Raw genomic sequence first — 72,089 nt, forward strand, 5'->3', positions numbered from 1 at the left:
GTCAAGTCAAGTCAAAATTCCTGGAACTTCCTTGAGCAAGGCAGGGAGCTAATCTTAACAAGCAGATAGGTATTGTGAATATCTCAGTGGGAATATTGAAAAGGGGAATATGATGGACCGGCAGAAATGGGGGAGGAGGGGAGAGGAGAAGAGGACCTTTGATCAGGCCACATGAGAATGTTCTCATTTAGAGAAAGGAGGGGCAATGGGGAGTGGGAACAGTAGTCAGCAAAATTCAGAATGTCTGCTAATTGAAAGTAAAAAGGAGCTAGAGTTACAGATTTCTAGATAGACTATGTCAAAAGCCAGACAGTAAATATAGAAAGAAAGTAGCACTTCCTAGGAGCAGCTGCTTAGACTCAAGCTGTGGTGGTAGGAAGGTTGCCACAAAGTAAATGCATTTTACAGGGGAAGACCTCACTCCTTCAAAGACCAAAAAGAGAGAAACATAATACGTTAATTCGGGGCACCGTTGTATGGACTAATCAGAAGTGTTGTTAACACCAAGGCTGGGGGCTACGGAGGAATTGGGATGGCAAACAAAATACATATTACAGCACAGAGCCTCTGGGAAAGATTATTCATTGCTTAGACCCAAGTTTAGTGAATACCAAGAACTGTACGTATGAGGCACTTCAACTGAAGAACAATAAAAATAGCTAGCATTTATACAGCATTTTAAAGTTCACAAAGCACTTTAATAATAACTAGCCTTTAAATAGTGTTTTAAAGTTTGCAAAGCACTTTACAAATATCTCACTTGATCCTCATAATAATTATGAGAGGTAGGTACTTTTATTGTTCTCACTTTACAGATTAGGAAACTGAGGCAGACAAAGACTAAGTGATTTGCCTAGGGTCCTCAGATCTTCCTGAATCCAGGTGCCGCACTTTATCCATGGTGCCATTTAGAAGCAAAGATTTTAAGTTGAACAGGACCTTAGAGGTCTAGTCAAACCCTTTCATTTTATAGATGTAGAACTTAAAACCCAAAGAGAAGAAGAAACCTGGCCAACTTCACATAGGTTATAGTTAAGGGGCAGAGCTAGTATTTCAGCCCAGATCTTCTTACATCAAATCTAGGGTACTTTCCGTTGTACCAAACTCACATTACAGGTACAGTTTAGTTGTGCTAACGAACAGTGCATGCAAATGAGGGGGGCAGGGGAACAGGGGAGACAGGATGAGAAAAGGTGTTATTATCAGACAATAGAGTGGAAGATCCCAAGTTTTGCTCTTTGGTAGGAGAAATGCTTTTTTAGTGGTAGCAATTCATTTATTGATTTATTGAATAGGCATATATTAAGCACCTACTATATGTTAGATGCTAGGGATACAAAATTGGGGGGGAAGGGGAGTTTTTGTTTAACATTTACCAGCATGGGGCAGCTAGGTGGCACAGTGAAAAGAGCACCAGCCCTGGAGTCAGGAGGACCTGAGTTCAAATCCGACCTTAGACACTTGACACATGTACTAGTTGTGTGACCTTGGGCAAGTCACTTAACCCCAATTGCCCTGCCAAAAAAAAACAAAAAAAAAAAACATTTACCAGCACCCCCTAAGAAGGAGGGAATCATTAAAACTGAGTGCAAACATTTATCCTGAGCCTTCTTTATACTCAGTAGAAAGCACAGTGATTGAACACTAGTGGCCCTAGAGGATTCCTTAAGATTTGGATAGGGGAAAATGGGAAGGCAGGCAAGGAACAGATTGGACAGGTGTAAAAAATTAATTATTTTTTGTAGCTTGCTCATCTTGCTCATACGTATGGAGATAGGGCCCTGAATCAAGTATATTTTATAGAACGCATAGGGCTTTCAGTGTCCAATCTAAAAAGTTCAGTGGAAATTATTAGCAAGAAGCCTGGAGGATGGGGTAGGGGAAGAGAAAGGACACAGTCATATCTTGATATATCACAGGGTTAGGTTGTCTTTTTTTTTTTGTTCTCCTTGATGATTTCTTCACTTTCCAGTCCTCTCCACTATCCTTTTTATCTGGGTTCTTTCAAATTCTCTTTTCCTTAATTTGGAAAGGACCTTAGAGATTATTTAGTCCATGGATTCTTAACCTCTTTGTGTCACAGACCCCCATGACAGTCTGGTGAAGCCTATGGATACCTTCCCCGAATAATGTTTTTAATTGCATAAAATAAATACATAGATCACAAACAATTTCACAATTATCTAGAAATAGTTATATTTTTTGAAAGTTCACAACTCCGGGTTAAGAGCTCTTGATCTAGTCCAACTTCCTAAATTTACAGATGAAGAAACTGAGACGCAGACAGTCGCGCGCTTTGTCCAAGGTCCGATACTAAGAAGCAGCAAAGCTGAGATCTTAACCCCAGCCCTGAGGATCCACATTCTGTGTTCTTTCCATTAAATGCATAGGATCAGAGATGTAAGCTAGCCGCAGGGTAGATGCTAGTGGCTGTCTTGCCTTATCGAATAACTTGTCCATTGAGCCTAAGTGACTGAGGAGAGATTTGAACTCAGGTTCTTGTGTCATGATGCAGCGTCGCTTCTTTTGCTTCTCTTCTTGCTTTAACATTCCTCGGCCTATTTTTTCACCCCTTGCTCTCCTTATCTCTTCGCTTGCCTCCTCCTCTCATACCAGCATCACCACTCCCTTCCTCTTCCCTCTTCTTTCTCCAACTCCTTCTTCCATCCTGGGCATGCCCCTTTCCCTTAGCCCCGCCCCTCTTTCCCCAGCCCCGCCTCTATCCTTATTCTTCGCTCTACCCTATTTCCACTTAGCCCTGCCTCCCGGTGCCCCAGGTCTTTCTCCATCCTCGATCCTCCTTCCGCCCCCTTCCTCTTTAGCCCTGCCCCTCTTGCACAGCCCTTACTCCAGTCGGGCTTCTGGTTCCGCCCCTTTCCTCTTAGCCCCGCCCCTCCTCTTCCCCAGCCTTTTCTCCTTTCTCACCCGTAGCCCCACCATCTTCCCCCCGGCCCGACCGGAATGAATGACAGGTTTGCCGCCGCGGCCGCTCCGCACTCTGATTGGTCGGGCGGGACGGTGACGCAAGCGGCACGCACGGTGGGCGGGCCCCGGGCTCTGGGGGGCCGGGCTCCAGGGCGGGGCCAGGGGCTCCGGGGGCGGGGGAGCCCGGGAGGCGGGAGGCTCTGGGCGGTTTAAGCGGCCTCCCCCAGCCGCCTCCCGGCCTGCCCGGCCCGGACCCCAGTCGCCCTCCCTCCGGCCCTGTCTGTCGAGCACCAGCCCGGCAGAGCTGTCTCCGGCGGGGACGGGGGGCGGGCGGCCGAGCGGGCGGTGTCCGGAGCAGCCTGAGCCCGAGCCCGGGAGATGAGGGCCCTGAGCCCGCGGGACCAGCCACGCTAAGAGCCGAGACGGAACCCCCGAGGCGCCCGGAGCATCCATGCGGTTCAAGAGCCGATTCCAGCGGTGAGCACCGGATCCCTCGAGGCCTTATCCCGACCCTGCCCCGCCTCTCGCATCCAGTCTGGCGAGGATTCCACCAGGCTCTCTCCTCCCGATCTCTCCCCCGGGGGCGATCCCATTCCACCTCCACTGGTGGATCTCTGAGAGTGGATCTCACCTCCAGCTCCAGGATCTCTCCCCCGGGGGCGGTCCCAATCCACCCCCTGCTGGTGGATCTCCAGGAGTGGATCTCACCTCCAGCTCTAGGATCTCTCCCCCAGGGTCGATCCCGTCTTACCCCCTGCTAGTACATCTCTAGGATTGGATCCCAGCTCTGATTCCAGGATCTCTCCCCTGGGCGATCCCCTTCCTTTCCCATCTGTTGGAATGGAACCCAGCCCCCTATCCACTATCTCTTCCCCATCTCCCGCGAGGGCTGGTCTCTAGCCCATACCCTCACCCCTCCTTCAGAGGGTCTCTCGGAGTGGATCTTATCTCTGTGTAGGATGTCCCCAGTGGAACTCTCCTTCGCAGAAGGGAATCCTTCTTCCTCCTCCTCCTCCCTCCCCCACCCCAGGAGCTGTTCACAGCGGCTCCCTTTGCTCTCCCTGGATCTCCCAGGATCTCCTCCCCCCACCCCCGCCCCAGTCCCCGCCTGATCTCCGTGCAGCCGCGCCGCGGGGCGCTAGGGAGCCCGTTCTTTGGCCCTATATGGCCTGGGAGCCCCAGGCTGCAGGGGCAGGATCTGAGCGCAGCTCTCTCTGCCTCCCTCCCAATCCTGCCTCCCCCCACCCTCTCGACCCCAGTCCCAGGTTGGCTCCTGGATCCATAACCACCGGACTCGCTGGGGGTCCAGGGCCCGGGCAGTCGTTTCCCCTGTGGCTGCAGCTCATGGAGTCGAGGTAAAAGCTTCAGAAAGGCAAAAAGCCGGGGCTGCTCAGCCTTGAGCATCTCCCAAGCTCTGTCGCATCCCCAGCTGCTTTATGGGGCGGCTTTTATAGCCTCGAGGGTTGAGGTGGGGGAGGGGGGAAACTGAGGCAGGCTGCTGCAGCGTCTGCTCCGCTTCTCCCTAGCTGCCACTGCATGCCTTGGCATAGCATCCTCGAGCTGTGCTATTCTTAGGCACTGAGAAGCCAAATGTTAATTTCAGCGTGAGGGATCTGTTCTCTGGCCCTCTCTGGTTAGGAGATGGGAAAGATGAACCCAGCCCTTCCTAGGAAAGACCAGGCTGGTCCTTCGTGGAAGACCTGGTTAGGATCCCACTGAGGCTGAGAGAGCTTGGCTTTGCCTCCAGGCTTCTTTTCTTCGGTACGCTAGAAATAGATGGGGGATTTGCGCATAGTTTCCGAAAGGAAGCTGGGGGTGCAGGGGGAAGAGATTTTCCTTTTTAGTTCAAGTGGGTGAAGGGTCACCTATCCGGTGGCTCTTGCCACGCTTCATCCATGTGCCTTTTGACTGGATCACGCAAACTTCCCCATTTTATGCACTTAGCAGGAGTGAGCAGCAAAAGGCTTTGTCCTGTGAGACTGGAGAAATATAATTTTCAGAGTGTTGCTATTTCAAGCCCTTTTAAGGATTTCACTGGAGTGAGGACCAATTTTGGTTGATGTCTTGAGTTTATACACCACTGGGCTTTATTTGCAGCAGAGAAAAGGGGGGAAATTGTAATTTATCTCTGAATAAAAGATCCTCTTTGATATTTTCTATTCTAGTTCCCCCACAAACTTCTTAAGCGTTCAGGACTTCTAGCTTCTTTCCTGACTCACAGCCTCCCACCCCAAACCCCCCACAAGCTATAAGGGCCTAAAATGAACAGGAATGAGGTTGGTCACATTTACTAGGAGAATGACAGGTTAAGACAGATTAATTTTTTTAGTGATGAGTATCCCTTCAACTGATTGCCTGAGAATTTTGCCCCTTCTGGGAACTTTCAGTACCCCAAATTAAAACCAAGCTTTCTGCTCAGTTCTAGTCATAACCGTGTGTTAGGGCTGGAGATTTGAAAAAACAAACCTGTGTAGAGACAAAAAGGAAGAAAATGAAGTGCATGATTGGGCCTGCTCTGTCTCTGTGGTTTATTCGATTTGGTTTTGCTTTTCCTTTGTATATACCTCTTTTGGGTTTTCCTGTTTGAGAAAGGAGCTGCAGTTTTACTGAAATCACTGCCTCCAGGTTTGTTGGTGGTCTTCTATTTTCTCCCAATGGCCTTTACATTCAATCTTAAATGGTAACTTCCCTTTCTTCACATCCTGTAATTCACTTTTATTCCATAGAAAATATGCTTCCATTTCTCATTGGATTTTTGTGTGTGTGTGTGTGTGTGAGAATACAATAAAACTGAAAGGTCTCATTTAACAAAAGAGAGCAGCATTCTGTCTCCCCAGTTCACATACTAACATGTCAAGGAGCCTATGCCGCATACTTTTAAAGAGGCAGTTTCGGGGAGGGGAGAAGACAAGGAAGGCATTTCTTATAGCTTTAGAAGCAGTCAGGATATTTATAAGTAAGTATGAGTCAAATATAGAGCTGCATGTAGTAAATGGGGGTATTTTCAGTGAAAACATTTGATTAGACTAGGTTTTTTTCAAAATGTGTCCCCACCACATTCCTACCAGCAGCTAGCAATGTTTAAAAAAAAAAGGTTGCTGACAAAATGAGATTTTCCTTACATGTATCACAAATACCTGGGAATTAGGGGGAGTATAGAAAGTGGACTTAATTTTCTCCTTTACTCAAAAATTACTTTATTCTACACTTCCTAAGTCAGTATTTATGAGTTCTTTCAATATATCTCAATCCCCAAAGCATTCTATAGATACATTATGTGGCTGTTTTAACAGTTTACAGACAATACATAGGAAGAAGGCTTTTTGGAGTACTCCTCAGGCACTCCACCTTCCCTATTAACTCCATTTTTTATGTTGTAGTTCCTACTAGAACCATTTGGGGAAAGGGAGCTATTAGGCCATCATCCTAATGAACAATTTATAGTATGAATCCCTGATGATGATAGAAGTTGTTCTTGAAGAAATGTTCCCTCAATTATGTCCCATAATGTAGAGGACAACTAATATGTAGAAGTAGGGAAGTATTCATGGTAGGTTGATATTCATAACATGATTGGATTGAAGACTGATTTATTATGCTCAGGGCCTTGGTCCTGGTTAAATACACTTTTTGTTGTTGTGCATCAAAAATATTTTAATTCTAAATGAGGTGGTGTGTTTCCTTTTGTTAAATTGAGATGAAGTTTGTTGAACTTAAAGAAACAAAATTGTTATGGAGTATCACTTTCCTGTTAAGATGGAGATAGTATTAATGTTACAGAAGAAAGGGCATTCTTCCTACTAATCCTCTGAGATCCTTTGTGATTTGCAATGCTGCTTTCAGAAAATACCTTACTTTAGGAAGAAGGAGCCCAAGAACCAGAACTAATCTGCTGGTCTTGAATCTTGATCATTCTCTCCTGCCAACATCCATTTTTTTAGCCCCAGTAAGGAGAGAGGCACTGAATGCTATGGATAGGATTCCTCTCTAATTTTGTGTTTATTTCAAAACATGGGATATCAGATGTCTAACTGTGGAGTAGGGGCGATATTACATCTATCTGGGCAGCTACCTATGTAATATAATTTAGAGAACAATGAGTCGGTCTCCCCTTCCCCCTTTCAACTCCCTTCCCTCAATCTGCTATAGTGCTTCTTTTCCACTATTGGAGATGTGTTCTTTGGATTCAGGCATTATAATCTTCAGTAATCCTTCGTTTAATTGTAGTTGTTGGACCTGGTAAGGCTAATAGAGGATATATCAGCTATTCATATTTCATTGTGAATCAGTTTTTTGTAGCAGCTTTCCAAAGCTAGGTGAGAGCAGAGCAGAGCAGAGGAAAAGGACACAGTGAGGTTATTTTTTTAACTTTATTTTTTTCCATAAACAAAAACTTATTTTCTCACCTCCCCATTAAAAAAAAAACAAAGCCCTTGTAACAGATACCCATAATCAAGCAAAATGAATTCCAGAGCAGGTACATTTTAATAGAGAGGAGGGATGAAGATAGAGCAGCCTGGATGGAGCAAAAGGTCTTGGGGAAGCAGCAGGCAATCTTTGGTTTGGGCATTAATGGCACCAAAGGATGAGGGAGAAGTTCTGTAAGTGTAGGAGGAGGAGGCAAGTGAAGGATTACTATTTTCCCTACTTAATCATTTTTGTCTTGGCTAAACTCTGTAAATGGCCATCATTTACCCAGGTTTGGTTTTGGTTTTCTCCTTCAGGAAGGTGATACTTTTCCTGTTGATGCTAGAATATTAGGTAACCTGTAGAGTATATCTATATCCATGTTAGAAGTGGGGTGTGTTTTTTTTACCATAACACTTGAGATCCTTTCTTGATCTTTATTTTGTGTGAGAACTGGTTTTTCTGTACTCAAATTCAATTCTATTTTTATTCTAGTTTGTCTTAGATGCAGTTTTGGGGGTTGGGTTTTTTTTTTGACTCTAGAAAAGAGTGTGTGGAGGTTTGGCTTCTGGCAGGAAATTGGGAAATTACAACACAATTGTTTTCAAAACCTTTTCTCCAGAGCATGGATGCTTAAGGTTCCATTGTACCCTCCAGAAAGTGCTTTTTGAAGGAGAGAAAAAGAAATGCTCTAGTCTAGGGATTCTTTACCATTTTTGTATCATGAACTCCTTTGGCATTCTGATGAGACCAATGGAGATGGACCATTCTCCAAATAATGTGTAGAAATGCATTAGATAAAATATGTATGGTTACAAACAAAACAATTATATTGAAATACACTTATCAGCCCCTTTAAAAAAAAGTTCAAGGACCTCAGATTAAGAACCCCTGCTCTAAAGGAGATAGCTGATAATCACGTCACATTTTTGCTGTCCATTAGATAAAGTTAAGGCATTGGGGGTGGGAGAGAACAAATGTAGTCTTTTTTTCCCTTAAACTTAATGTTATTTTGACATACAATGTTCAATGTGGGGATAAAATAACACATTCTATGTGAATCCATAATGTCTCATTGTGTTTAGAAGAATTTTAGGGCAATTTGTATCTGTTTCTACATAAGAGTCTCAATTTCCAATTGTGGGCCAACAATAATATAAACTGCTATTTTAGCATTAGTCTTGATGGTGGGTGGTTTTAACCCTGCTTACTCCACCCTAGATTGAGAGCTGCCAATTTCATTTAACCTCAACCATCCTGAAGCATTGCCATTCACCCTATAAAATTGTTCCTTGTAGGGTGTGCTACTTACAGATATGTTGCTATGTCTGAACTTAATGATGTGTTAGATCTTTGGACACTTTTAAAGCACCTTTCCCTAGAGTGTAATTATTTTCCTTTCTTCTAATAAGACCTATATGGCAACACACTGGTCCTGAAGGAAATTAGCAAAACTATTTGAGGGATTGTCAGGAGACCAGAAATGTTTCTTGAAGTCTACACAAGTACATGAAAAGACAGTTTAAAAGAATTTTGCAGCGCTTCACCATGTAATTCTTTAACAATTAGTTTCCAAACAAAGTAGTAAATGCAGTTCAACAAATATTTGTTAACTGCCTGCAAAATGACTGGCACCTCAGTCAGTCTAGGTTACAAACTATGATCATTGTACAGGTGACCAATCTATGTAGAAATTCATTACTGGAGGTCTTATTTTCATGCTCGTTCTCAAGACCAGGTCTTACTTGACTCCAAAGTGGGTGTGTTTGGTTTCATTTGTCCATAAAAATAGGTGTTATTTTTTTTAATAGCTTGGGACTCAGATGCTAGGTCTAGCTTAGGGCAGCCTGAATACGTCTGCTTAGTTTGGCCTGGTCCCGTCTGCCATGTGAGACACTAAGCTCCTTCAGATTTGCTCCAGGATTCCCATTAGATATGGAAGAGTCTTGTTCGTCCATCAAGAAAGCAACCTTCCAAAGAGAAAGGAGGTTCTATGCTGATTGTCCTAAGTCAGCTTCTCAAATTGTCAACTAAACTGTCCAGAAGAAAACTCAACTTTCTCCTGACGGAATAAAAGCAAAGTAATGAGTACTCCTGGTGAGGCTTAGAGCCTTCCTCACTTATTCATGTAGAGAGCAGGGGACAGTCTGCCTGCTTATGTTAGGCTTGAGCTAGCAGAGTATCATTTATTTACGCTGCTCGGTGTGGGAGCATGTTCTTTGTAACATAATATCGGGGAACAAGTTGGACAGCCCTGATAATCATGTGGGCTTAGGACTCTGGGACGTGGATAGTTAGTGCACAGAAAACACCTGCGGATGTTTATATGGAAGGGTATCTAACTTGAATATTCTGAGCAGTATAGTAGAAGTCATTTCAAATGCATCATCTTCCTTTGGTTTTAATGACCAGAAGAGTGCCCTATGTTTGCATTTGTATAAGTTTAGAAAAACACATTATTGGTTGAGGAGGTCTTGTTTTTTCTTTTAAATGAACCAAAGGAACAATTAGCTAAACATACAATATGCTACAGATGTTTTGCTGTGTTTAGTATATATATTTACTGTAACTTGTTTTTTTCCCCTCTAGCATTTACTAAATAAAATAGGTAACATTTATTCACTAAGGTTTGCAAAGCACTTTACACATTATCTCAATTTAATACTGACAACAACCCTGTGAGGGAAGTGCTAGTATTTTCCCCCTTTTACAGGTGAGGAAACTGAGACTGAGAGAGGGTAAGGTTACTTAGCAGTGTCAAACCACTAAATAAAGCATTTGAGGCAGGATTTGAACTCAGATCTTCCTGACTTCAAGTTCAGTACCACCTAGTTGCCCACCATAACTTCCAATATTTTGGTTTTGTAAGTAGGCGTTTCTAATCACCGCTTCCTCATCTGCCACATACAAGGCATGCCTACCTATCCTTCACCATTGCTTTCCTAACATGATGTCTGTTTGTTTTTACCAGGTTCATGAACCATCGAGCCCCAGCCAACAGCCGCTATAAACCTACTTGCTATGAACATGCAGCTAACTGTTACACACATGCAGTGAGTAGCCAGCGTCTAAATTCTTCCCAGTGATCAGTAGTGGGGTTCTTAGTATTAGCTGTAATACACAATCAATGCAATTTGCAATCTGTGAGCCGAGGAAGACTGGCAAAGTGATGCTTACTTACTACCAGGGTGTCTATGTTGAGTCACCCTGGAAACTGCAATCTTCTTTCAAATAAGTGAATTTTATCCTGGCTTTGCTCTCTCTGATGAAGTTTTTATAAAATGAATAATCATGCGTACTTGTGATAAATAAAGAGAATTATTTTAAGAAGAATGCGAACTCTAACAGATAATATTTCACCTTTTTCAAATGTTCCTTAACTCTTTTTTTTGGCCTAAAATGGCAAAAGTTATTGGGAGACTACCTTTTCCCAGGGATACCTTAAAATTTAGTGCCCACCTTCAGACTGCAGCCTAATCCAAACTTTTTAGGTCCAAGATAATTTAGTAAATAATTTTCTCTGCTGAATTGGCATGGGGGTTTATAAAAATGTTTTTGGGTGAAAATAGCATAAGTGCAACAACACAAGCAAATTCTAGGCCCTTGAGGGAAGGCAGTAGGGGCTAGTTTATAAAAGCAGTAATGTATACCCTCTTAGAGGATAGAAAAAGGTACTAAATCATTTTAGCCAGTGTAGCAGCTATTACTCTGCCATATCATTGTGCTGAGTGTATACCAAAGCACTGGGATCTTTACACAGAATGGTTTCCACATCATATAAGAAGCAACTGAAGGAACTAGGGAATGTTTAACCTGGAGAAGAGAGGATTGAATGGGGGTAGGGAAGGGTTGTCAGGTGAAGGGGAAATTAGTCTTGTTCTGTTTGGCCAGAAAGAGCAGATCCCTGGTTTAGCCATGGACTGAAGTTGCAAAGAGAGATGTTCAAAGTCAATGTTAGAAAAATCTTCTCTAAAATCAGAGTTGTCCAAAAGTGGAACTGCCCACCTTGGCCAATAATAGGTTCCTTCTCGTGGAAGGTCTTTGAGCATGAGCTGGATGCCTGTTTGTCTTGTGTGTTCTAGTTGGGATTTCTATTTGGGTATAGGTTGAGTTAAATGACTACTGAGCACCATTCCAACCACACATCCTTTGATCCTATGAAATTCACTTGAATAGTTGTATCTTCGTTCCCTTAGCCCTCATTCCTTTCCCAGTGTATAATCACCTGTCTCTTCCTCTCAGAAATCATGAAGTTGAATAATCCCTGAGCAAATCAGCTTTTATAATTGGATTACTTGATCATCAAGTATTCTTATTCACTAATGGTTTAGTTTAGTTTTTTAAGTCATTTGTCCATTGCTTAGGATAAACCAAACTTCGTAAAGCTTCTTTTCTATGTGTGTTAATACCAAGATTAAGGTATTGTAGCCTAAGAAGTCTAAAACAAGTTCTACTGGGGGTATACTTGAATGTCTTTTAGAGATGGATATAAAATATCAGTTAAATACATGTTATTATAAGGAACTGGATTTTAACACTTTGCATAATTGAATATGTAGCTCTAGATAGATCTATGTTTTCTCCCATCGAGGAGATAAAATGTTGAAATTCCAAAAGACCCCTTTACAAGATGATTCCTCCTTAAAGTTGGTCCCATAGTAGAGATTCCATGGATCATGACACTCCAGTGTACTTTGGTTTTGGACCGAGTCCCAGTTTCAGGACAGTGGTAGATGTTCAGTAATGGGAGAGGTGCTGCCCTACCTATGGTTTCAAACTTCCTTTCAAATGCCATATGGCTTAACTTGTTCCCTATTGCACTAAGGATTGTACAAGTTAGAGCCACAGAAGACTTGAGAGATCACAGTCCAACCCCTCTGTTTTATAGAGGTGCAAATTACTATTTTGTTAGGAGTGAGGAGGAGGTGTCTGGACTTAGTATTCTATCCCCAGGTCAGGAGCCTCAAGATGAGGAAAATTCTCCACTTCTGTAGATCTACAGTTTCTAGTTTTGGAAAGTTGCCTGAGGCACTGAGTGTTTAAGGGACTTGCCCAGGAACAGACAGCAAGTATGGGTCAAAAGCCAATAGGGACTCCTCGGCAGGCCCGTTAGCCACTGCGCCCTTCTTCCCCTCCCCCACAAATGTACAATGAACCTAATCATTTTGAAAATATAATTGATTCTGAGGACAGTTGTTTGCTGATAAACCATTAAGAAAGTCTAGTCTGAGGTATAATTGAGCTACCAAGAATAAAAATGAAAGCTTAGCTTATAACCTTGTTAGGAGAGGGTGTTTTTTTCTCCAGAACTCATAGATATATAGTAGCCTCTCCAGATAGAATATATTGATGAAAAAAACACACACACACACACACACACACACATACACTTACACATACTTATTTAGCTTATTTATATAGTACCAACCAATAAAAATTCGATCCTTAGATACATTTGTATATTGAAATAAGCATGATAATTGAGTTTTTAAAAGATAACGTTAATGGTACCAGTAGAATTGCCTGTACTTTAGTCTTGTACATAAAACAAGTATGTATATGCAGACCGTTAGATAATATGAATACTGCATAGGTTGTGTTTAAGATGAGGCTGAAACAATTGTTAAAAGTTTGTTTTTTGGCTCTCCATTCCTTCTTGTCTTGTTGTCACTTCTGTGAGTTTCATAAGGGAAGCAACAGACTCACGCTATATAAATAACAAAATCACCCCCACACTGAAGAGTTGAAAGGGAAGTTGGTCAATTAAACGGGAAATCCTCTAGGACACATAGGAGGGGTATGACCTCATGTTCTTTGAAGTACATCAAGTTTAGATGTTGCAATAAGGAGAGCTGTGTTAGAGAGACAGTGGAAATCTTTACAATTTATATCCAGGATTAGATTTTTCTAGTTCAGATATTAGGTTGCTTATTTCTCTTGGGGAGTGGGGACTAAAAGACCCCTATATTATAGATATTTTTAAAAATCTGTGTCAGACAGAGAGTATAGAAAATAAACCAGAAAGGAGAATTCCTTCTGCCTCTGAGATTCTGGTCTGTCTTAACAGTGATATTGTATAACTGAGTTTTAGGGGAGAGCTTTTTCGTGTTAAGAGAAGGCCTTGTAAAAAGACTTACAATTTGCAGATGTCCAAAGCTTGACAAAAAGGCTTACATAGTACTACAAAAATCCCATTTGGGATATTTTAAGCAAGAATTTTAAATTGAGTCTAGCAAGTAGGATGAAGCATTTGATTTCATAAATTGGGGTAGGTGATATGGTTGCTAGCCATTGAACATTAGTGACAATAGCCAGTCCAAGAATCTTCAACTCTATGCAGGCTTTATTATGATTACCCAAAAGCAGGAATTTTATTTTATTTTTCTGAGATGGATAAGAACACACAGGTGATATAAAGGAATAAAGTTCTAAATTCAATAAAACCTAACAATTTATCTGTGCTATTTCCATAGCTCCTCATTGTTCCTGCTATTGTGGGGAGTGCCCTCCTCCATCGACTTTCAGATGACTGTTGGGAAAAGATCACAGCATGGATTTATGGAATGGGCCTATGTGCCCTCTTCATTGTTTCCACAGTGTTTCACATTGTTTCATGGAAAAAGAGTCACTTAAGGTATGACAAACAGCCTTTTCTTTTAGTAGATGAACCCATTTGGATTGAAAATACGTGTGTGTGTGCGCGCGCGCGCGTGTGTGTGTGCGCATGCACATGTGTGTGCACACGTGTGTGTGTGTGTGTGTGTGTGTGTGTTGTGGCAAGGCAGATTATAATTTAGGCAAAAATGAAATAAGTTCCTGCTTTGCAGATTCTTATACCATTCCATTCTTCATTTCTTGATATGATTTTCTTTGGTTTAGAGTTTTTCACACTTCTCTGGCTACAGCTCACCATTCCTTGGCTTGAAATATTTTGTAAAATTCATAAACACTGGTTTTAAAGGCTACAGGATGTGATAAAGGGAGAGGGGAAGAAGATCAAATAAATTTTAGATGCTGTCAAAAAAAATTAGCACAAATATTTTTGACACATAATTTCTTGTCTCATTTCTGAGAAACAGTGTGATGTCATGGATAAAGAGCTGGCCTCAAAGCCAGAAAGACATGGCTTTAAGTCCCATCCTTGACCAGTATTGACTGAGTGGCCCTTGGCAAGTCACTCGACCTCTCAGTGCTCAGTGCCACTGGTGCTAAACTCAAATAGAAAAAGATCGATGCCGGCAATATATTGACACAGGAAACCACAAGTTAACGTTACCTATGCTGTATTGAATTTTTATTTTATTAAATATTTTCCAATTACATTTTAATCTCATTTAGGCTGTCCTTTTGCAAGTGGGCCTCAAGTCTGACACCTACTCTAGTCCAGGGCTTCTTAATCTTTTTCCACTTTTTGACCCCTTTTGGTTTTTGTTTTTGTTTTTTTTTTGGGCAGTGTTTGTTGGTGCTACATGGCCTGGGGGCTTGCACAGTGCAAAATACACATGCTTTGTGTTTAGAACCAAGGCTGCAATTTTGCTTGATGCAACATGGGCAAGCACTGCCAGAAACATCTCAGATTCATTACTCATTTGATTTTTAATTAATTTTTGGTTGTTGCACATTCAGAAATCTTTTACTGTTGCCAAATTTTCCAGAACCTGTAGTTTAAGAAGCAGCGCTCTAGGCCACTTTCTAAGAATATAAGTTATAGAGAACATACTGATCTGCATTGGCAGGGGGAGTTTCCTTACTGGGAGTTGAATACAATCATAAGATCAGTCCTTACTCATATTTTACATCCAACATTTTTGACCCACACCATTATCTTGACTTCCTTCTTGGTAATTCTGATCTCATAACTTCTCTGCTCAAAGCCTGTTGATGTTTTTCTTCGCCCACCAAGTAAATTTCAGATTATTTTGCTTGGCCTTTAAGATCTCTCCCCACCTACCATCATTATTCCTCTTCAGATTTATATCACTCCCTTTTACGTATTCTAGGCACCAGTCAAACTCTGGCTTTGCTCTCGTTGGTCCCTACACTCAAGAGCCAAAATACCTGTTGACTCCTAAAATCCGGCTCCAATACCACCTTCACCATGAAGTCTTTCTTCCTTTATGCTTCCAGTAGTTAGAAATAATTATCTTCCCAGATCTCAAACAGCCCTTTGCTTGAAGTTTTCCATATTCGTTGTGTACTCTATAGTTATTTGTACATATTTCACATGCCCCCCGACTCCCACTTTGCTATAGGCTACTTAAAGTGAGGGACAAGGTCTTCTCTATCTCACACAGCTCTTTGCTCAGTGCACACTAGATGCTTGATGTTTGTGTAACTGAATTGAAGTATGCAACACATGGGTGGGATGAATCTTATCACTCAAGTTTTCTCACAGAACCTTTAACAACGACCCAAAGAATATAGTTTGATGAACATGGCCTTAGGAAATAGCTGCCAGGAGTTGGTGCACACGGTAACCACAAGTAAAATTGTATTGACTATGCAGGACATAGTGCTAGAAATCTTAGGAACTACTTGTTTCAAGCTCATTTTCTCAATATTCTTTCAATATTTAAGGTCAGGGTGTTTACTTAAAAATTTAGCCCATCTCCAAAGATATTAAGGATTATTTGAATTTCTTGAATCTTGCTTTGAATGTAGTTGTCGTTATACAAGGCTACATTTTATACAATGTCATGGCCCTAAATCTACTGTCAAAGATGAGATCAATTTATGCCATTTTATAGGCAAGAAAGAAAATAATTATTAAATGATATCTTAGCCTGAAAGAGCCAAACCCCCATTGAAAAGGAAGTCTCCTAAGCAAGAAGCCAAGATAGGAAATCGTATGGCCTGGCAGAAAGGATGCTGGACTCATAATCAGGAAGACCTGAGTCAAATCCAGCCTTGGATACTCACCAGCTATGTGACTCCAGGCGAGTCACTTAACTTCTCTGAGCCTCATCTTCCTCATCTGTATAATGGAGAGGATAATACCCATGGTTCCTACTTTGTAGAGTTGTTGGGCTCTAATAATAAGCTAATAATCTAATCAGCTAATAAGCTAATCAATCAACAGCCATTTATTGAGCATGCTCCAGGTGCTTTGCAAATTTTCAAATGCTGTCAATAGTTATTCTTATTATTTGTTGATTTGTACAACTTGTCTGAGTAGCCCAAAACAACCAACTGTTGCAAAATGCATCAATTGAAAGCAATTTAATTGCCCCCAGGTTAGATATTTTTAGTTACAAATTCTAGCACCCATCACGAATCTACATACAAAGCTTTAAAGGAGAAAATTATGAATTTGAAATCTTCAAGGTAAGGGCCCACAACCGATGCTTGAATTGCCTTTTGGAAATGGGCTTCAAGTGTTTTAACAGTAGGCAAAGTGGGCTTGGCAATTCGTAAATTCCAAAATGAAAGGCCTTTAGTTTGTCATCTACTCATCATCTCACAGCAGACGCCACAGAGATCAGCTGGTTCATCCCCTCGTTTGAGAAAACTAAGGCCAGAGGAGGTTAAGTGACTTGCCTCTCAGTCACAAGCTACATGTGGTAAGGCCAAGATTTAAACCCCAGGCCTCAGATTCCAAGGCCAGGGCTTTCTTCATTTCCACAGTCCTGCATCCTCTTCTCAAAGATTACGCTTTCAGTAGAGCTCTTTGTGACCAGCATTCCTATCTGTCTTAGTCCACTACTTTTCCTACTGCATGGTAGAGTGCCTGGCACTTAATAAACACCTCATAAATGTTTGTTGATTGATTTATGGCATTTTTTTCCTATATTGAAACAAAGTACTCATAATAACTACAAATAAAACTCCATTGGCAAGCTGTTTCTCAGTAGATATGTGGTCAAAGGATATGAACAAAGCGTTTTCCAAGGAAGAATTGCCAACTATAAATAATTATATGAAAACATGCTCTAAATCACTAATAGGAAGAGAAACAAAAAGTAAACTACAATTGAGGTTGTACTGCACACCATGAGAATAGGCAAAAATAGCTAAAAATAGAAACAACTAATATTGGAGGGGCAGGAGGACAGGCACACTAATACATTTTAGTGGAGCCGTGAAATCGTCCAGCTGTTCTGTATATCAGCTTGGAATTATGCAAGAAAAGTTATAAAATTGTCTATACTCTTTGACACAGTAATTCTACTACTAAGTACATATCCCAAAAAGTCAAAGAGAAAAAAAGTACCCTATATACTAAAATATTCATAGCAATTTTTTCTGGAAGCAAAGAACTAGAAAAATGTCTAGAAGAATGAGATTATGACTATGAAATATCATTGTACAGCAAGAAATGACAAGTATTCGAAATTCAGAGAAACAAGGGAAGATTTATATGAACTGATGCAGAACAAAATAAGCAGAAAACCAAGGGAACAATACACACAACAGGCTACAATAACATAAATAAAAAGAGCCCTAAAAGAAAATGGAAGTCCCGGAGAATAAAGAGTGAAATATAGTTTACCTCCTTCTTCTCACCAGAGAGACAGGGCACTCCTGAGATAGAATATTATATACATTGTCAGGTACAGTCACTGTATTGTGTGCTTTTGCTTAATAGTTTTTGGGGGGGCAAGAGGAGAGGTTGTTAGAAACAGAACTAGGGAGACATTGAGATGACTAAGGTAGAAAGACAAAAACCATCAACAAGATGTAAAGAAAAAAAAACTCCCTTGGCTTTTTGGGTCATACTGCTCCAAAGCCCTAGAGGCTAGTCAACGAGCATAATAATTTATTATCTTGGCACAAGCAAATGCTTGTGGTTACTTCAACAGGCTTACTTTGACATTCTGATTTCTGAATCAATAAAGATTTATAGATGCTTGCTTCACAACATTCAGAGCCACTTTGCCATGAGCTAGAGAAATGGCAAGAATGCAAAGTAAAGGGCACCATAAGCCATGTAATAAAATGCCTGAATTTTGCTGTTTCCTGAAAGTTTATTCAAATACCAATATACAGCCTCTTGTCACAGAGGTTATACTTGTCACAGGAAACCTTGACTGTAAAGTATCCTGTACAGTACAGCTACTGGGTAGTATATCTCAGCAAGGAAGGGTGAAGAGAGGAGGGGACAGGTTGGGAAAGGATCATCTAATGAAGCTTATAAAGTTTGTTTTACAGTGGGGTACAGGCAATGGACTAGGAGAGAGATCCTGGTAGAGAATTAAAAATTGTTGGGTGTTACACATCCATCCTTTCCTTAAATTCCTTCTGTGAGCTCAAAGGTTGCAAGATGAATAGATTCATTGCTCTTAGTGGTCCTTTCTAGCTCTAGATGTACGACCCTCCCCCTCCCCCACTGAGTTGTTTTGATGAATAGAGCATAGTACAGTAGAAGGGCAAGACCAAATGCCAGTTTGCCACAAACCCTTAACTGTTCCAAATTCTCTCCCCTCTTCCCTCCCTACCCACCCTCCCTAAGAAGGCAAGCAATTCAACATAGGCCACATGCGTGTCATTATGTAAAACCCTTCCACAATACTCATGTTGTGAAAGACTAACTATATTTTGCTCCTTCCCAACCTATCCCCCTTTATTGAATTTTCTCCCTTGACCCTGTCCCTTTTCGAAACTGTTTGTTTTTGATTACGTCCTCCTCCTATCTGCCCTCCCTTCTATCATCCCTGCTTTTTTATCTTCTTCCTCATTCTTTCCTGTGGGGTAAGATACCCAATTGAGTGTGTATGGTATTCCCTCCTCAGGTCCAATCCAATGAGAGCAAGATTCATTCATTCCCCCTCACCTGCCCCCTCTTCCCTTCCTACAGAACTGCTTTTTCTTGCCACTTTTATGCGAGATAATTTACCCTATTCTATCTCTCCCTTTCTCCCTCTCTCAATATATTCTTCTCTCATCCCTTAATTTGATTTTATTTTTTTAGATAGCATCCCTTCATATTCAACTCACCCTGTGCCCTCTGTCCATATATATATAGATATAGATACACATACATACACACACACACACACACACATATATATGCATATTCCCTTCAGCTACCCTAATACTGTGGTCTCATGAATCATACACATCATCTTTCCATGTAGGAATGTAAACAAAACAGTTCAACTTTAGCAAGTCCCTTGTGATTCCTTTTTTCTTGTTTACCTTTTCATGCTTCTCTAGATTCCTGTGTTTGAAAGTCAAATTTTCTATTCAGCTCTGGTCTTTTCACTGAGAAAGCTTGAAAGTCCTCTATTTTATTGAAAATCCATATTCTGCCTTGGAGCATGCTACTCAGTTTTGCTGGCTAGGTGATTCTTGGTTTTAATCCTAGCTCCATTGACCTCCGGAATATCATATTCCAAGCCCTTCGATCCCTTAATGTAGAAGCTGCTAGATCTTGTGTTATCCTGATTGTGTTTCCACAATATTCAAATTGTTTCCTTCTGGCTGCTTGCAAGCTACAATATTCCTAGGAGTTTTCTTTTTGGGATCTTTTTCAAGAGGTGATTGGTGGATTCTTTCAATTTCTATTTTACCCTCTGGTTCTAGAATATCAGGGAAGTTTTCCTTGATAATTTCTTGAAAGATGATGTCTAGGCTCTTTTTTTGATCATGACTTTAAGGCAGTCCAATAATTTTTAAATTATTTTCTTGGATCTGTTCTCCAGGTCAGTGGTTTTTCCAATGAGATATTTCATATTGTCTTCCATTTTTTCATTCTTTTGGTTCTGTTTTATAATTTCTTGATTTTTCATAAAGTCACTAGCTTCCACTTGCTCAAATCTAATTTTTAAGGTGGTATTTTCTTCACTGGTCTTTTGGAGCTCCTTTTCCATTTGGCTAATTCTGCCTTTTAAGCCATTCTTCTCCTCATTGGCTTTTTGGAGCTCTTTTGCCATTTGGGTTAAGTCTATTTCTTAAGGTTTATTTTCTTCAGTATTTTTGGGTCTCCTTTAGCAACTTGTTTTTCGTGGCTTTCTTGCATCAATCTCATTTCTCTTCCCAATTTTGCCTCTACTTCTGTTACCTGCTTTTCCAAATCCTTTTTGGGCTCTTCCATGGCCTGTGACCAATTCATATTTTTCTTGGAGCCTTTTGATGTAGGCTCTTTGACTTTGTTGACTTCTTCTGCCTGTATGTTTTGATCTTTTTTGTCTCCAAAAAAAGATTCTGTAGTCTGAGTCTGAGTCCATTTTCGCTGCCTGGTCATGTTCCCAGCCAACTACTTGACCCGTGAGCTTTTTGTCAGGGTATGACTGCTTGTAGAGTAGAGAGTACTTTGTCCCAAGCTTTGGGGGCCTTGCACTGCTGTTTTCAGAGCTACTTCTAAACAGCAAGCTCTGCCACACCAGTACTCCTCCTCCCCCAAGAACTGCCAACCAGGACCACAACCCAGATCCAAGCAGGGCAAAGCAAGAGAACTCTGCCTCTGCCTCAGCAAAGCAATCCCTGCACTCCCTCACTGTTCTGCCGCTTGATTCCTCCCACCGAGTGGGCCTGGGGCCAGAAGAAGCCACCTCTGGAGCTCTGGAAGCACCTGCAGGAGCTTCCTGCTGTTGCCATCTCTGCTGCCCCCAGGGCTGGGGCCAGACCGCGTACTTCTTACCCAGATCCAGCAGTTTTCCCACTAATGTGCTCCGTTGTCTTTGGCATTTGTGGGTTGAGAAGTCTGGTAACTTCCACAGCTCAGTGATTTATGGCCCTGACACCTCCTCCGCCCAACTGGTGTGTCCTGGCCAGGCCCACGCTGGACTGCACTCCACTCCCAGCACAGTGTGATAGACCCTTCCCAGCGACCATCCAGGCTGTCTTGGGCTAGGGACCTGTTTCCCTCTGTTATTTCATGGGTTCTGTAGCTCTAGAATTTGTTCAGAGCCATTTTTTACAGGTGTTTGGAGGGATTTGGGGCAGAGCTTAAGCGAGTCCCTGTTTTCCAGCTGCCATCTTGGCTCCACCCTCTGAAGAATGTTTTTGTAGTACATACAGAGAAATTTATACGTCAAAGAGATTTTGAATAAAATGGGTTCTAGAAATTAAACAAGTATCTCATGAACATATTGTTGTTTAGACACTGAGGGCGATATATTTCTGCTTCCAGAGTAAGCTGTTTTTAATTAGAGGAAATAAAATGGGTTTTGAAAAAATAGCCCTTCAGAAGGGGTGCAGTTCATTTTGCTAGATAATTGGATGAGGGATGAGAGGAGGTGCTCAGATACTTTTTCATTTGCCCATCTCATTGAGAGTGTCTAATTGCCTTTTCTGTTTTTAAGAACAAAATATTCATAAGAGAAGTTCGATTTGCATTGTCTATTATTTTGTTTTTAAAGACTTGGGACTACCATGAGAAAATAGTACAAAAATGTTGTGGAAATTGCAGCATGATAGGAGTAGTCTTTACTGTGCACCATTTCTAGGAAAAAAAGATATACCTCAATATTTTTATCTTATCTGCTAGGACAATGGAGCATTGTTTTCATATGTGCGATAGAATGGTGATCTATTTCTTCATTGCAGCCTCCTATGCACCATGGTAAGAAACTTTCTATTTTTAAGATAGTACTTTCTGGTTTCTTCTTGTATCTATTTTTTGGCTGGGTTTTGTTGTTCTTGCCAGGGTGTTTATTATAGCTTTAGTAAATGCTGCTTTTTGTTTAAAAAAAATAGTTCTTATATGTACCTTTGCCACTTAGAGTACACTTACTTAAATATACTCAAATGAGCATACTCATTTGCCATTGTCTATTAAGAATAGAGGCTTTTTTTTTGGTTCTTACTTCCATCTTCCTCACTTGCCAAGTTAATCCTGTGCAACTATGATATTCCAAATACTTTTTCCCTATACTAAATATCTTTAAAAATTGTATTCTACTTATTTGATCCTCATATCCTTTTTTGTTCAGATCTAATAATGCCTTTGTTGCTCTGAAAAAAAAGCCTTTCCAGATTAAAAAAAAAAAGTTCTTACCACAAAGGAAGTTTTTAATCTCTTTCAAAAATCTCACTATGCCAGCAACTGCTATAGATCGCTAGAAGTAGTTGGCCTCTGGGTCTGGCTATAGCAACACACTTGGTTCTTAGAGGCCTACTAACATGGTGCTATAAAAACAAACCCTGCTGATTTCATAACATGATCCAAAATTGTGTGGGCCCAAAAGCCAGAGGCTTAGAGAATCAGCCTGAGTTCAGCACTCTTTTAACGAAGACTCATTGAAAAAACTCTATCGAATGGCTTGTCCGAGCAGTCCCTCTCATTATAGCATATGAGACAATTGATACTTGTACTGAAAAAAATAGCAGTTATATCTCTGTGATCTACATGCAGGCTTTTATCAAAGGCTCTCTGAGTTTCAAATGCAATATGCTCATCTGCTCACAGTTAGAACTGACAAGAAACAGAAGCCGTAGCAGCATCCCACTTATGTAGAACTGAAGAGACGTACCTACAAATGGCTATCTTCAGTTTAGCCCAATTTTAATCCATTTTTAGGATCAGAGAAACCCCAAATCACCTATTCATGTTGAATGCATTGTTTTCATTCAAGTTTTTTTCTTCTCCAGTTACATCTTCTAGAGTTAATTTTCTGTTCTCGTGGTTAGGGGGAGGAAAACACACTAATCCCATTCATTTATCACTTCTGCTCTTGTTGTCATTTCTACATTTTTAGGTTAAATCTCCGTGAACTTGGACCCCTGGCATCTCATATGCGTTGGTTTATCTGGCTCATGGCAGCTGGAGGAACCATTTATGTATTTCTCTACCATGAAAAGTAAGAAATTGATTGTTTGCGTTTAACTTTACGATTCAACTTTGATTCCTTAAGTACACAACTTTGCTATTCCTATTTTACAACTTCAAAATAGTAGAAATACATAAATAGGATACAAACTTTTTTTCAATGAATGCTTAGATCCATTTGGTGTAAAAGTTTTATAGAAAAATTATTGTCTCAAGAACAGTAGGTGTGTGGAGCTGTGATACATATACAAATAAATTAAGATACATGATGCCCTGGGATGGAAATATTTGTTTGTATACAAAGTAGAATATATCAGTATATTGAATTTATGAAGAAATGGAAGAAAATATAACTGAAAGTTAGGTGCTTAGAACTTGAAAGGGCCTTAGAAATTTTGAACACACTGTCAGACATGGTTGCATGTCAGTTATAACTATTTTTCTTTGTTATAAGGGAGGGAGGGCTTAGTGGAGGAAGTAGAGGATATCAAGAAATGACTTCTACAAAAACAAGGCAACAATAAAAACTGTCTTTAAAAAAGGATTACTTATTAAACAAAGAATGACAATGGATGGCATAGAGAAGGAAGAACATTTCAGAAAGGAAAACAGCATAGCCACGTATGAACATGGTAATAGGGAATGGGCAGGGGGAGCTGGTACAGTAAAGAGATGAGCCTGACTGGAGTGAAGGTTATCTCGTGCTAGGGAGAGAGAAGGTTGATTTGTAAGACAGGACTTTGACTATGACACATGAATCTACAGGACATGATAAAGATTTTGAGGGTGTTCGTCTTCTAATGAAACTTAAATTGCTCCACAAGCAAAAAAAAAAACAAACCACCCCCCCCCCCAAAAAAAACGCTTAGAGACTATCTAGTCCAACCTGATTGTTTTACATCTACTGACAAACAGCCTCCCAAAGTTCAAAAGACTTAATCTATGGTCATGTAATATGGATGGTCTGAGACTCTGGTCTTCTACTCTGCTGCCTCTTCTGTTAAACCATATTGCCTCCACCATAATTTGAAATATTATTAGCATACTTAGGAACTTCCTCATTAGTTAGAATCTATTAAAATACTACCTTTGTTAGAGTTACTGTTGTATCTCTCAGAACCAAACATAATTCACATTTATCACTGAGCATATTTCCCTTTTCAAAAGTTGAAATGAAAGTTGTCATTTCTGACATCAGAAATTTTAACATTAATTTCCATTTACATACTCCTCCTTGTCAAAGTATATAACCCTGGGGTTATTAATCTTTTGTTTGTTATGAACCCCCATTGGAAGTCTGAAGAAGCCTTCTCAGAACACATATACACACATAGGCATTTATATATATATATATGTACATGTACACACACACACACACACACACACACACACACACATATATATATATATACATATATATATTTTTTAACCAAGTTCAGAGAACCTAGGTTAAGAGCCCCTACTATAATCTGGTTACTACAAGAATGATGTAACGTCATAGAATAGAAAGAATACTGTGACTGGGCAACTCTTAGCCATTCTGGCATTGGACTTGTGTAACAGGCCCAAATTTGAGTCCTAGCTCCACCGATTACTGTCTTTGTGATTCTGGGCAAGTCCTACTTACACATAAAAGTATAAGGAAATCTGGTAAACATAAATAGTCTTTCTTAGAGACATTAGACCTTCTGTAGCCTCATGATGAGCCTCTGTTTCATTGGAACTTTTTGCAGACTAAGGAGTTCCTGTTCCTTGCTCCCCATCTCCATAGAGCTGCTCTTATGCCTCTTGTAGCCTATAGCCTAAAACTAGAATTCCTTTCCTCAGTCCTTCCAAGCATACATCCTTTGTCCTTTAACGAAAGGCTCCATGTTGGAACAGAAAGATAAACATGAAACACAGGGTCAGGGAATAGGTTTCAGCTAACAGTAGTTGACATTTGCCAAAAGATGTTTGCCAGGTAAGGATTTGAGTGTGCCACCTTTTAAAATTCTTTGCCTTTGTTATTCAGCTGCAGTTGCTTTAGTGTGGGGTCTCATGGACTCCTTCCAGGATAATGCATTTCGTTTGAATAGCTAAAATTTTACATATCTTTTCAAAGGAGAAGAGGAAAAAAGCATGGAAGTATCTTGTTTGGTGTGATAGAAATACACATTCTTGGTATAACTCTGTTTTATTCCTCTAGGTATAAAGTGGTTGAGCTCTTTTTCTATCTGACAATGGGATTTTCTCCTGCCTTGGTAGTAACATCAATGGTAAGAAATGTAATCTTTTTTTTGGTGACCTCATGATCTTAACTTTCAAAAAAAAATCATTAGGGGATCCATATGGCCTTTTGCCGAGATCCTTATTCTGACCACAAGGTTTGATGTAAACTAGCATAGCATTTCCATTTAATTAGAAACTTTAAAGGAAAAAAAAGATACCATGACATGCTTGCAGTATACCCAGGTGCTGTCCAAAAGCATAGAGGAAAACACCGTCTCTACTGAGCAGGTGTCAAGTTGATATAACACTGATTTTCAGAACTAGTGATAAAAATTGCTTCGTAGAATGAAACAGTTTCTTTGTGGTGGTGTTCTCTGTTTACCTTCTTTTGAAGATTTTCTGGAGCCTCAAAAGTGGGTAGACTGAGTACATGTATTTAATTTTTTTAAAACATTTCAATTTATTATTTATTTTTAGTGTTCTTTTAAAATTTTTAGTTCTAAATTCTCTCCCTCCCTCCCACTTCCTCCTTACACTAAGAAGGCAAGCAGTGATATCAATTAAACATGTGAAATCTCGCAAAACGTATTGCAATAGTAGCCATATTTCCAAAAAAAGTGAGAAAAATAAAGTGAGAAAATTTACTTCGTTTGCACTCAATTCATCATTTCTCTCTCTGGAGGCAGATAGCATTTTTTCATAAAGAGTCCTTTGGACTTGTCTTGGATTATTGTATTGATCATCATTACAACATTGCTGTTATTGTGCACGATGGTCTCCTGGTCCTTCTCACTTCCATTTGCATCCGTTCATACAGTTCTTGTCATGGTTTTCTGAAACCACCTCCCTTATCATTTCTTATAGCACACTGTCACAATCACATGCCACAACTTACTCAGCCATTTCACAGTTGATGAGCATTCCCTAGATTTCCAATTCTTTGCCACCACAAAAAGATCTACTACAAATATTTTCTACATTTAGGTCCTTTTACTTTTTCTTTGATCTCTTTGCGATACAGACCTATTAGTGGTATTGCTGGGATAGTTCCAAATTGCTCTACACAGCAGTTGAACCAGTTCACTATTTCATCACAGTTCATTAGTAAACCTATTTTTCCCTTACCCCCTCCAGCATTTGTCATTTTTGATAGGTGTAGGATTGTTTTAATTTGAATTTCTCTAATGAATAGTGAATTTAAGCATTTTTATATGACAGCAGATAGCTTTAAGGTAGCTAAGTGGAGCAGTGGATAAGAGGGTCCACCCCTTTTATAAATCAGAAAAATTTATCTTCCTGAATGCAAATGTGGCCTTAGACACTAGCTATGGGCAAGTCACTTAACCTTTTCTGCCTCAATTCATCTGTAAAATGAGCTGGATAAGGAAATGGCAAACCACTCCAGTGTCTTTGCCAAGAAAACCCCAGATGGGGTCATGAAGAGTCCGATGTGACAAACGACTGAGCAAAAATGACAATGATACCTTTCATTTGTTCTTCTGAAAACTGCCTGTTTGTATCATTTTGTCCATTTATCAGTTGGGAAATGGCTCTTATTTTTAGAAATTTAACTCAGTATATATCTGAGAAATGGGCCTTTATCAGAGAAACTTGATGTAAACATTTTGATGTTACTTTATTGTCTATGGTACCTTTTAGCATAATACAGTTTCCCTGATAATCTCTTTTAATTGGGTGTATTTTTGCTTTTGCTTTGTCTGAAATCATGATTGCTACACCTGCCTTTTTTACTTCAACTGAAGTATATTAGATTCTACTCTTGCCCTTTATTTTAATTCTGTGCGTGTCTTTCTGTTTCAAGTGTGTCTCTTATAGACAACATATTGTTGGATTCTAGTTCCTACCTCACTTTGCTCTCTGCTGTCATTTTATAAGAGCTCATCCCATTCACATTCAGTTATGATTACTGTATATTTCCATCCATCTCATTTTCTTCTTTGCCCTCTTTTTTATCATTTTCCTCCCCCACCCCTCCATGCATACACCTTTTCTCTTATCTACTTTCCCTTCTATTTCCCTGTTGGGAAGTTATACTTCTATACACGACTGAGCATGTGTGTGTATGTGTGTATTATCTTTGAATGAGTTCTGATGAGTAAGTTCAAGCATTGCCCACCATCCACCCATTTCCCCCCTCACTGTAAAATAACTTCAGGAATATATTTCAAGCCCTCCACAACTTTAATGTGGAAGCCTCTAAATCTTGTGTGATCCTGACTTACCTTGACTCCACAATATTTTAATAGTTTCTTTCTGGCTGTAATATTCCTGGGAGTTTTCATTGTGGAATGGTGGTCTTTCAGGAGGTGATTGGTGGATTCCTTCAATTTCTATTTTACCCTCTGTATCTAAGATATCAGAGCAGCTTTTCTGGATAATTTCTTGAAATATAAGGTCTAGGTAGTTTGATACTTATTAAATTATCTCTCTTCATTCTATTTTCCAGGTCACTTGTTTTTCCGATAAGATATTTCATATTTTCTTCTATTTTTTCTTTCTTTTGACTTTGTTTTATCATTTCTTGATGTCTCATGGAGTCATTAGCTTCCACCTGCCCATTTGTAGTTTCTAAAGAATTATTTTCTTTAGTGAGATTTTTTACCCCTTTTCCTATTTGGCCAATTCTGCTTTTTAAAAGAGCTCTTCTCATCAGTGGAGTTTTGTGCCTCTTTTACCATTTGGCCAATTTGGTTGAAGGGGTTATTTTCATCATTCTTTTGTCTCTTTTACCAAGCTGTTAATTTCTTTTTCATTATTTTCTTTATCACTCTCACTTTTTTCCCAATTTTTCCCCAACCACTCTTTAACTCTTTCAGGAATTCTTGTTGGGTTTGGGTCCAATTAATATTTCTCTTTGAGGCTTTTTTGGATGCTGTTTTATATTAGCGACTCCTTCTGAGTTTATGTCACTATTGATTAGAAAAATGCAAATTGAAACAATTCTGAGGTACCACCTCACACCTATCAGAAATGACCAATGCTAGAGGAGATAAAGGAAAAATAGGTACACTAATGAACTCCTGGTGGAATAGTGAATTGGTTTAACTGTTCTGGAGAACAATTAGAACTCTGCCCCATGAGATATAAAACCATGCATATTCTTTGATCCAGCAATGCTACTATTAGATCTGTATCCTAAGTAGATCAAAGAAAGAGAAAAAGGACTTAAGTATACAAAAATATTTGTAGCAGCTCTTTTTGTGGTGGCAAAGAATTAGAAATCTAGGGAAGTACATCAATTGGGAAATGGCTGAACAAGTTGTGGCATATGATTGTGATGGTGTACTAATGTGCTGTAAGAAATAAGGGGGTTGGTTTCAGAAAACCATGGCAAGGACTGTATGAACTGATGCAAAGTGAAGTGAGAAGAACCAGGAGACCACTGTGAACAATAACAGCAATGTTGTAATGATGATCAACTGTGAAAGATACGTCTACTCTGATCAGTCCAATATATTAACCCTCTTGACATGCCAAGAGCTTTGGTGGCAAGAACTTTCCCTTCTGGGTCTTCAGTAGCTGTGGCTTGTAGCATCTGTAGGAAGTTACCAGGCCATATCTCCATGGGGACCAGTGCCCAGGATGATGGCCGAGGGCACTGAACTGAAAGCATTGCTATTTCCAGCTCTCATTGGTTCAGGGTCCCGAGCTATCTCCACCAGGGTCTGAGTGGTGATGGTGGTCTGACCCTCCTGGCACATGCTGCCTCTCCCTCAGGGTGTTTTGCTGAGGTGATTTTAGAAGAATGTATGGTCTGTATCTTAGAGTTTTTAAAAGATTTCCCTTTGAACTCCTGAGTTTGTATGAGCACTTAATCCATCCTAAGTTCATGTCATTTGAGGTTGAAGGTTAGAGGGGAAACAAACAAACCTGATATAAGCCTGCCTTGAAGGAGCCAGTAGGACACCTAAAGCAGCAAGCTAGGGCAAACTACATGTACAGAGGTGGCAAGATGGTAGAAAGTTTCCTTTACAATCACAATTGGTATAATCTACTGCATGTGCAGTGTATCTACAACTGTCAACCAGAAATCCCCACTGCATTTCCATGTAATAGTTGGTGTTCGTATCACCAATCCTAAGGTGTGATGCAGTTTCCTACAGTGCCTTTGGATTCGTCCAAAAAAAAAACTAATAGAAATATTTGGTATGGTTTTATTCTATAGTGTAGCTTTAAAGTTGTATTTGAATCCTTTGGGAAGTAGGGATCTATAGATGGTATATTCAGTTATGTCTCTTAAATCAAAATTAAGACTAAGTAGACCACCCTACTCCCTGATGTAATCATCATGGATTAATAGAACATGGATTGTATTAACAGAAAAAAAAAGGGGGGGAGAGGCATCCTATTGTATGCCGGTTTCGGGATTAGCCAGAAGGAGGGCTATGTGAAATCCAGTAAGCAGTATAGGCAGGATGTTTGATCAGAACAAAATCCAAGGTGTTATTTACAGGAGGTCTGTTAATGCTGCCTGCTTATAGGGCAAGGAAAGGAAGCTGTTTTTTAAGAGTGTTGGTAAACATGAAGGATGGTGCTTTATTTAAAAAGGACACCAGTGTCTGTTGAGACAAGTTTTTCCAGGTGGTATAAATTTCTCAGAAAAACAAAATACAATTCAGCAGTATCTATTAAATGTCTCCTGGGGAAAAGCACTATGTAGCATGCTAGAAAAAGACTAAGTTCAGGTAAGACACTGTCCTCTACTCTTTTTTTGCCCTTTTAAAAATATTTATTTGGTATTTTGGTTTTTCCCCAATTACATGTAGAAAATTTTTAACATTCGCTTTCTTAAAATTTTGAGTTAAAAATTCTATCCCTCCTCTGCCCCTTCATTGAGAAGGCAAGGAATTTTGATACAGGCTACACATGTGCAGCCATGCAAAACATTTCCATACCAGTCATCCTGTGATAGAAAACACAGACCGAGAGAAAGCAAGAAAAATAAAGAAAGCAAAAAAAAAAAAAAAAGCGTGCCATGATCTGCACTCAGGGTCCACCAGTCCCCCACCCTGGAGATGGATAGCATCCCTCATTGCAAGTCCCTAAGAACAGTACTGAATCACTGCACCGCTGAAGATAGTCAAGTCATTCACACTTTATCATCACACAATGCTACTGTCACCATGTACAAAATTCTCCTGATTCTGCTCACACACGCACACCCCATCAGTCCATGTCAGCCTGTTCATCATCTCCCACGGCACAACAGAATCCCATCACAATCATATACCACAACTTGTTCAGCCATTTCCCAACTATGGGCGTTGTCTCAATTTCAAATTCTTCACCACCACTAAAAGAACCGCTATAAATATTTTTGGACATACGCCCTGTGCTCTTGTTAGAACCATAGCCTCGCTGTGAGTTAAAAACAGCTGCACACTTCTTTTTGTAGGTTTTTGGAAAGGGTTTGGGATGTTGGTTTGCTTTTGTTGTTGTTTGAGAGGTACAACAAGGCGATGATCATCACCAACCAGTGGAAGAAGGAAGGTTTCCAGGAAGGGGTTGCATTTGAGCTAGACTTAAAAGGCTTGGTAGGAATTCAGTAGGTGGAGGTGGGGAAGGTATCCTGGGCAGAGCATGGGGGTATGGAAGGCATAAGGCATGTAAGAGTGAGAATAAATCCAGTTTGGCTGGAGCATGGAACATTTGAAGTGGATTGTGAGAGCACTACTTGGTAGATGCTGTACAAAAACAGAGCAGGGCTTCATCAGACTGGAACCAAGGTTACAAAGTGAAATCAGAGTAGACCTGGGTTAGTGAGTAATGAAACCAGAATTCTTAGCTCAAAGTTTTTTAATATATAGAAATTCAGTAACTTTGAAATAATTCCAGGTAGTTTCTACTATCACAGTAATTAATGTCAGAATTTTTTCTTCTTCCTCTGACAGAATAACACCGATGGGCTGCAAGAACTTGCCTGTGGAGGCTTAATTTATTGCTTGGGAGTCGTGTTCTTCAAAAGTGATGGCATCATTCCATTCGCCCATGCCATCTGGCACCTTTTTGTGGCCACAGCAGCGGCAGTACATTATTATGCCATTTGGAAATACCTTTACCGAAGTCCTACAGACTTTATCCGACACTTATGATCCAACCTGTGCTAAGTCTCCAAGCCAGTATTACTTCAGTTGTGGAATTTGGGAGTAGAAGAGAGTAGACAACTGCACAGAAAAAAACTGCACTGATTTTGCTAGATTTTTTTAAAAAAATACAATTACTGTGAACTGAAATTATGATCTGTGTTGGGTGGGTTCCTCCCCTCAGCAAATAAGATACTGTATTAACTGTCTATTCCATTCCACCCTCACGAAATACTCTGGCCGATGAATATTTACAAATGAGAATTTTGTATTTTAATCTTACCAATTTTACTGCATGGATTTTCTAAATTAGTAACTCAAAATGGAAGAAGTCAGTGCTTAAGTGCAATAACAATTTTTTTCTTTTTAAAAATAATTTCTACCACTTTATCCATTAGCTTTGTGAAGAATCATGGACAGGACTCAGACTCCCTTTTTTGCCATGTTTCATTGTGGCATAATGTGCTTATTTTTAAATGGAAACCTTAGGTTTTTGTAAATTTTTTAAAGAATTTCATTGAGAAGACATCTATGCAGTTATTCATTCATCCGGGTTGCAAATCTCCGCAACCAGCAGTCAACATTCCACATCCTGATAAACATTATACCTCTTCCAGCAGTTTTATTATGTCGAGTAATTGCCAATTTTTTAAAACCACAGATTCAAAACTTGCCTGCCAACCTATATCTATAAATTCAATGCTGCTTCAGAAACTCGATGTAATGTAGTCTACTAAGTAATGGAAAAATTCTTTTGACCTCATTAGCTTTTACGGAGACCTGACTCTCCCTCTGCCTGTGCCACCATTACTTTGGGAATCCTTTGGATGACGATGGATATGGGGATGCTTTTGTATCAAGTATTCACGGGTTGGATTAACCATTGGTTGAAAATCCTTGAAGATTATGATGAATTAAATTGAATGCTCATTGCCTATTTGGTGTCCAATGGTTAAGATGATGTCATGTAGCTTCAGTATTGACTATCTTCATAGGTGAAATTTGCTTTAAATTGTGTGATTAGATTCATTGATTCATTTATACTCCTATCTTTCAACACACTTTTCCTTTTCTTCCTATAAAAATTTTGAACATTACGGGATTGAAAATCATAAGCGTAGGATGCACAGTGTCAGTCTTGGCCCAGTGTTGTGGTGGTAGTGCGTTTAGCATGTCATTGTATCTTGTCTTAAACTTCTATCAATGTCTTATATTAAGATTGACGCTGTCACTTCATTCACTTGTTCTTTTGTGTTGATATTTTTAATAATGAAACAACCTCTTGCCTTCAGCTTTGATTCCAGGTATTGCCTGTTTTCCACTAATGGGCCTGATCAGTGAGAATTACCTAATATCGATAACCTACTTTAGACTCACTAATATGATAAATTTTAACTTTTTTCTTGGTGTGGGCTTCAAAGGGGGTAAACCTCGTTGTTGTTGTTTTAATGTTAAGAACTCTGCACGTTTGTGTAAATCATGTGGGAATGAATGAGCAGAAGACCTCTATAGTATTAAGTGGTAAATACAAAAACTTCATGTTCTAAAGCAGGCCCCAGTTACAGCAACCACAGACCACTCTTTTGTATGCATGATTCTCACACATCTGGATGCCTGATATCTTCCTGTGTACGTTTGTTTTAATATATCACTGTTTTTTGTGGGTTCCTTTACTCTGTTCAAAAGTAGCACTGTCAAAACCACTAAAACTTCTGTAAAATCCTGCTGTAGCCTTGAATAAAACTGTAATTTGGACTTATTCCATTGTTTCTAAATTAGCTCACTACCAAAACGAAGGCTTTGCCTTTTTTTTAAGTCTGAGCTCGTCCAGAATTTATAATTCGCATTCTAGCCTGTTCTGTTTCAATAGTCAGCATGGGAGGAAAAATAAACACTCTACAGTTTGGAACTTTCCAGTATCCTTTTGAATAATTGAAATGACATCTCCAAAGCATACTCACCCACAGGCATTTTCATCCTGTGACTACTTAAGGGAAATTATAATGATTGGCTGCCCCTTAGTCAAAGGAAGCTTTTCATGTAGGATATTTGATATACCAGGAGATCCATGTTCTAGTAGGCTTGCTTACTAAGCAGAGAAAGGAACTTTTTAACTGAAATGCTATCAGATGTGTATATGTTCAATGACAGCCCAGAAATTCAGGCTAACTGTCCAACTTTTATTCCATTTTTTGAAAGAAAGATTTTTTTAAAATTATCTTGGACCATAAGAATATAACACTGATGCCACTGTCTTAAGTGGGCTCTTGCTGACCTGCCAGGACCTTTATCTCTTTCTAGCTTCCATGAGATTAATGCTTTGCCTGGGTTCAGATCACCTGGGAAGTCCATAATCACACCAGGGGAAAGAGAAGTTTACTAGACCTGATTCTGCAATATAAATTTAAGTTTGTTTCATAAAATATCCTTAAAAAGAATTGCCAAAATTTATTATAAGAACCAGCTTGGCCTTCCTGACTTCTTCAGGTGTTCCTTCCTACCTGCCACAATGGCACTTAGGTTGCAGAGTGAAACATTCGCTTTTCACTTACCAAACCTTGGCCTTAGGACTGAATTCATATAGCAAAGCCTCTGACTCATTATGAAATTTTGAAATTTTTCATGTCTTATCTGCAGAGCCTCTTTGGCTCTAATAACACTTGTTATATCACTCTGCCAAGTATTCATTTGCCACTTAAATGATTCTCTTATCTACTTTCTCATAGAACAAAGAATGTTTCCAGAAAGTGTACTAGGAATTTGTGTAATTTAGCGAGATTGGAATTTCAACATAAATGGAGTTACTCTGGTATTATTGGTGTTTCTCCATTAAGGTTGTGTGGCACATTGCTTAAAGAACTGGCCTGGAAACCATGGTGCAAGAAATAATAGAAGAAAACTATCCAGAGCTTCTGAATACAGAAAAGTGCCAAACAAAAGAATACATAAATCACCTCTGTGGGAGAGGGCAGTGAGGGAGAAACCCTATGCTGCAAGCTCCAAGACACATAGTGGTTAAATTAAATAATGCCATCAACAAACTCTTCACTCAACCATGAGGAAAGACCTATAAACATAAAAGAAAGGAAATTTAAATAACAAGACTTCTGCATTCACCAGAAACCACACAAAATAATTAAATATTGTGTTCCAAAGAGCAAAGGAGCTCAAAATTCAACCCAAGGCAACATATTTTACAAACCTGAACCTAATCATCAATTTAAAAAGATGGATGTTCTAGAAAAGAGGCAGTTTCTTTCAAAAAATTCATACCCCACCATAAAAAAACAGACATGAGAGATTATTTCCTTTGCAAACATCCAGATAACAAAAGCACAAGGTAAATACTGCACAAGAAGTAAAATTACCCCCCAGAAAAAGGTGGGGGGACTAGAAAGTAAAAGCTATCTAAAGGGTCAAAAAGCAATAGCCGTAACAAAATGGAGGAACTATTTAGGACATTTCTTTCTAAAAGCACACAAGGAGAAAAAGATGAAAGCAGAACTTAAATAGAAATGATGGTGGAGGAAGTCATGAAACCTCACAATACCTACCTGGCCTATAAGTGAATTGATGTTTGTTTGGTTGGAGGTTTTTTTGGAGGGGGGAAACTAAACTGAAATATGGGAGGGTGCATAAAAGAGGAAAAAGGAAGGAGAAGATAGAGGGGAATGTATACTATACCCTAATCAAGTCAATGTTAATCAATAAATGGAAAAATAACTTTGATAGTCTCTCAGGGAAAAGAGAGACGAGGACAGTGGATGAGGTGATGAAGGGAAGAACTAGAATTGGGAGAAAAGAGGAAGAAATCTTAATTCAGAGGTGGGAAGAGGGTCCTACTAAAGGACACTCCCAAGGTGGGAGAGATATAGTCTATAACAGCAGATAGAGACCTTACAGTGGACATAGTCTTACAGGGATCTGCTTAGAGAGAACACTACCTCAGAGAGCATTGTGTCTCCATGGACAGCACCCTACCTGTAGATAAGGGGAATCAGAGCTTCTGGGGACAACCAGAAAATGAAAAGGCACAAGAAAATGGGGTGGGGGAGTAGCAAGAGAATTTTAATGACATAACTGAAGGGAAAAGAGGGGAAGAATTAGATAAATAGGTAAAAGTAAGAAAAAACAGGATGATTGAAGTACATGTAACTCCAAAACTAGAGAAAGAGGTGAACATTTGAGGGGGAGGAGAAGAGAGCCTATGGGAATAGAATTGGATTAAAGTGGATTTATCAGAGATTGGATAAGAAAACAAAACCCTACAGTATGTTGCTTATAAGAAACACCCCTAAAAAGTAAAGACATGCACAGAATAAAATGGGGGTCAATGAAGGGGGGCAAGCATCAAATATACATCAGGTAAATCCAAAAAACCTGGAGCTGCAATACATATCAGACAAAGCAAAAGCAAAAATTCACAATGTAAAAAGATAGACAAGGGAATTAAATTATGCTGAAAAGGAACCCTAGACAATAAACCTTTATCAATATTAAACTCACATTCTTTAAATGCCTTAGCAAATAAATTCATAAAGAAAAAATAGCTGAATTACAAGAATACATAGTAACACAATAATATTAGGAGATTTTAATACCCCATTCTGGTTTTGGAAAAATCTTACAGAAAGATCTGAAACAAAAACATAAAATTAACAAGTTTCTGGGGAAATTGGAGTTAAAAGACAAGTCATCTTCCAAATAGACCTGTTAAAGAATATACATACTTCTCAGGACCTCATGTAACTTTTTCAGAAATATATACACAATACGCACTTCTAGATACCAAACTATATTATAAAACAGTAGGCAACAAAACAATTTGGTATTGGTTAAAAAAAGAGGGATAAATCAATGGTCCAAAGGAGAGGAGCATAAGATAAAGGCGAATCAGAAACAACGGAACTCATTGACTCAGTGTCTGATAAACCAGAAAACATCAATTACTTAAAACTCCTTATTTGATCAAAACTGCTTGGAAAACTGAAAAGCAATCTGGCTAAAATTAGGCATAAACCAGTGTCACACAGTGAGGCAGCTAGGTGGTGCAGTGGATAAAACACAGGGCCTGGAGTCAGAAAGACCTATACTCAGATCTGGCTTCTGATACTTACTGACTGTGTGACCTTGAGCAAGTCACTTAACCCTGTTTGCCTCAGTTTCCTCATCTGTAAAATGAGCTGGAGAAGCAAATGGCAAACTGCTCCATTATCTTTGCCAAGAAAACCTCAAACGGGGTCATGAAGAGCAGGACATGAGAACTACAACAGAAACTCTCATGGCATATTTTATACAATAAATTCAAAATAGACACATGATCTTATTATTAGATATGATACCATTAAAAAATAGGAGAGGCAAATGATGATGCTATATTAATAGCAATAGTGGCAACTAGCATTACTATACCTTCGACGTGCAAAGTGATTTGTAAATATCTCATCTGATCCTCAGAACAACCCCGGGAGGTAGATACTATTATACTCCACATTTTATAGATGAGGAAACTGAGGCAAACAGGGTTAAGTGACTTGCTCAAGGTCACACAGTTAGTAAGTGTCTGAGGCCACATTTAAACTCAGGTCTTCTTGATTCCAGGCCCAGCTCTTAGCTACTGCAGAGATAGAGGCAATTACAAGACATAAGATAGATAACCGATGATGTGAAATGGAAAATCTTCTGCACTAACAAAATTAATGCACCTTGGAAAAGGGGAAGTGATGGAATAGGAAAAAATTCTTTGCATTAAATTTCTAAAATAATGTTTTGGTGTCCAATATATAGATAATAGTTACCCCACAGGGATGTGTAACTACTGCTTTATATGTACATAGATATACACAAATATATTTTCATATATACATATATGATCAAAAGCTGTTAGATAAATAGTCAGAGAGGGACCAAAAATCTCAAAAGAACTGCACACTTTAATAACTATATGAAAGAATGCACCAAATCCCTAATAAGAGAAATGGAAACCAAAATAACTCTCAGCTTTCACCTCACATCCAGCAAATTGGCAAAGAACAAAAAATGGGAATAGTCAATGTTGGAGGGGTTGCAGGAAGAAAGACATACTCACCCATTGTTGGTGGGGCTCAGAATCAGTATAACCATTTTGGAAAGCAATTTGCAACTTTACAAATAAAGTGACCAAAATGTCCATACCCTTTGATCCAGAGATTTTACTAGTAGGCAAAAAAAAGGTGACCATTGAAAAGAAATATATGCCAAAATCTTTATAATGGCACTTTTTCTAGGTAGCAAAGAACTGGAAACAAAGTAGTGGCCCACCATTTGGGGAATGGCTAAACAAATTGTGGTACATGAATGTAATGGAATAGTACTGTTCAAGAAGAAACAATGAATGCGATGAATACAGAGAAGCACGGAAAAACTTCCCCAAGAATGAAGCAGAGCCAAGAAAACAATTTACACAATGAGTACAGTAATATAAATAGAAAAAGCAACAATTACCAATGAACCGAAAGTGAACATTGCAGAATTACAAAGAACAAACAGGGCCCCAAAGAGATTGGAGGATTCACCTCCCTAATTCCTTTGCAGTGGCAAAAGTTTCATGAGTATGGAACATTACATATTTTTTGCACATTTTTGATGATGCTCAATTTTGCAAAAAAAAAAATCCTTCTTCCTCTTTTTATCCATTAAAAAGAAGAATCCACTGTTCTATGTAATGGTTCTCTTCAAATGGGTAAGGGTAGGGATATTGGGAGAAATTGAGGCAATGTAAAAACAAAAGCTGCCAAAAGAAATTTTAAAGAGATTCAGAGAGTTATCCTCACTGTCTTGTAATCCCTCATTCAGAAATTGCCACAAAGCATGTAGCTGCTCTGCCATCTGAAACAAAGCTTTGTTTCCTTGTTTTTATGGGAGGGCAAAGATGCAATCGTGGCCTTGAGTCTGTTAGTTATTTCTTTGCTTATCTTTTATTGTTGAGCAGTGTGAATTTTCCCTGGCCTGGAATATGCAATTCCCATGCTAGTAAGAAGAAAAAAAACCCACCCCCAAAATATCTAATTTCATTTGCTTTTAGATAGATGGGTCTGTTCGTACACAGCTACCTGCCTAGTCCCTGAAAAGTTGGTTCTGGATTTAACATCTGTCAACAGAACTCTATTTCGAATGCAGTAGAAGACCTCACTATTTAAAATGAACTCATGACAAGTGGTTTTGTGAGAGGAAGCCATCCGTTCGCTATGTAAATAAATAACCTACTCATTTTTTTTTAAATTTTCTTTCTGTTTTAGTGCTGGTAGAGAGAAACATTAGCTATTACTGAATATGACAGTCCTCATTTTATAGGTCAGCAAACTAATACCTAGAGAAATCGAGTGACTTGCCAAGGGTCACATCAGCAGTAAAACAGCAGAGTCGAGATCTGAATCCAGGTTCACTAACTGTAAATCTAGCGCCCTCATAAGTAAATTTATTTTCTAATGTACCAGGTCTCCCCTAAAATGGACCAGAGACCACAGAGCTGTAGCTTCAATGTATGGGGAAAATAGGACGAGAAAATATGTGTGACCAGTAGTTGGGAGGGAAGGACTTTTTGTTCTTATTCACCAAATTGTGCATAATATAAAATCAAAAGGAATTTTAGAGATCTAGTCCAAATTTCTACACAGTCCCCAATACTTTGGCCAACATGTTACAATTTTCCCATCATGTTCAACCCTGTGCCTGTCTCTCAACTGTGAACCCACAACCACCTACTGGGTTTACTCTAGAGAAAAGAAGTCCTGTGGGATACAGGATTGTTATCTTGGGGAAGGGGCAATTGTCAAGTTTTCAGAGTGAGTATTTACACCACAGAAATCCCCAAAGGTTTGGTTTGTTATGTTGTTGGTTGTCTAGTCTTAAAAAGGTGGTGGAGAAAATGTTAATAATAGCCCGGTTAAACTTCAAAGAATATCCTTTGTATATTCTCTCCTCCACCCCAAGCTGATTGTTAAACATTTACCAGCACACTCCCATCTTCAAGTATTTGAAGGCTTGGCACCTGGAAGAGGAGTTAGATTCATTTTTTTTTTCCTTTACCCTTGAGGGCACAACTTGGATCAGTTGGTTGTAGCTTCTCTCAGGGCCAGTTAAAGCCTTGATATAAAGACAAACTTCCTAATAATTAGAGCCATCTGAAAGTAGAAGGGACTACTTTGAAAGATAATGAGTTCCCCATCCCCAGAGGTATCAAGTGAAAACTGGGTCTTTGTGGGTTGTTGTAAAGATGGAGTTCTTATTCAGGGATGAGTTGGACCAGATGACCTCTGAGGTTGTTCCCATCCCTGAGATTCTATGACTTAAAACCTCAGAGATTACTTTCAGGTTTGTCTTCATGGTATCCATGTGCTAAACTGGGCTCTAGCTCAGTTCTCCCATTAATTTGCACCATGACATTATAAACAGGAATTGTTTCATGTATTGCATTTGAATGCTTACCACTTAGCACATGCCTTGTGCATTGACTAATTAACGGAAATACCTTTCTAGTTAACTCTTCAATAACCTTAAAAGGCAAAGCTACCTGGTGGGTTATCGGCATTGATTTTAATTCTAGGCTGGTGACTCCCGACCATCTAGAACGCAATGCCTTTTTCTACCACCCACCACTATCCTCTAGAAATAAAGCAGTGAACATGATATCATTAGCTTGAGCAAAACATTATGAGAAAGACAATGTGCTGATTTTTTGTCACGGAGTAGGAAAAGTCTGGGGATGATCTGCTTGTTAGGAATACCTACTTTTTACTGTGAATAATGGAGACTAGAGTATAGACAGATACATGGGTATAGAATTCTAGAATCACAGGGTTGGAAGTCTATGTGGTTCAACACATATAGTTATAGATGGCACCTGTACCTTGAGTCAGGAAGACACAAGTTTAAATTTAACCTCAGACACTGTGTGACCCTGGGCAAGTCACTTACCATCAGTCTGCCTCAGTTTCCTCATCTGTAAAACGGGAATGATAATAACACCTACAACAGTGTTGTTGGGAGATCAAATGAGAAATCTGTAAAGTGCTTTGTGAACCTTAAAGAAATATAAGCTGTTGTTATTTTTTTTTAAACTATGAAATCCCCTCTACAACATTCCTAGCATTCAATGTCCATTTGATGCTCTTCAGTGATGTAGAACATACTGCCACCAGGAGGAGCTCACACTACTTCCGAGTCCTAATTTTTAAAAGTTTAAGCCTAAATCTGCCTCTGCCAACATTCACCCATTACTCCCGAAAGCCTGGACCAAGCAGGACAAACCCAATCCATGTTTCATGAAAGGACCCTTCAAATACTTGATTACAGCTATTATATTTCCCTGATATCTCCTCCAGGCTAAACATCCCCATTACAGAGGCAGAGTGGAACAGTGGAAAGAACCTATGCACTAGAGTCAGAAGACCAGGTTTCCAATCCTGCCTCTAATGTAAATAAAGAAAAGATGCTTAACATTCCTCTGCCTCAGGTCCTTCATCTGCAAAATGAAGGGGTTGGATTCTAGGGAGCAATTTGGAACCATGCCCAAAGGTCTATAAAAACTGTGCATACCCTTTGGCCTAGCAACATCACTATTAGGTCTATATCCCCCAAAAAATCAAAGAAAGGAGGGAAAATCTTCTTTGTACAAAAATATTTATAGCACTTCTTTTTGTGGTGGCTAAGAATTGGATACTGAGGGGATGCCCATCCATTGGGCAACAGCTAAACAAATTGTGGCATATATATACATATATATATATGTATATATGATGTAATGGAATATTGTTGTGCTGTAAGAAATGACGAACACGATTGTTTCAGAAAAACCTGGAAAGACTTACATGAACTGACAGAAATTGAAATGAGCAGAACTGGAGAACACTGTACACAGTGACGACAATACTGTACAATGATCAACTGTGAATGACAACTATTCTCAAGAATACAATGATCTAAGATGATTCCAAAGAACTCATGATGAAAACCGCTATACACCTCCAAAAAACTGATGAAGTCTGAATGCAGAATGAAACATACCGTTTTTCTATTTTTTCATTTTTTGTCCATTTTCTTTCACAACATGACTAATATGGAAATATATTTTGCATGATTGTACATGTATAAGTGATATCAAATTGCTTACTGTCTTAGGGAGGGGGGGAAGGAGAGAATTTGGAACTCAAAATTTTTTTAAATGAATGGTAAAAATGTTTTTTACATGCAGTTGGGAAAAAAATAAAATATTATTTTTTTAAAAATGAAGGGGTTGGACCAAATGGTCTCTGAGGTCCCTTCCAGCTCTTGAGCTGTGATCCTATGATTTCCTTCAATTAATCCATAGTAGGAATTTTGAGAATGAGTATATTGGTGTCACTGCCAAAGGGGTAAATGCCATAAGCTCTCTTCTTAATTGCCATCTGTCTCAGGAGGCTGAAGTGGGCCAGTGCACTCTAGTGCCAACTCTGAATTTATTTCTATGTGGCATTTGTGATGGAAACATCCACTCAAAAGATAAAACAATTGGAGAGCTGAGTTCATAATTATCCATTAACTTCTCCCCTACCCCCATCCCCAGAATAGAACAACTTTCACAACTTTCAAAGATTTCCATACCATTTTTTTGTCCATTTCTTCCTTCTTACCCCCTTTCCACAATCCTTCCCACCCTACCTCTTTCTCCTTTGGGGTCATTTATTTCCTCATGTTCCTTGCTGCATGGAAGACTTATCAGCAGACTAACAATCTGTCTTCACCTTGACCACACTTTTGTTTAGCTTTCTCATTTTAGAGTTTCCAGGACATCTGGGAGATACTCAGGGAGTGCAAAGCTACTGGTTTGCCTGTTTAGGGATCGTGAACAAGATATTCTTTCTTGGCACTGGCTTAGAGGTCAAGGACTAGCAGTTCTAGTCCCAACTCCATCACTAATTTGCATATATAAATTTGGACAACTCCCTTCTCCCCTCTGGGTCTGATTTTCCTCTTCTGGAAAATGAGCAGTAGATTTAGGGCTGGAAGGGACCTGAGAGATCATTTAGTCTGGGGGTTCCTAACCGGTAGTTACAAAATAGTGATCATTTCCATCCTACCTATATCCTAAGATAATTACAAGGATCATAATTGACACAGGAAACACCAAAGCAATACGAGACTATGAAACAGCATATGAACATAAATGCATGTGCAGGAAAAGATAGCGAATAGGAGTTTTGACTTAAAAAAATGGGAGGGAGTCTTATCTGAGACAAAAATACAAGGAAATACCTATCGATTATTCCTTGGGAAATGATTCTGGCTATAAATAACCTGAATCTCTCCCCTGAGCTCCAGTCCCGCATCACTAAGTGCCTAATGGACATGTCAAACTGGATGTCTAGAAGACAGCTCAACCTTAACATGTCCAAAATAGAACTCATTATCTTTCCCCCTACAACTCTCAACCCATTTCCTTATATCCTCCCAGAACAGTAACATTCTTCCAGTCTTCCAGGTTTGTAACCTTAGCATTTTCCTCAGCGCCTCACCCCCATCTATTCAATCAGATGCCAGATCTCATTTCCACCTCCACAATACTGCTCACATCTGATCCCTTGTCTCTACTCACTCAGTCACTTGGGCCCCCCTCCTCTCCTTCCTGAACTATTTCACTAGCATCTGAATTGGCCCCCCTGGCTCAAATTCCTCCCTCTTCCACATAGCAGCCAAAATCATTTTTATGTACTGATCCAGTCATGTCACTGCTCCTCAATAAACTCTACTGGAATCCTGTTTCCTTTAGGATAAAATATAAAATCCTCTGTTTGGCTTTTAAAGTGCTTCACAATTTAGTGCCACTCCCAACCTATTTTTTTCCAGCCTCATTATACATTATTTTCCTTTCCACACTCTATAGCACAGCCAAACTAGCCTTCTTTCAGTTCTATAAACATTGCCATCCATCACCCATTTCTGTGACTTTTCACTGGTCGTCCCTGGTGCCTAGAATGTACTTCCTTCTCTTTTCTGCCTCATAGAACACCTTAACTTAGCTCAAATACCACTTTTTAGAGAATCCTTTCCTAATACTCCCTAGTCCTCTCTCCCAGCCCACATATATTTCATATTTGCTCTGTGTATACACACACACACACACACACATACACACACGCGTGCGCGCGCGCGCGCACTCCTGTTGTAAATGTAAGTTCCTTGAGAGAAAGGATTGTATCACTACTGTTTTTATATCCCCAACATCTATGCCTGGAACATAGTAAGCACTTAAATGACTATTGGTTAGCAAATTTATGAGACCATTTCTTTAATTCCAGAATATGCTTTTAAAAAAAAAGAGAGATAACCTATATCAGATGGGGAGGGAGAGAGAAAAATTGGAACTCAGAATTTTAAAAAACAGATATTGGAAATCATTTTTACATGTAATGGAGGAAAAAATGAAAAAAAATTAAGTCAGTACTCGGTTTTTCTTAATAAGGACTTATTCAGGAGTCTACGCAAATTTCAAATTTAGTGACCTAGTGACCCCTTCTGGATGTCTTGGGAAGAGTCACCATTCTGAGACAGCTGTGCTGTGATACCGGAAACATCTCGATGGATCATTGGTTCCTAGATGTAGAGCTGGTAGGGACCTTATTTTACAGAAAAGAAAACTGAGGTCTTCTAGGGACTGGTTCCAAAGGTTAGTTTGACTTGTGTCTGAACCTAAACTTTAATCCACCCCACTCATAAAAGGGAGAATCTTTTCCGTTGTCCACCAGAATAGTTAATCAATAGACATTTATTAAGTACCTACTATGTTCTAGGCCCTGTGCCAAACTTTGGGGATGAAAAGAAAGGTAAAAAGGTCTCGGCTCTCAAGGAACTCTCATCTATGGGAGAGGAAACGTGCAAACAACTCCAGCACAGCAGAGAAAATGCTCATGAGATGGAATGTCTTGTTCAAGAAACAGCTTTAGTGACACTAGATTGGAAGGTATGGGGATATCCACTCTGGATTGTCTGTAGCAAACAGTTAGTCAAGCAAGTAATATTTACTAAGTACCTACAAAGTATGTGGCACCTAGTACATGTGAGGAATCTAAAGAATTGAAGAAATGGTATACCTTCCCTCTAGGAGTTTCATTGTAATTAGGAAGACACCCATCTATCCATTCATTAAATATTTACCAAGTGCCTGCTAAGGATCAGCATGGTAGAGTAGAAAAATTAGGGACTTGGAATCAGAAAATTAGTACTAATTCTGATACTAACGATCTTTGGAAAATCTTAACCTCTCCAAAACCTCTTCTTTACTCACTAAAAAGCCTAAAACCCATCAGTGAGTTAGAAGGATGTCCACCCCAAGCACGTGAAGACTTCCCCCCTGGTGGAACGGGTGGATGCAAACAATTTGTCCCAAGAGCCATGAAAACAACTGAAACAGGTACTGTGGAGCACGTAGAGCTTAGTCAGACGGCATAGATGCCAAGGCCATCCACTGTATCCCAGGCCATCGCCAGTGGTCTTGACTTTTGTCTTGCCACTGGACTTTGAGAGTCCTGGAAGAGAGAGCAAGGCTGATGACTTTGCACAATTCTACCTCACTTAAATCGAGTTCATGAACAGGTAAAGCTATCATCCATCATGTGATGTCATTGGTTCTCTTTAAAAATGAAGGACAAACAGCAACGAAATTACAATGTGAGATATCACTCAGACATTGTAGTAGGAGCAATAGAGGATACAAAGGTGAAAACAAAACCATGATGTTTGACCTAAAGTTACCTACAGCTTAATGAGAAGGATAAGATAAGAGAAGTATACAAACAACCATAAAGCAAAATGTAAGTACTATACAAGATATAACTTAATTATACCTACAATGCATCCCTCCATTACTGGATTTACAAAGGAAATTGTGAAAACAGTAAAAGAGTGGGGTAGGGAGCAAAAATATACTTATAGAAAGCTTTGTGTGAGACCCAGTGGATCCAGATAATCTCTAGAACATTTAAGGATGAAACTGAAAGTAGGACAACAAACATATAAAAAATGAAAAGGACCTGTGAAGATTTTCTATAGCTACTTTCTACAGTGATGACCCTGATATAATGCACAAAGAAGTGAAAATCGCAATAAAGAAAGAAAGCATAAGAAAAGCAGTTAGACCAGCCCAAGACTGCATGGATGCTTGGAGAAGGATGTGCTTGAGGTGATATCATTTGAGTGGGAATTTTAGTGGAGTGGTATGAGGAAGGGCAATCTAAGTAGGCTGAGGCATGGAGGTGGCACAATGAATAGAGTGCAGGGCCTGGGGTCAGGAGGACCTGAGTTCAAATTTGGCCTTAGACACTGACTAGCTGTGTGACCCTGGACAAGTCACTTAACCCAGTTTGCCTCAGTTTCCTCATCTGTAAAATGAGCTGGAGAAAGAAATGGCAAAACCACTCCGGTATCTTTGCCAAGAAAAACCCAGATGAGTTCATGAAGAGTCGGACATGAATGAAAAATGACTGAACCCCAACAATCTAGGTAGAAGAAGTGATATAGTCAAAGATATAGAGAAGTGAGAGCATATGGCCATTTAGGGGGCATAGTTCAATTTGATTAGAGCTTGATTGGAACAGAAGATCTGCATAGGGATGGAGAATGTAGGTGTTTCACTACACTATATTTTTCCCTCTTTCTGCTTTTTTAATTTTTAATTATAGGGGATCATTCTCTGGGTAGGAGAAGGGAGAGGGATATATTTGGAAATAATAGTAATGTAAAAAACAGAAGATTACAGTAAAAATTTTAACAAAAGATAATTAGGTCCAGACTGTAGGAACTGAGGATGAGAGTTAGAGTCATCTGTATAATAAATCTTATTTACATAATGCCTTGAGGCTTACCAAGCACTTTATCTCTTTTGGTCCTCACTATGAACTTGTGAAGGGTACAGGCATTACAATCACCATCTTACAGACGAAGGCACAAAGTCATAGAGAGGAGAAGTGATTTGCCCAGAATCATATAGTAGGTGATTCAAAGCCAGGTCTTTTTTGACTCCCAATCCCTCACTCTAAAAATTATTCCATAATGAACAGGCCCCAATACAAATGAAATCCTAGATCCCAGGAAGACTGTATGGTATTGTGGAGAGAGCACTGGTTCTGGAGTCACAAGACCCCGGATTCAAAGCTCTTCTTTCTTCTCTTCACACTTCCTATATAAACTGAGTTGATCGCTTTACAATTTCCTGAACCTCAGTTTCTTCATCTGTAAAATGAGATGGTTGGACTAGATTACCTCTCAGGTCCCTTTTAATTCTAGATCTATGATCCATATGATTCTTTCATATACAGCAGAACTAGTAAGGAAGGGAATAGGATATACTTGGGGAAATGGCATTAAGAAAAGCATTGAACCAAGGAATGCATAGTGGGGGACATCTAAAGTTAAGAAGTGAAGTGGGGATGAGGATCCAGTGAGAGAACCCTGCTTAGATGCAGAGGAGAACCAACATAAACATCCCGGTACCCCTCAGCTACTAGCCATCCTTCCCCCAATCATCTTGCATTTTTTTAGGTAGTACTGTTATAATAGGATACATGAGTTCCCAAAAATCATCTTGACTTGCAAAATCAAGGAATAAAAACCACAGGGCTTATGGATAAAATGGGGTTGATGGGTTCAATATTCAAAAACTTGAGACACACACACACACAAAGATAGAAACCTAATAAAAATAATAGCACAGTTTTATATGCTAAATGGCTAAGAAATATGTAAATACTACAATAGATAGCGGCAGTATCCAAAATCTGCCCAGGGCTGGCAAAGCTGAGCTGTGGAGGGCAAGAGGACAGCCTCATCTGCCAGAACTCTCCCATGGCAGAAGGTAGAGGGAGGGGAGAGGACAGACCACAACTACTCCTACTGTACTAGAATATACATGATAATTATGACACTTTATTGAAAAAGATCTTAAGTTTGCTGATGGGAATGGTCGTTGGAAGGGTTGCAGCTTGTTAGTTATAAAGTGGTGTCATTTTCTGTGTTCTTTCACCATTTCTCAAGGACAGAATTGAGCATAAGCAAACACAAAATTCACTCTGTGTTCAAACTGTTCCCCAACATGTCATGTTGGAACCGTTTTCAAAACAATCATTATAGCAGAACTAACTACACTTACATGGTATTTCCCCTGATAGAGTGTGAACTCCTTGAAGACAGGGACAATTTCTTTAGTCTTTGTACACCCGGATCCTGGCATATCACTTATCTCTAATTGTCCATCTAAATGTTGACTGACTGATAATGAGATCTAAGAGAGGGAGTTTCAAGGAGATACCAGAACATAGGTTTGAATCTGGGTAAATCATGTCTAGTTACAGGGACATAAAGTCAATGAGGACTGAGGAAAAAAAAATAGCGGTTAAAAAAATGATTAGTGACATTCAAGAGGGAGGTTTCCACAGAGTGGCAAAGGTAAAAGCTGACATGGAACTCTTGTTAAAGGGACAAAAACGGATGTGATGAAGAACTTAAGAAGAGAGAAAGAGTCGTCTTTTACTCGGACAGTAAGGAAGGTGAAGAGGGTGAGTTAATGTACGGAAAAAGGAAGCTAAGGAGACTGTCTCCCCAAGCATGACATAAGCTCTTCTAAAGAGAGTTTGGGTGGAAGAAGGGACAGAAACTTGAAAACAGTGGAGAAGATGAGGAGTATTCCAGGGAATGACCAAGAGGGTTAAAAAAATTGCTGCATAGCAATAAAGACTCAGCTTCATTTGTAGAGAGGCAAAGCAAACACAGCTTTCTGATATTCTCCAGCAATAATGGGAGGAGAAGGAAGACAGAAAGGAGTTGATTGTAATTACAAGGATACAAGGGACTGAGTCTTCCTGGTCTAGTGATTGGAACATCTTGATGTAAACAAAAAGGTTAAGGGATGGGATTCCTGGATGTTAGTGAGGCGGGGGTGGGGTGGGGTGGGGTGTTTTGCTATGGTCAAAGGCAGAAAACAAGTTTGAGTTTTCAAAGTGAAGTGCCAAGTGATGATAAAGTCCAGAGCGTGGCTGCAGTGGTGAATGGCTGATGAGAAATGGAGATGTGAGCCAATAGAGTCTATGAGAAATTGCTGTGAAATCAGCCTTTCAGATCCAGCATTAACGTGACAGTTAGAGACACTTCCTAGAGGTTTGACTTTGGGTAAGACATTTAACCTCCCTGGGCCTCAGTTTCCAAATCTGTAAAATGAAGTGGTTGGATAAGATAGCCTCTGAGATCCTATCCTACTCCAGATCTATGAGTCTAGGTACCTAAAAGCCTTGGAAGCAGCTAGATGGCTCAGTGGATAGAACACTGGGCCTAGAATCAGGAAGACTTGATTTCAAATCCAGTCTCAGACACTTACTGGCTGTGTGACAGTGGGCAAGTCACTTAACCTCTATCTTAATCCACTAGAGAAAGAAATGGCAAACTCACTTCAGTATCTTTGCCAAAAAAAAGCCTCATGGATAACATCGGCTTGCTATGGTCCATGGGGTCACAAAGTCAGACACGATTGAACAATAACACCTAAAAACTACCCTGGGCCTCAACTTCTTCATGTGTAAAATGAAGTGACTGGACAAAATGACCCATGATGTCCCTTCTAGCTCCAGATCTGTGAGTCCCTTCTGACTGACATTCTATGTTTTTGGAGCAGAAACCAAAGAGGAAGTAGAAAATATGAGATACTTTAATTAACAACTGATTTCCTGTGACCCATCTCACGTGGAGGCCACTATTCCTATCTACTTGTAATACTCAGTTCTTTTTCATCTCAGTATGAATAAAACATAATTAAGTAAAATAAGCCTGCATTTAAAAAGTAGCAGTAAAATTGGGAAATAATTACCTCTCCTTGGAACTATCTATATCATTTTTCTTCCTCATAGCACAGATAATCGATTGACATCTGTCTCAAAGAGAATCATTCCAGAGGCTCCCAAAAGAAAACAATGACTATAAGTTAAAAGTAAAAGAGAAACTAATTCTTGGGTTACAGAGAGTGTTGGACCACAGCCAGTCGCAAGACCCTCAAGACGTTCTGTAACCATGGACCCTCTCCTGAAAAGTTGAAGGTGTGCTCAAGGTATCACCTGCCTTCCCAGCATTCTTGGGAGGTCAGCCCAGGGCAGACATTGTCATCATCCTTATTATCCAGTTCAAGAAATAGTCATACAGAAACCATAAATGACTCTCCCCAAATCAAATAGCAAGTTGTTGACAGAACCAAGACTGGGACCATGAAGATTGGCTCCTTTAAAAAAAAATCAATCCTGCCAAGTTCTCTATGAGGCATCATCTGCTTTTTAGTCAAAGTCTAGGAAAAATTAAACTTGAAGAAATGAATAGAACCATAATTAAGGGACCTGGCAAGGGAACCCAACTCCCTGAGAGAACAGCTTGTGCCTCATTCTTTTCTTATACTTCCAGAGCAGTTGTATGATTTTTTTCTTCCTTTTGCCCAAAACTTTGTTGTTTTAAAAGCAAAACTTCAAGAAAATCAAACTAAAGTTGTTTTGTATATGCAGATAAATATTCTAGGATCAAGGGGTCTGGAACTAAAAGGAACCTCAAAAATCACCTAGCCTAGGGGTCCTTTGTCTTTTTTTGGTATCATATGAGGAACCCTTTTGCAGTCTGGGAAAGCCTATGGATGCATGGACCACTTCTCAGAAAAGTGGTTTTTTTTTTTTAAACTACATAAAATACATGGGATCACAACTCAAAGTTTCAAAAACAAATGTTAAAAATTGTTTTTACATGCAACTGGGAAATAAGATATACAGGCAATGGGGTGTAGAAATCTATCTTGCCTTACAAGAAACTAAGGGGGAAGGGGGTGGGGAGTGATAAAAGGGAGGGCAGACTGGAGAAAGGGGTAATCAGAACACATGCCATCTTGGGGTGAGGGGTGGGGAGAGATGGAGAGAAAATTTGTAACTCAAAATCTTGCAGAAATAAATATTGAAAACTAAAACTAAATAAATTAATCTAAAAAATACATAGTATTACAAAAATGTTATTTTTTTTTTAAGTTCACAAGACTAAGGTTAAGAACCTGAATCTAGTTCACTCCTTTTACAGATGAAGAAACAGATCCAGGAAGATAAAGTTATTTGCCCAAGGTCCGACCATTGCGCTTATGCATTCTTAGATTTTTCTTTAGAGTCTAAAGCTTCCCAAGTCTCCATCTCTTCTAGGACACTAGTGGGCTTCCTGTGCAGCTATGAAAATAAGCCCTGGATTTGAACTCGGAAGACTGGAGACCAAGTCCCAGCCCTACTTATTACCTATATATCTTTGGGCAAACTTGAACATTCCTGGGCTTTGCTGTATCTTAGGACTTTCAGCCTTTCTATCTGCCCTGCAGCCAAGTTTTCTCTTATGTATTGTCTCCCCAAACAGAGTTTGGGCTCCTTCATCATTCATCAGGAGCGCTCTCTCTCTCTCTCTCTCTCTCTCTCTCTCTCTCTCTGCCTCTCTCTCTCTTCCCCAGAGCTCAGTATAGCACTTGCACTTGGCACACAGTAAGCATTTAATAAATACTTTTTCCATTCATTGGCCCTTAGTTTCTCCATCTGTAAATTGAGGAAGTTAGACTAAATCTCTTTAAAACTAAATCCCTTTCAGCTCTAAATTTTATGATCCCATGACTCTTCAGCATGTGCCAAATCCATTTCCTAGGGAGCAGTCAGTCCCTTAGCACAGAACAGTAACACGCAGAGCCCCATGTGAGCGGGGGTGGGAGTGTAGAAGAGTAGAGGGAGAAGCTACATGGAGTAGTGAAAAAGGTATTTCTGACCATGAATTAAGATGGGTGAAATAGAATTAGTTTATGAGTGGGTATGGCATTACAAAGGGCAGCTAGGTGGCACCCTAGTGCACGGCCTGGAGTCAGGAAGACTCAGCTTCCTATATTCAAATCTGACCTCAGACACTTACTACCTATGTGACCCTGAGCAAGTCACTTAACTGTTTGCCTCAGTTTCCTCATCTGTAAAATGAGCTTTGCCAAGAAAATCCCAAATGGGGTCACAAAGAGTCAGACACAACTGAAATGACGGAACAACAAAATGGCATTGCAAACATTAAGGGGCTTATCGAAGAGGGCCAGGAAAAGACAAAATAAAGATTGTTTTATAAAAGAGAGCTTATGTTGACTTAAAGACAGACATCTGCAAATAAACTAGATGGGCTTATTGCCTGGTACCCTCAAACAACAACAGTAATAACTAACCTTTACATCGCTTTAAGGTTTGAATGGCACTCCCTCATCTTGGTGGTTGCTCTCAATGACCCTGGGAGGTAGGTATTAATATCAACCCCCATTTTAAGGAGGAATGGCTGAGGCTGAGAGGTTAGTTGACTTGCCCAGGGTCATACAGCTAGTTAGTGTCTAAGGAAGGATTGGAACTCTCATCCTCTGACTCCTAAGCCCCTCTTTTATCCACTATATTACCTACCTGATTCATAGTCCCAGTTAAGCTCTATGTGCCCAGGGTCTAGGTCATGGTTCTGATAAGTTCACTCAGAGCCTGAGGGCTCAAACAGAACTTTTCTTTTTTTTTTTTAACTCAGAACACATTCCAGTACCCAAGAGGATTCAAAGCAGTCCAGAAAGATCAAAACAGATAAAGATTTCTAGAGAGACTTTAAAAAAGAGTCAACAAGGAAGTTCACAGAGTTCTCAGAAGCTCCCCTGCAAAGACCTAAAAGCTGATTTCATACTGTATTTGCCCAAAGGGCTCACACCTGGGTCTCCATTAGTCCATCTGGGGGCAAAGTTAACCTCTACTACCCCAGCTTTGTACCTCAACTTCCTTGCTCTCAACACTCCTGCTGGTGTGGGAATGGTGGGGAGGGAAGAGTGGAGGTATTAACTCATCCTTTCCCCGCCCCAGTTCAACCAGTATCCAGGCTTATAACATACTCTTGGGTTGAGGAGGGCAGCCATGGGGGAGGAGGGCAAAAGCCAAAGGGACAATCAAAGATTAAGGTTTATTTGTTCAAGAAAAGCAGAAGAACCTGGAGACACATGAGATGAGCTGAAGGACGAGAAGCCTGCAGATGTTGGGTCAGAGCAGGAAACTCAGGGTGAAGAGGGCCGTGTGTTGGGCATCGATGTAGGGGCACACATTGCCAGAGCTCCAGAGAGAGGTCTTCTTCCCTCCCCCACCCCCCAATACCAGTAACAGGGATGCTGCTTAAGCACGTGCTAGTGGTCTCAGCCATACCTGGCATCAACCATCGCCTCGTGGATGCAGGGTCTATGTGTATGTGTGTATGTGTGTGTGTGTGTGTGTGTGTGTGGCCATAGCAACGGCTACAATTGGCCCTTCTCCCAGACTACCTCTAACAATAAATTGATCCTATTTTTAACCCTAACCTGTGCTCAAACACCTTTTGTCTCACAAAATTCAAGGAGCCAGAAAAAAAGCCTGTATGCTGGCCCTATTTCTTGCAATGGACATATTCATTGTTTACTATCTGTCTAACCTAACCTCTTAGGTTCTTAGGAACCATAGTCCTAGTGCCTAAAGGAGCCTTAGAGATCATCTAGCCCGGAGGTTCCCAAACTTATTTGGCCTACTGCCTTTTCAAAAAAAGAAAATTATTCAGCTCCATCCCCGCCCCTGGAAATCTACTTTCTTTAACCCTTTAATTTTTTTTTTAAATTTGCATCATTTTTAAACATACATTTTAAAAAAAATGAAACATCTTAAATATAATTATTGCCAATTTGTGGGTTTTTCAAGGATTGAAATTTTGATGACACAGTATTGCGTGTAACAGATAGTATCATATTGTAAACAAGTCATTACACGCTCGTATTTCTGCTGATGCGTGGTGGACTTCCCAACAATGCACACCTGCCAGCATTTGCTTGTTAAGGCCTGTTGGCGGACTTGACTACTGATGGGTCATAACTTACATTTTGTGTGTTTATTTGGAAAGCAACCTAATCACTAAGACTTTAACACTGTTACGCAACAGATGAAACATGTACAAATGGGTTTTTCACTATTCTCTTCTTTCCTTATGCTTCTACCACCCCTGTATTTTTATTCAACGCTCCCCATTTGCACCAGAGGCTACCACCCCCCACCCCGATCGTTCCAGCGCCCCCCCCAAAGGGGTGGCATCGCCTTCTTTGGGAATCTATGATTATTCTAGTCCAATCTTTTCCTTTCACGGATGAGGAAACTGAGGTTCAGAGAGATGAAGTAACTTGCCCAAAGTGCTGGACCTGGAATCAGGAAGAGATGAGTTCAAATTCTGCCTCCAAACACTTACTAGCTGTGTGATCCTGGGAAAGTTATTTAACCTCTCTTAGCTTCAGTTGACTGATCTGTGTAATGGGACTATTAATACGACTATTATTAATTATTATTATTATTTAATTATTAATTAATTATTTAATAATATTATTAATTATTAATACGACTGTGTAATGGGACTATTAATACCTCACAGGGTAGATAGAAGAATAGAACAAGATAGGATTTCTAAAGCACTTTCAAATCTTAGAGCACTATGTAAGTGCTAGTTATTCTTAATCATTCCAGATGCACAATTTACCAACATATCTCTCAACCTCTTCCAAGGGCAACATCCACACAAACTCAAGCAACAATATGTCAACAAAGAAGCATTTAACAAATAGCTGAATTAGGAGGCTTTGCTTACAGGAACAGAAGGATTTATGATAGCAATTAAAGACAAAAGGATTGAGGTAGGGAGTTAGAGAAAGGTTATCTGTCCTTAAGGAATTCGGATTTACTGTCTGATGGAGATTATATAAGAAGACTGTACAACATATCACTGCAAATTGCAGAAATCTAGCACCTCCCTACCAAATACCTAGAAAAACCTAATCTGCTGGCCAGAACTGTACAGCAGAAACTCACAGTCCTTTGTAAACAAACAGATGACATATCCCCATATGACAAATACAAACCCAAAATATCTTTGAGCAGTAGTTCCCAAAGTGTGGTCTGGGGAGCCCTTGGGGGTCCCCAGGAGGGATTTAAAGGGGGTCCTCCAGGTCAAGACTATTTTCATGATAATCCTAAGATGTTTTGATTTCTAATATGGTAAATATGGATAGATACAACCCACATAAACAAAAGCTTTTTGGAAGAAGTGGGCTCAATAATTTCTGAGAGTGTAATGGAATCCTGACATCTTGAGAACTGTTCTGGAACTGAGGCATTATCACCAACAAAACTGCTGCTGACCATTCCCAGACACGGCAATGCCCCATATAAACTCAAGAACAATGTTTTTTGTTGGGTATCACCCTACAAACATTCATGACCACCAATATATGTAGAGTAAAAACATTCTCAAAACACAGAGACCAAGCAAAAGAAATCAAAATCTTGTGGGAACAAGATGAGACTTGATAAATAGGTATTTTTGCTTTGTTTTTTGTTGTTGTTCAGTTGGGTTTAGGTCATACCTAACTCTTTGCATGTCCCACTCTTTGTGACCCCCATTTGGGGTTTTCTTGGCAGAGATACTGGAGTAGTTTGCCATTTCTTACTCCAGCTCATTTGACAGATGAGGAAACTGAGGCAAACAGGGTTAAGTGACTTGCCTAGGGTCACACAGCCAGCAAGTGTCTCGGGTCACATTTGATATCAGGTCTTCCTAACTCTAGGCCCAGTGCTTTATCCACGGAGCCACCTATCTGCCATACATATCATCCTAGCTGTCCTTTCTTATCCTAAAGTCAGTCTAAAGATTCGTTCCATGACCCGACAGAAGATAAGCTTAGAATCTAGCACTTTTATTCCATCGTAAAAAGCAATTATTTTATCCTTATGCACAATAGTCTAACACACTTTAAACATAAGCGAACAACAGTAGGATGTTTGAGGACCACTTCTATCTAAACTGCATCAAACAGATGAGCAAAATGGAATGATAATAAACAGCTGGGGGGTATGGTGGAGAAAGAGCTTAACTCGGAGGAAGATGTGAGTTCAAGGCTCACCTCTGATGCTCACTAGCTGCATGATCCTGGACAAGTCACTTGAAATTCTGTCTGCCTCAGTTTCCCTATCTAAAAATGGGGACAATAAGAGCACCTATTTCCCAAGGTTGTGAGGATATAATGAAATTATACATGTAAAGTGCTTTGCAAACCTTAAAGTACTATATAAGTGCACATATTATCATTAATGATAATAACAGTAATGATGATGATGATGACGACAAAGATGAAGATGACAATTAACATGGCGTGAGGGGGCAGACATCAGTAAAGAATGCCAGCCATGATGAGATACAGGGGGAAGTATGGGTCTTCTGAAACTACAATATTAGCTATGAAGACATGGCAACCCTGAAACACTGGCTCTTTGGACTCTGGTGATGCTTCCGACGGGGTTTGCCAACAGCCAGTGTGATGAATTTGCTCTTTTGACTCTAAGAAATGGGCTGCATGACGTACAGCCGATGGCTGGCTCTGCTCAAAACCATTGTGAATATCGACTTGACAAGAAGACTACAAAGTGAGTTGTGTTTCTTTCTGTTCCAGACCCACAAACCTGCAAGATATCGATTGGAAATCCCAATAGCTTTCCTGCTGGCAATGATTCAATGTGGATGGCATTGGCCACTAAAGTGAACAAACCACAAATGAGCATGAGATGGATGAAGATATAAATCCTTGCACTATGTTCCAGTGCCGAATCACAACAAAAATGGAATCCAAGTGCAGGGCAGGGCTTCCTACTGTTTTTTGTCACTGGTACCTTTAGCACTAAGTCATACAATAATGTATTGCTGACCAGTTCAGGTTAATCTGAAAAAAAATTACTTCATCCCTAGGCTTAGATTAAACTAAATAAGAGATGAAAATGAAGAATTACTGAAATCTGAAGAAGTAAAAGTTTAGACCCTAAGGTCATTGAAAAAGTGAACTTAATAGGAGACTCCAGAAATTATATATAGTAATGAAATGGATTACAAAAATAGCACTGATTTTTCAAATGACTTTGAAAAGGGGATGAGCAAACTTAGACTGGAATTCCTAAAAGACTTTTTTTCAAGTTTGACATCATGAATACAATTAGAACAATTATACCAAAGGGGCATCGTTTTTTAAAAGCTAGTTATTTGCTGAAACCATCATGAACAAACACATTCTCTTACAGTTTTTGACAGAAAATATATAAACATTTCAGGACCTGCACACAGTTAATAGCTACCATGCTAAGAACCAGGGCAGTTAGGTGGTGCAGTAGATAGAGCACCAAACCTGTAGTCGGAAAGACCTAAGTTCAAATCCAATCTAGGACACAAGCTGTTTGATCCTAGGCAAGTCACTTAACCTGTTTGCCTCAGTTTCCTCATCTGTAAAATTAGCTAGAGAAGAAAATGGCAAACCACTCCAGTATCTATGCCAGGAAAACTCCAAATGAGGTTATGAGGAGTTGGATATGACTAAAATGACTGAACAACAACAAAAGCGAAGAATCAGAGAAGAAAATTTCGCTGATGCTTTCAAGGAATATCCTTAAGGACAGGGGTCAAATAATACCACAGCAGAAACGGCTTGAGAGAGCTGAGGGAAGATCTTGGAAGATAACATCAATGTCTAGCTGATATATGCAGTAGAAAACTTGAGTGTCACATTGCCCAGTTAAAGTCAACAAAACAGAAGGTGGAAGGGAATCTGGAAAACAAAAATGTATCAGAAAAGAATCATCTTGATTAGCAAATGAAAGTAAAAATCAAAAGGTGATAGTGATATAAGAAGCTAAAACAAAGATCAAAATAAACAATTCAAAATTCTTTAAAAAAAAGCATTAGTAAAAAGGTTTGCAAAGTAAAGAAATAAAATATGAGAGAGAAAACTCGAAGATGGAGAATGTGGAAAATTTTTCCTCAAACAACAGCGAAGGTTGTTGATAAATATATGCCATTTGATTTGTTGAATGTAACTGAAAGGGATTTGCCTCCAAATGGAGCCTTGTGAATTGACTCAGATCCAAGAATGGAATCAAAAGGTCCTCTATGGCTGACATCCGCATGAACTCAGACAACAAAATATGAACAAAGCTGCATTGACCACATGGCTGAGTTGTGCGAATTTGTTTGTGGAAATGGAGTGGTTTGTGAAAGCAATTCAGGACCGAGTCAGTGTCACTGGCACTTAGGGACAGTTTATCCTTCAGAATTTGAACTTAGTGATCGATGTAAATTATACAAGGAAACTGTCGGCTGCAAACATTTCCGACATCTACTGAATGCCTAGCAAAGCATGACCTGGCGGCTAGAAGCTTTCTATCCTTTATGGACTGACAATAACAATAACAACGATAGCTAGTTTGCAAACACTTTAAGGTTTGCAAAGTTTATAAATATCATCTCATTTTATCCCCAAACAATCCCATGAAATAGGTATTATGATTATCTCCATTTTACAGATGAGGAAACCAAGGCTGAGAGAAGGTAAATTATGCTGCCCAGGGACATTTAGCTAGTAAGTGTTTGAGGCCAGTTTTGAACCCGAGTCTTCCTGACTCCAGGTCCAGCAATCTAACTATACCACCTTGTTGCCTCATCCTACAATTGCATACCTCAAAATATACTGGAAGTGGGGCATTATCACAAATTGAACTGTTGTTCCCAAACACCTGAACATTACGTTGATTCTTTAAAACTTAAGAATCTTGAATAAATATTGTCCTACTACCACTACAGCTACCTCTGCTGCCCAGGGGTGGTGCCAGACTACACCCTTCTCTCGCCCAGGTCCAACAGAGTTTTCCCATTGACCTGCTAAGTTGTCTTTGGCTTTTGTGGGTTGAGAAGTCTGGAAACTGCCGCAGCTCAATTATTCAGTACCCTGAGGCCTACTCTGCCTGGTCTGCTCTGGCCTGGTCTGCACTGGTGTGGCCCAAGCTGGGCTGCGCTCCACTCCCAGCCTGGTGCGATAGACCCTTCCCAGAGCAGGCCGTCTTGGGCTGGAGACTTGTTTCGCGCTGTCATTTTGTGGGTTCTGTAGCTCAAGAATTTATTTAGAGTCATTTTTAGAGGTGTTTGGAAGGATTTGGGGGAGAGCTCAAGCAAGTCCCTGCTTTCACGTCACCACCTTGGCTCTGCCGCCAGCAACCAACTCCTAAAACCAGTAAGCCCATTTCATCATAACAGCAAGGCACTAAAAACACAATATCTCAGCATGGAGCCTTGCTATCCCATTAGCCTTCTGCCCCCCTGCTGGGGCCTTCCCACAAACACACTCACAGCACAGCTAGCACACTTTCTCTCACTCCCTCAGCTCTAACTGCTCTGAGCATTTCCTGTTCCACCTTTCCAGTTCCTCTTGTGCAGCAAGCTCCTCCTACCACATGTGACTTAGGCTTCCTGTGACATAAGCAGGTCACATGGGCCTATTAAAGGATGGGAAAGATCTTCACTACGCTAGGTTACTACATCTTTATAGCTTTTTGTTTCATATAGCTTGGAGATTATGAGAATTTGGTAGGACAATATTTATTCAAGATTCTTAAGTTTTAAAGAATCAATATAATGTTCAGGTGTTTGGGAACAACAGTTCAATTTATGATAATGCCCCACTTCCAGTATATTTTGAGGTATGCAATTGTAGGATGAGGCAACAAGGTGGTATAGTTAGATTGCTGGACCTGGAGTCAGGAAGACTCGGGTTCAAAACTGGCCTCAAACACTTACTAGCTAAATGTCCCTGGGCAGCATAAGAACCTCAGAAGAACTGAAAATTTACAGGTGCCTAGAAATAGCTGTGAAAACAGCAGCACAAAACCCCTGAAGCTTGGGACAGAGCACTCTCCACTCTGGAAGCAGTCATACCTTGACAAAGAGCTCAAAAGTCAAGTAATTGGCTGGGAAAATGAGCAGACAGCATAAAAACTCAGACTATAAAAGCTTACTTTGGTGACAAAGAAGATCAAAACATACAGCCAGAAAAAGAAAACAAAGTCAAAGATCCTACATCCTAAGCCTCCAAGAAAAAATGTGAATTAGTCTCAAGCCATGGAAGAGCTCAAAGAGGATTTGGAAAATGAAGTAAGAGAAGTAGAGGGAAAACTGGGGAGAGAAATGAGAATGATGCAAGAAAATCATGAAAAATGAGTCAACAGCTTGCTAAAGGAGACCTAAAAAAACACTGAAAAAAATAACACCTTAAAAAATAGACTAACTGAAATGGCAAAAGAGGTCCAAAGAGCCAGTGAGGAGAAGAACGCCTTAAAAAGCATAATTGGCCAAATGGAAAAGGAGATCCAAAAGATCACTGAAGAAAGTAATTCCTTAAAAATTAGAATAGAGCAAATGGGAGTTGTTTGCTGCTTGGATGGATTGGACTTATTGGTTTGGGGATTTGGTTTTTTGGTGTCTGAATAAATGTTTTACTTCTTCTACCTTCTATAATGGAGAATCTCTTATATTTTGCAATGCAGAACTACACAGGCATATTCACAATCATCATTGATGCTGGGATTATTGCCTTGCTGATACACAAAATCACATGGGAAGAGGATGAGATGTGCATGTTGCCCTATCTGCTCTCAGATCTTAACCAAGGACACTTTCAGTGAGCCTCCGGAGGAAGAACTTACTTCCTAATATTTTTATCCAACTACCAAAAAAAGACCCAATTGTTGTCTCTACTTGTACAATAGTCTACAGAATATCACATATGATAAAAAGCCATCTAGTGCTTCGTCCCAGGACTATTTCTATCTGCACACCATTGCAAATGGTAAGAGGAATGAGTTGGTGAGGATAATGATAATGTTGCATTTATACAGACCTTTAATTTTTTTCAAAGGGCCTTCCAAATAGAAGTCAGTTATAAAACAAATGTTTGGATGAAATGCTACTTATGTTATGTCAGGCCTTAGGAGTGGACAATCTCTATGGTCTCTTCCAATCTATCATCTTAGATATTGTTTTTATTGATAGAATGTATAAGGTTGTTGGGATGTTTGGGTGGATTGGAGGAAGGAATTCTTTCATTTTTGTCATTGCATCCTCAGTATACTGCCTAGCTCAGGACTCTAGATAGTCAAAAAGTCACACTTGAGGACCTAGAGGGCCGCATGTGACCTCGAGGCCTCAGGTTCCCCAACCCTGGCACTGAAGGCACTTAATAAATGCTTTGTGTATTTAGAGACAATTACAGTAACAGCTAACATTTATATAGTGTTTACTTTATAATTAATTTTTAAAAATTTTATGAAATAAAACAAGCATTTCCATAACATAATACAATAAAAAAGATTGTACATGAAACCGCAAATTTACCATGTGCAACTTGCCGTTCACTTTAAATACACAACAAAGTTGTGTAAATTTCATTCCCTCTGCTTTTTTTCTTCCCTCTTTCCCCCTACCCCACCTCAGAGATAGCTACTATTAAGCACACACACACACACACAAATATATATGCATATTTATAATTATTTTATACATACTTCATTTATTCTTTCTCTGGATGCAGATAGCATCTTCCTTCATATGTCCTTTATAGTTAATTTGGGTATTTATAATAGTCAAAATCACTTATTCGCTCAAAGTCATTCTTCAAACAATATTGCCGTTACTGTATACAATGTTCTCTTGGTTCTACTCATTCTGCTCTTCATTATTCCGTGCAAGTCCATCGATAGCTTCCCAAGATCATCTAGCTCACCATTTCTTATAGCACAGTAATATTCTACCACAATAACATATCACAACTCATTCAGCCCAATTGATGGACATCCTTGTCATTCCCAGTGCTTTGACACCACAAAGAGGGCTGGGACAAACATTTTAGAACACATAGGTCTTTTTCTTTTTCTCCAATCATCTTTGGAAATAGACCTAGTAGTGGTATTGATGGGTCAAAGGGTATAGGCAGTTTAATAACTCTTTGGGCATCATTCTAGATTGTTCTCCAAAAACACACCAGGCACTGTGCAAAGTGCTTTACAATCGTTATTTCATTTGATCCTAACACCAACCCTGGGAGATAGATGGGGAAATGGAGGTACACAGAGGGTAAGTGATTTGTCCATGTTTACATAGCTATTAAATGTCTGAGGTCACATTTGAACTCAGGTCCTCATGACTCCAGGCAATATTTGTTAAAAAAAAATAGAAAGATAGATAGGTAGATAGGAGAGAGAGAGAGGAAGGGGAGAGAGAAGAGAGAGGAGAGAGAAGAGAGAGAGAGCGACAGGAGAGAGAAGAGAGAGGAGAGAAAGAAAAGAGGGGGAGAGAGAAAAAGAGAGAGAAGAGAGAAGAGAGAAGAGGGGAGAGGGTGAGAGGGAGAGAAAATGAGAGAGAGAGAGAGAGAGAGAGAGAGAGAGAGAGAGAGAGAGAGAGAGGCACAAAAATTTAAGGGCTTTCATCCTTGATATATTCAAGATGAAGTGCAGTATAATGGACAGAGCATTTAAGTCTGGCATCAGAGAATTGGGTTCACATCCTACCTCTGATGCTTACTACATGTGTGACCTTCACCTGTGTGGACCTTAGCTTTCTTGTCTATAAAATGAGAGGGTGTAGACCAATTTGCCTCTGAGGTCCCTTTTAATCCTAGGATAAAATGCAATAAGGAACGTACAAAATTCTGAGGTGCCAGAAGGAAGAGAGCTCATCTCCTTAGATTGACCTGAAAGAAGGTTTCATAAAGGAGGCGACAGACATAGGGCTGAGTTCAGTGGATGGGCGCTCCAAGCAGATGAAATGATATAAACAAAGGCAAGGAAATAGAAAGACAAGAGGGTATGTTTGGATTAAAGGAAATCATCAAGGGTGGGTGGACTATAGTGTGAGTAGGAAAATAGCTGAATAAAAGGCTGGAGAGGTAGATTGGAACCAGACTGAAAAGGGCCTTGAATGCCAATCTGAGATAAACGGACTTTATTCAGTAGGAAATAGTGATTATATCTGGGCCATAAGAAAATTAATCTGGCATCATTGTTAAGCATGGCTGGGAAGGGGTGGTGGAGGATGGAACCGGCAAGACTACTTAGGGGTTTGTTGCAATAGTCTGTGCAAAAATTATCAGGCCTGCACTAGAATAGGTGCCATCAAAATGTAATTGAACTGAATTATTAGATTTTGATCTTCCTTTATAGTATTTTCATAGCGGTAGGTCACCACATGGGGGCACCAACAGTCAAGTTAATTAATAAAAGAAGCTGGTACTTTCAAGAATTCTTCATGTGATGACTAAGCATGATCTATGACTTTCACATTCATAAACTTTATCTTAACGCTGAATCAATATAAACTCAACTTTGGTAAAGTGACCTAAAGAGGGTGATTCAATTCTATACAACAAAGACTGGCAAGGTGCTGTGCAAAATCCTATACACAGACAAAAAGGAAATAGTCCCTGCCCTCAAGGAGTTACCATTCTACTAGAAGAGGCTAGATCACAATGTGTGAACAAATAAATATAGTGTAAGGAAAACTGAAATGGAGAGAGAACACTAAGTATCAGGGAGATCGGGGAAAGTTTCCCAGAAGACACGGCAACCTCGGTGGTCAACAAGGAATCTGAGAGAAAGTACATTACAAATGGGGACAATGGCTTGTGTAAAGACAGAGATAGGAGATGGAATTACGGAGTTTGGGGGATATAAGTAGTAATCTAGTTTGGCTCGACTAGAGCACTCATTACAGACTTTGAGAATTAGAATGGACCTCTAGTCCAAACCATATATAAAAAGAATTCCCTGTATGACGTACTGGAAGGATGATCTTTGATGAGCTCTGCCTGACGACCTCCAAGGAGGTAGAACTTACCACCTCCATAGGAGGTCCATTCCATTTTTTTTATAGTTCTAATTGTTGAGTTTTTCCTGACATCAAGAATAAATTTGTTTCTGCAATTTCTACCCATTGTTCCTACTTCCACCCTCTGGAGTCAAACAAAACAAATTTTAGACTTATTCTACATTATAGACCTTGCGAATACTTGAAGAGTTACTATGTATTATAGAATCGGGCTAGAAAGGTAAGTAAAGTCCATGTTGTGAATGGCTTTGAATGACAGACTGAGTTTGTATTTTGTCCTGGAAGGTACTAGAGATTTTGAAGTCAGGAATAGCATGGTTTTGAATTCCCTTCTTATTCAGGTTGCCTTTCTCTGGATGTACTCCAGCTTGCCAATGTCCTTCTTAAAATGTAGCACCCAGCATGTAACTTAATATTACAGATGTGATCTGACCATGGTAGAGTATAGTAGGACCATCGCCTTGCTTGTTCTGGGTAATTTACTTTTATTAACACAACCTAAATTTGTGTTAGACAGCTAGGAGGCTCAGTGAATAGTGTTGGAGCAGGAGTCAGGATGATCTGCATTCAAATGCAGCTTCCTAAACTTACTAGCTGTATGACCCTGGTTGGGTCACCTCTGCTTCAGTTTCCTCCTCTGTAAAATGGGGATAATGATAGCACCTATCTTCCAGAGTTATTGTGAGGATAAAATGAGATAACATTTGTAAGGAACTTTGCAAACCTTACGATGCTATATAAGTGCTGTGATGATGACGATTGGGGGGGGGGGGTGGCTGCCATGTTCTACTGTTGACTTGCAGTACACTGAAACCACTAGGATTTTTTTCACATAGATTTGTTGTCAAGCTGACCCTTCCCCATGCCATATTTGATCCTTGACTTTTCAAATCCAAGGGTAGGATTTTACATTGTTCCTATTAAATTTCATCCTATTAGCTTCAGCCAATTGTCCTACCCTACTGGGATATTTGGGGATCCTGTTTCTGCTGTCTCTCCCAACTTCGAGACATCTGCAAATTTGATATGCATAGTATTTTTGCCTTCATCCCAAGCACAAAAGTGTTTCATAGAATAAAGCCAACGACAGAACTCTGCAGCGTGGAATTGAAGGCCTCCCTCTTGGCTGATGACCCATTTGTTAATCTCCATTTTTTGGTTCTGGTAAGAAAGCTGGCAACCTCATACCCACACATAGTATCTTCTCACATGTTAGGTTGTCTGTTGCAGAGACTCCAAATCCATTATACTATGTTGTCTATTCACCAATTATTCACCAGATGCCTGCTCTCCAGAGGATGTGGATTCCAATTCCAGTTAATTATTCTCCTGCAACTTAAATTATGTGACTTAGTTTAACAAGTCAGTTAACTTCCCTGGGTCCTAGTCTCCTCATTTGTAAAATAAAGGGGCTGGACTAGATGGCGTCTGAGGCCCATTGAGCTCCAAATCTATGATACTCTAATCCATCCGCCTAACTGTAATACCTATATTTAATCCATCTGTAGGTCAAGTATATATAAATCAGGGGCTGTCTGCACTTCTTGCCTATCTCTCATAACACCTCACGCATATAGGCATTCAATAGTTTTTGTTTTGAAAAAATTTTGGTCCCACAAAGAAAAGCCAGGAGCAAGTGTATCTTCCTTCTCCTCTTTTGTCCTCCCTTCTCTCACATGATTACCCTTCCCCCCAACTCCTTTCTGGGCTCTCTTCCTCTTCTGAGGTTGTCTTTCTCATTCCCATTTCCTCATACACTCCCACTGACTCTTTTTCAGAGAAAGCAGCCAGGGCGTGTATGGGGGGAAAGGATTGATGCTAGGAATCCATTTTCTCGGTTTTAGAGAACTTTTCCTTTCTCCTCAGGCCCCAAGAAGCGGGCAGACCTCGAGGAATCGCAAAGCCAGTGAATTCATGTGTGCCTTTGCCCTAAATGAGCCTACAACTCTGCAGAGTGAGCAGTCTCTCCTGCTTGTATTATAAGGCAGTTGTCTGTGCCGGAAGGTTAGAAACGAGCTCATTAGCCATCTGCACCGAGGTTGCATTTCTTCACTTAACAGGTCTTACATATCCTTGCCATCTCTGAAATAATTAGGGATTTGTATATTTTCTGCAAGGAGAGTCTTCAGTAGAGCTATTCCTGGCCTATCAATAGTCAAATCCTCAGGTCTGCTTGCATGATATGAACACAGTAGCTTATTATCTTGGTCATAATCTGTTTTCTAAGAATTTTCCCCTGGGCACGTTCTTTGGTACTGTTCTGATTACCATCTCGGCACTCACTGTGTAACTAAGGGGGTTGGGGATTCCAAATTCATAGATATAACCAGCTGTCAAAGAGCTCCTACCTGTTTCCAGTCCTATGTTAAACTGTATCTCTTGCCTTCCTTCACCTGCAAAGGGGCTTTTATAGGCACAGTGGTACCTATCTCACCTGGGACCCTCCCCACATCTTCCCACAGTAACTCAAATTGCCCTTAGTCCCCACATCAGAGCTAGACCAAACTGACCTACTTACCGTTCCCCCAATCCATCATTTCATCTACAATCTCTGTGCTTTTGTAGAGATGGCCATGGCTAGAATTCATTCTCTCCTCATCCCTGCCTGTTAGAACCTCCAGCTTCCCTCAGGGCTCAGCTCACGTGCAACCCTCTATGAGAAGCCTGACTCCTCCAGTCGACAAGTACTTACTCATTCCTCACATAATTACGAGTGCTGGACTTGGAGTCAGAAAACTTTAGAGATTCCTTCCAAATAAAGATCTATGAACCCATGATTCTGTGCTGTGTGCCCTAGTTTCTCCATCTATAAAATGAGAAGGTTGTACGAGATGATGTCTGAGGTGGCTTCCAGCTCTCAATCAATGTGTAAAACCCTTTGAGCTTTGTTCCTTTAGATGGATTCTCCAGGGGAGGATTACCCAAGGTTCAAGGTCCTCTGTGGATCTGCACTAAAATTATAGTTCACAAACTCCCACTGGTGGGTTAACCTTTTCACTAGTCAGTCAGTAGGGGTATAAAGAATGTTCAGGGAGGACTAGGACCTCTGGTGCGAGGGCTTGCTGAGTCTTTCTCAGGGCTGCTCATCCACCTTTGACGTCCAACTGGGCACCCAAATCTCACAAGCTGTAGCAGGGGCAATGGCCACACCTCGGCAAAACCATCTCTGCCGCCTGGCTAAAGTAGGTTGAGGGTAACAGAGTGGCCTCAAACCTGTCGGTGAGTTAGGGGGATGTCTACCCCAAGCATGCGAAGACTTCTTGAGGGGAAATGGGCACATGCAAACAATTTGTTCTAACGGCCAGGAAGGCAATTGAAGTAGGCCCTGTGGAGCGCTCAGAGCTCTGTCAGACATTGAAGATGCCAAGGTTACCCACTGTATCCTGGGCCATTGCCAGTCGTCTTGCCACTGGACTTCGATGACTCTGGAAGAGAGAGTGAGGCTGACAACTTTGCGCTACTCTGCTTCCCTTAAATCTAATTCACACAGGAGTCAAGACATCATCCTGCGATGTCACTGGGCCTCTTTGAAAACAAAAGACAGAACAACAACCACATCTATTGATGTAACCAGCTCAAAGCAAAGGTATTCTTTGAAATAGCATAGTATGAACTGTGGCAGCAAAACAATCTCCCTATAAATCTGGGACATACTCTCCTACAAGTAAACATTGATAGTGGGAAGAGTGGATGCACATGCTAACACAGAGACACACCCATAGGGAATGCATGTGGACAATGCAACTCCTCTTTACAGGGTCCCAATGCCTTTTCTTTTCTCGTGATATTCTCTCATTCTTCCCCGCTGAGTGCAGCATCTCAGCTGGCTGTGTCATTCATTCTAATCCTCCATCCCCAGCCTCCAGCAGGACTGAGAACTTGGAATGGGGTATGGCTACGCAGATTTCCCATCGTCTCAGCTCAGCTCTGGGGACTGCAATTTCCCTGAGCACCACAAACCAATTTCTCAATTCCTTTTACTGACTAGCTGGATTCAACTTTGCATCTGGGCACTCTGGAACCGCTAGACATGGCATCTCTCATGGTTGTGTGCTTCTGCTGGAAGACACCAGTGCCAACGGGAGAGAGGAGAGGAAAAATTGTCTTCCCTGCCTCTGCCTAACTGTCCCTGCCTCCCCTCTTTGCTGTATTCTGGGAAGGAAAACATGAGGAGCAAACTGTTTCACGAGCATTCGCTATCTCAGCTGACACTAGACCTGGCTAGCTTACTTTTTCATATGGGCTCAAGGGGCATGGCTGATCCTCTCAGCTAATCACTGGAAGTTCCCAGCATTACATCGGTTGCCTCATCCAGACTTAGACTTTCTATAATCCTATCAAGTCATTTGAGAAACTTACGCTTCTGAAAGTAGTAGTTACATTTGATGGTGTGCAGAAGCAGTAATAACCAACACACCTAGTTTGTAGCCTGCTTTTTCATTCACTTAGAGAAAAAGAAGCTATCAAGTAATTAATAAATTAACATCTTAGGCACTGTGGGAGAGAGAGAAAGACAGAGACAGAGACAGAGACAGAAACAGAGAGAGAGAAAGAGAGAGAGAGAGAGAGAGAGAGAGAGAGAGAGAGAGAGAGAGAATAGTGCTGGGTTTGGGGTCACTCATCTTCCTGAGTTCAAATCTGGCTTCAGACACTTACTAGCTATGTGACCCTGGGCAAGTCACTTAACCTTGTTTGCCTCTGTTTCCTCATCTGTAAAAATGAGCTGCAGAAGGAAATGGCCAACTATTCCTATATCTTTGCCAAGAAAACCCCAGAAGGGGTCACAAAGAGTTGGACATGACTGAAACGACTGAACAACAACAAATGTGTGTACGTGTGCGTATCATTATATGGTTTGCAAATATATGGTGGCCTTTATCTATATTGATAGATGTAGAGTTCAGAGATCTAGATAGATAGATAGAACAATAGATAAAATATAGATAGATAGAATATAGATCGGCCACCAGGCGGCACTCCCTTCAGTCCACCAGTCAAGTTGTTTCCTGAGTGAGTATTCAGTGTATATACTGGCTTTCTCCAAGGCTGCAGTATCTCCACCACTCCCAAGAGACTGCTCAACCTAAAAAAAAAAATCTTAAATACTCCCTGTTCTCACTACCCTGAGCTCACGCAGTTGATCCAAGCTGGACCATGAGCCTGGGCTCAGTGTAGGTCTAAGAGCCATGTATAGAACATGATCCCAAATTACTAAAATAGAAAAGCTCTTACTTCCTCTCTCACTACCACCACACATCTGGGAAATCTGTAGTCAACTAATCAACTAAGTTCATTCACAGACTAAAATGACTGACTTTTTTAAAGGCCACATGATTGATCAAAGCATAGTTGAGGAGCTATAACAGAGCAGGCTCATGGCAAAATTGTAAAGAAACTGTTTCATCCAGTCATCTCCCCTTCCAACTCTTCCCGTCATTGGCCAAGGCATGGGGAGGATCAAGGGAGGAGTAGAATGAAGCTCACCATCTCTGCTCCTGGCTCTGCGGAGTGGGGTATAAAGGAAGATCAGATGTCTTTTTATGGGCAAAAAAGAAGAAATTCAAAGGCATTGGGAAGTGAATACCAGTTTACATCCTCTACCTTTCTATAGCCTTATGCCTTATTCCTCTCTCCTTCCAGTCAGCTTCTGGAAGGGGAAGATTTTTATACAGAGCCTGCTACGTGTCACGGACACTATGCTAAGGGCTTTTGCAGATATGTCTCATGTGATCCTTACAACAACCATGGGAGGAAGGCAGTGTTGTTATTTTCATTTTTCAGAGAGGAAACAGAGGTTAAGTGACTTGCCCAGGATCACACAGCTAGCAGCTGAGGCTGGATTTGAACTCAGGTCTTCCTGATTCCAGGCCCAATGCTCTATCATCTACACTACCAGCTGCCTCTAAGAAGGTATTAGAAGAACCTGTAATACTATGATCTTATGTCTATATTTATGTTTATAGATTACGTTCCAACCCTCCCCCCTCCACACACACACACTCCCATCACCGCTGGAGGAGAATATGAGCTCTTTGAGGACAGGTACTATTTTCGTTTTCTTGTTTTTGTTTCCCAGTGCCTAGCACAGTGCTTGGCACATGATAGGTGTTTAATAAATGCTTGTTTGATTGGTGTTGATTATACCTTATCGCTCATTTTCTGTTTCTTCTCTTGTTAGGAGTTTATTATCATCAATTATTTGGAGTTCAGTCCTCTTCTCCCCTCCCCTCCCCTCTCCTTCCCTGCCCTCCCCTCCCTTCTTCTCCCTTCTTCTCTCCTCCCCTCTCCCTATCCCTCCCCTCTCCTCTCCCCTCCCCCTCCTTCCTCTCCCCTTCACTTCTGCCCTCTCTCCTCCCCCCTTCAGACAGCGGTATGCCTGCAGGGACTCTGGGGCTTTGCGGTCTGGACAGAAGAGGAAGTAGGAGATAGATCTGAGACAGGACGCCTCCTCTTGGCCCCGCCCTTCCTAAGCCTGAGGCCAGCTGACTTCAGAAGTATCTGTTGTTGATCCTTGTTGGAAATCTGCCCCTTCCTGGACTGGGACTTGCCTGTGGTTTGGTCAGCACTCTTCTCCCGGGGCCCGTGCACCCCACTAAAGAGCATTGAATTCCTCTTAAAGAAAGCAGTCAGGGCACTCCTATTGATGCCGGGGAATGAAGTGGGACCCTCTCACACCCCTAAGTTGCTAGAAGCCAGCATCATTTTAAGGGACAGAGATCCCTGGCAAAACATATACATACATTATCACACTGGCATGTTATTAAATTAATCTCGAGTGAATCTAGAACTCTCTAAGATACACTTTTAATGAGGCATTTAGTAAAAACAGTAGGACACAGCCGTAGGGCATAAAACACTAAATAGAGTTTCTAAGGGGGCTTGTAGCGAAAGGGCAACTGGATTGTAGTAGAAGGCACAGCCACACCAGATGTAGTACCACTAGGACCTCAGAGTTGTTCTTAGCCCTTGGCCCACACATGGCTGCTCTCCAGTGGTAGGGGATCAGAGCTTAATGATTTCATTCCTACAGGTCTGAAAATGTTTAAGGAAGGAGGAGATTAAATATCATAAAAATAAAGCTTGGGGCCAGAACCATGGACTAAAGGGACTTTTTACAAGTTGGAGAAGTAGGTTTGTAATCAGAAAAGGGTTCAAGGTTGCTGTTTATTTTCTACTAGTTTCAACATTTCGTCTCTCAAGTTCTCTGGGTCTGAATTTTGAAGGTCAAGTTATCTAGGGTGCATCAGCACCTGGGAAGAACTTAGCTTGTGCTATCCAAATTCATCTGTCAAGTCAACAAGCATTTATTAAACTCTTACCATGTGTCAGGGACTCTAATGGGAATACAAATACAAGCAAAAACAAAGACTGCTTATGCCCTTCTAATGGGAGAAGACAAGATGTAAAAGGGAGCTGAAAAGAGCTAGGGGCTGGGGGCTAGGAGTGGAGAGACATGGTAGGGTGAGGGATGATAGAGAAAGTCCAGAGTGCCAAGTGTGTAGCCTGGAAAGGAATGAAAACCGAGGTTCTGGGAGGAGCCAGCCCAACAGAAGGAGAGGCCACAAGGCTGGAGCATATATCTAATGTGAGAAATAGTCCAGGGGTGGAGTGAGCTTCCAGGGTGAAGAGGTTTCTAAGTCATGGCAGAGACTGTCCTGTGGAGATGAGTCAGCAGTGCAGCCTGGAGAGGAAAGGATTGATTTACACTGGAAAGCCAGTTTGATCGTTAATGATGAGACCTATAACTGCCAAGTGAGTGAACCAAAATTTATCAGTGAACACATTCTCTTCCCAGCAAGGGAGCCCATCTGGGAACCCAAAGTAAGGTCAGAAGGTTGCCAAGGGAGGATCTTGACTCATCAGTCTCATCAACAACAAACATCTATTGAGAACTTACTATGGGTAGGGTACTGGGCTAGACCCTGGGACAACATGACGAGTAAGGTCAGGTGCCTGCCCTCTAGGGGTTTGGTTTAGTTGGGACACAGTTGAGAAATGGAAAAGATCTTCGAGGTCATCCAATCCAAAACTTCATTTTATAGAGAAGGAAATAAACCTATAGAGATCAAATGATCTGCCCAAGGTCACACAGGTAATAAAGAGCAGAGTCAGTATATGAACCCAGGGCTTTTGACTCCAGTTCCAATATTGTTTCCACTTCACTAAGAGGTCCATAATCCCTCAAATCTAAATAGCCTTTTTCCTATCCACCCTCTCACTTGATCTACATTACAACCCTGTGAAAGACTGTCTGAAATTATCCTTATACCCATTTTACAGAAGAGGAAACTGAAGATTGGAAAAATGAAAAAAAACTTGTTCAAGGACATACGGCTATTAAATGACCCAACTCAGAATAGATGTGTATATTTCTACTCCACAAAGACTTAAACCAAAGAGTGATGTCTACCCAGCTGTTTGTTTCTGTGAGGTTGTGTATCTCAGAACTCAGGTTAGAATTTATACCCAGTGCCAAGGCCAGTAGACCTTGTGCTTCCTCCACGTAGTACTCTTCCTCCTGGCTGGTTCTGGATCCAGCTTCACAACCGTAACACATGGTATATCAAACTCACAGTGATTTTTCAACTCTTGTAATAGACATCTCTGTCTTGTCCCAGAAAGGAAGACTCTTCATTCTAGAAATGTCAGCAAAGCTCAAAATCATCGATCCTTATGTTCTGCACTCCAATTTGGGACCTCCCTGGCCTCTTCTTTAGCTTCAGCTTCTGGGAGGGAAGGAGTTACAACTTCCCTGGGATGATTTTCCCTTCCCTGAGACATCCCATTAAAATGTCCAGCTCACTTCCCTACCCTCCCATCAGCTCTCACCATATCCAAGCTAGCTCAGGCAACTGAAAGCTGTAAAATATAGCGGAAGGGCTGATTTTTTCTGCTAATTAAAATCCATCCAGAAGGGGCTTTGCTAGAGTTAT

The 72,089-nt window shown here is 40.3% G+C and overlaps 1 protein-coding gene across 2 annotated transcripts; it reads left to right on the forward strand.

The window, feature by feature from the left end:
• The first annotated feature begins 3,085 nt into the window (after nt 1-3,085).
• Nucleotides 3,086-33,262, forward strand: MMD (monocyte to macrophage differentiation associated). Of its 2 annotated transcripts, XM_036757338.1 has the most exons (8): nt 3,086-3,402; nt 4,185-4,280; nt 10,304-10,385; nt 13,806-13,966; nt 21,761-21,835; nt 22,971-23,072; nt 25,227-25,296; nt 31,162-33,112. In XM_036757338.1, exons 1-8 carry the CDS (start codon nt 3,377-3,379, stop codon nt 31,360-31,362), a joined length of 813 nt encoding a protein of 270 aa, XP_036613233.1. In that variant the 5' UTR covers nt 3,086-3,376; the 3' UTR covers nt 31,363-33,112. The 2 variants fall into 2 exon arrangements, with proteins under 2 accessions (XP_036613233.1, XP_036613234.1); XM_036757339.1 differs by lacking the exon at nt 4,185-4,280 and having other exon boundaries at nt 31,162-33,262.
• The last annotated feature ends 38,827 nt before the right edge of the window (nt 33,263-72,089 follow it).

Source organism: Trichosurus vulpecula, chromosome 4, assembly GCF_011100635.1.
Source record: "Trichosurus vulpecula isolate mTriVul1 chromosome 4, mTriVul1.pri, whole genome shotgun sequence".
Taxonomy (NCBI): domain Eukaryota; kingdom Metazoa; phylum Chordata; class Mammalia; order Diprotodontia; family Phalangeridae; genus Trichosurus; species Trichosurus vulpecula.

What these genes read in the sequence shown, in the direction of transcription:
- MMD (XM_036757338.1), top strand. Translation starts at nt 3,377, where the DNA reads ATGCGGTTCAAGAGCCGATTCCAGCG. An exon ending in TTCAAGAGCCGATTCCAGCG is followed by an intron (nt 3,403 to 4,184) that starts GTGAGCACCGGA and finishes TCTCGACCCCAG; the next exon opens with TCCCAGGTTGGCTCCTGGAT. An exon ending in CCTTGGTAGTAACATCAATG is followed by an intron (nt 25,297 to 31,161) that starts GTAAGAAATGTA and finishes TTCCTCTGACAG; the next exon opens with AATAACACCGATGGGCTGCA.